The sequence below is a fragment of the Beta vulgaris genome, chromosome 6 (assembly GCF_026745355.1).
Source record: "Beta vulgaris subsp. vulgaris cultivar EL10 chromosome 6, EL10.2, whole genome shotgun sequence".
Taxonomy (NCBI): Eukaryota; Viridiplantae; Streptophyta; class Magnoliopsida; order Caryophyllales; family Amaranthaceae; genus Beta; species Beta vulgaris.
The window spans coordinates 18,972,451-19,033,398 of record NC_079207.1 but is presented as its reverse complement, the minus strand read 5'-3'; the positions used below and the strand labels follow the sequence as shown (position 1 = coordinate 19,033,398).

The 60,948-nt window shown below is 34.9% G+C and overlaps 2 protein-coding genes across 2 annotated transcripts; both read right to left on the bottom strand.

The window, feature by feature from the left end:
* Nucleotides 1-11,249: 11,249 nt before the first annotated feature.
* Nucleotides 11,250-19,187, bottom strand: LOC104896094 (protein CPR-5). The gene is made up of 5 exons (XM_010682795.4): nucleotides 18,735-19,187; nucleotides 14,210-14,266; nucleotides 13,617-13,652; nucleotides 12,761-13,510; nucleotides 11,250-12,071 (listed from the first exon to the last, which is right to left on the bottom strand). Exons 1-5 carry the CDS (start codon nucleotides 19,032-19,034, stop codon nucleotides 11,502-11,504), a joined length of 1,713 nt encoding a protein of 570 aa, XP_010681097.2. The 5' UTR covers nucleotides 19,035-19,187; the 3' UTR covers nucleotides 11,250-11,501.
* Nucleotides 19,188-20,630: 1,443 nt separating this feature from the next.
* LOC104896093 (hypothetical protein) lies at nucleotides 20,631-31,999 on the bottom strand. Its single transcript, XM_010682794.4, has 14 exons — nucleotides 31,510-31,999; nucleotides 30,484-30,522; nucleotides 30,345-30,398; nucleotides 30,179-30,242; nucleotides 29,834-29,892; nucleotides 29,064-29,188; nucleotides 28,897-28,956; nucleotides 27,515-27,573; nucleotides 25,371-25,450; nucleotides 23,808-23,846; nucleotides 22,925-22,987; nucleotides 22,797-22,844; nucleotides 22,583-22,711; nucleotides 20,631-21,084 (listed from the first exon to the last, which is right to left on the bottom strand). The coding sequence occupies exons 1-14, from the start codon at nucleotides 31,744-31,746 to the stop codon at nucleotides 21,037-21,039; spliced, it is 1,104 nt and encodes a 367-aa protein (XP_010681096.2). The 5' UTR covers nucleotides 31,747-31,999; the 3' UTR covers nucleotides 20,631-21,036.
* Between the last annotated feature and the right edge of the window lie 28,949 nt (nucleotides 32,000-60,948).

Below are 60,948 nucleotides of genomic sequence, written 5' to 3'. Positions count from 1 at the left end.
TAGGGAGATTTCAATAGGGTAATCTAGCGTTCACACAAGCGGTCGAATGCGAAATTATATGATGATTCTTCTTATACTCAATCATCCACGAGCGTGCGATAATTGGGCATAAACTACAAACCCTAGATAATCTCAAAGCAGACAATTATCTAGATAGTAGAGATTGTAAAAAGCAAAAAGTTAATTGATCAAGTTAACTTAAGCACAAAAACAATCAAACATGAAGAACATGAAGAATCATCAACATTCAAGCAATTTAAAAGAAGAATTGAACTCACAAGTTGATTAAAATGGTTGATTCAATTGATACACCAAGATGGAAGATTAGCTCTCCATAATATAAAGGATTACAATTTTTATTTGAATTCTTCTCAAAACCAGATGAAAAACGATGTAAAACCCACAAGACGAAGTGTTCTTTTTATCAGAAAAATAGGGGAAGACGAAAAGCCGAATTCCTCGTTACAGGGCTCCGCGACCGCGGAGGAAAGCACCGCGACCGCGGAGGGGGTCCGCGACCGCGGTGAAGTCGCGGAGGAGCTCACGACAATTTTCCTTTGTTTTGCTCCGAATTCTGTCGCGCCCGCGGTCATTAGCTCCGCGACCGCGGAGCCTGCCCGTACATCTTCCTTCTTTCTTCTTGAAAATGACTTGCTCATACCAAAAATACTCAAGAAGCACACATCTTACTTCCTTGCTTCACTATCATAACTCTTCAAAGAGTTTCTTCGACATGCTAACTTTCTAACTTGAACTTTCTCCAACACAAATGAGCTCAAATGATTAAAAAGAGCAAATTACAACATAGTAGAGAAAAAGATCAATATCATTACAAAACTTGTGTCAAATCCCATTAGTAAGTAGTGAAAAAGTGTCAAGAATGCCATATAAACATGGCATATCAAAAGACTTGTATTTGGTTTTATGTTTTTATGTTTGAAACTTGTACTTTGATGAATTCATAAGATTAGTTGCATTACTTGTATGTATGTAACATATAACATATCTCCAAAACAGGTCCAAAAAGGCCCAACAGCTCCAATAGTCGCGAAAAAGGGTCCAAATAGAATACTTAAAAGCCCACAAAAATAATTCGAAAATCAAGTCCAACAAGTCCTGACCGGACCTGATTTTTCCGGCCCGATCCCCGATCCGAAGAATCCCAAAAATACGGTACACCGGTCCTGAACTGGTAAACAGCCCTAGGTCCTAGTAGAGTCCATGAGTTTTATAGAGGGTCTTCTTTGAAAATCATTTCTGCTTTGACTCTAAAATCTTATTTGAGGAAGGTTTGTCCTATGTACTTGTGCCGTTTTCACGACACTAGTAAGAAAGAGCCACGAGTTGAAGATGTTCATATTGCCAATGAGTTTGTAGATGTTTTTCCTGATGATATTCCCGGCATGCCTCCGAGACGTGATGTTGAGTTCATTGTTGACTTGATGCCTGGAACGGGGCCTATATTTCTAAGCCTCGTTTCAGAATGGCGCCTGCTGAAATGAAAGAACTTAAGGCTCGGTTAGAATAGTTGCTTGATAAGGGCTATATTCGGCCTAGTGTATCTCCATGAGGTGCTCCTGTTTTATTGTGAAAAAGAAGGATGGGAGTCTTCGTCTATGTATTGATTACAGAGAGCTCAACAATGTTGCAGTAAAAAACAAGTACCCCTTGCCAAGAATAGATGATATGTTCGATCAGTTGGTGGGAGCTACTGGAGTTTTCTCGAAGATTGATTTGGATACCATCAACTTCGTATCACAGAGAATGATATTCCTAAGACGGCTTTCAGAACTCGATAAGGGCAATATGAGTTTACCGTTATGCCCTTTGGGTTGACTAATGCTCCAACAGTGTTCATGGACTTGATAAGTTTGTGGTGGTGTTCATAGACGATATACTGATTTATTCAAAGGATGCTAGTGAGCATGAAGAGCATCTTCACACTATTTTGCGAGTCTGGAGGGAGAATAATTTGTATGCTAAGGTCTCCAAGGGTGAATTCTGTCTGAAGAAAGTTGCTTTTCTTGGTCATATCATTTCTAGAGAGGGTGACTCTATTGACCCATCAAAGATCCAAGTTGTTTCAGAATGACCTACTCCAAAGAGTGTGACTGAGATTCACAGTTTCCTTGGCTTGGCGGGTTATTATAGGAGGTTTGTGAAGGCCTTCTCGAAAATAGCTCGGATGTTGACTGCATTGATGAGGAAGGATACTAGGTATCGTTGGGATGATGTTGTGAAAAGGCATTTCAGATTTTGAAGGAGTGTCTCACCACAGCTCATGTGTTGACTTTACCTGATGAAAACCTTGAGTATGAAGTATTCACGGATGCTTCGAAGAATGGTCTTAGTTGTGTGCTTATGCAGGATAAAAAAATTGTTGCTTACACTTGTAGGCAACTGAAGAACCATGAGTTGAAGTATCCGACGCATGATCTAGAGTTGGCAGCATTTGTTTTGCACTTAAGATCTGGCGTCATTATCTGCTTGGCACATCATTCAAGATATTTTCGAACCAGAAGAGTCTGAATATGTCTTCATTATGAGAGAGATGAAAATGAGGCAGAGGAGATGGTTATGCTGATCAAAGATTATTATATGGAGATTCAGTACCATGAGGGTGAGGCTAATGTTGTTGCAGATCCACTTAGCAGGAAATCCTCTCACTCTTTGCAGACTATGCGTTCGAGGAATCGTTTCGAAAGGAGTTTCAAAATCTTGATGTGGAGATAGTGAAGTTGGGAACTCAACTTAATTCTCTTATGATTCAGTCCATTTTGTATGATGAGATCAAAAAAGCACAAGTACATGATCAGTTCTTAAAGGACAAGCAAGCTAATGAGTCTGTCAATTTTATAGTGCCTGAGGATGGTAGCGTGAGATTTAAGGGGAAATGGTATGTTCCTAATGTTCTTGAGTTGAAGGAAAAGATCTTAGAAGAAGCTCATTCAGCACAATATTCAATTCATCCTGGAGGAAAAAAGATGCACAAGGATCTCAAGCTGACTTTTTGGTGGCTGCATATGAAGACGGATGATGCTAAGTATGTCTTGAGATGCTTGACTTGTCAGAAGGTAAAGAGTGAGCATAAGAGGCCTCAAGGGATGATTCAGACTTTAGAGGTTACTGCTTGAAAATGAGACTCGATCTCAATGGATTCCATTTGTGGACTTCCAAGGACACCAAAGGGGAATAATATGATTTGGGTTATTGTGGATCATCTTACCAAGTCTGCTCATTTTGTTCCTATGAAGATACTTGGAAGCATGAAGCTAGGATTACTACTTCTTACAGAGAGCACGTGATTAGACTTCATGGTGTTCCGAGTGATAATGTTTCAGATAGGGATTGCAAATTCTTGTCTAACTTTTTGGCAGAAGCTTCAAGAAGCTTTGGGGACTAATGAAGATGAGTACAACTTTTCTTGCTGCTACAAATGGTCAGACAGAGAGCACTATTTAAACATTGAAGGATATGTTGAGGGCTTGTGCCTTAGAGTTCTAGGGCTCTTAGGAGGATAAGCTTGATTTGATTGAGTTCTCATATAATAACAGCTATCATTCTACCATTCAAATGGCACCATTTGAATCTTTGTATGGTCGGCGCTGTCATACTCCTTTGTGTTGGAGTGATATGGGAGAGCTTGTTGTGATTGGTCCAGAGATGATTCAGGAGACTGTTGAGCAGGTAAAGCTCATCCAACAAAAAATGAAGGCGGCACAAGATAGACAGAAGAGATATGGTGACAAGCATCATCACCATGAGGAGTTTCAGGTGGGAGAGAATTTGTTACTTAGAGTTTCTCCTATGAAAGGAGTGATGAGATTTGGGAAGATAGGGCAAGTTGAACCCTATGTTCATTAGCCCGTACGAGATTCTGGAGAGGATACGAGAGGTGGCTTACAGATTGGCGTTGCTGCCAGGCGTTGATCATGCGCATAACGTGTTCCATGTTTCTCAGTTGTGGCGATACATTAGTGACCTTTAACATGTACTATAACCAGAGTCTCTCCAGTTATATGATAATATGACTTATGAGGAGTTTCCAATTCAGATTCTAGAATCTAGATCACAAAGTTCGAAAGAATCGCAAAGGTGAGACAAAGATTGTGAAGGTGTTGTGGTCAAAACACAACTCGGAGGAGTCTACTTGAGAAGCTGAGGGTGTCATGCACCTTAAGTATCTCCATCTCTTCACACAGGTAAATTTTTAGTTACAAGGACGTAACTTCTTTTTTAAGGGGGGTAGAATTCGTAATAATTACGTGATTAGTGTTGAAAGTTGTTATGGTAACATATTGAAAATTTTCTGATAAAGTTGTGATGTGTTCACTCCCTACTTGTTGTAGTATGAATATTCCTACACCCTTGTGATAGTAAAGAGTTTATGATTTTGATTCATTAAATTCATATATGAGAAATGGAAAATGCAAGTTGAGGTTTTTTTACTTCAAGTGTTAGTATTTGGCTAACCTATGGAGTTAATGAGCTATTTTCATAAACAAGAGTATAACTCTGACTATTTGAGTAATACTTTAAGTAACTCTTTTTAAGGGGATAGATTGTAACACCCCGTATTTTTATACATGTTTAGTAATTCTTCAGTTTATTTTAGTTTATAAAAAAAGTTTAAAATATTATTTCATTAAAATATTTTTATTTCCCATTTGACTTTACCTTAGAAAGGGTCAAAAAGCTAATTCCTAGATTTTCTAGGTTAGTTACCTAACTAGAATTATGTTAATATTATAAGAAAAGAGAAAATTAGGGGGAAAAAAAAGAAAAGAAAGAAAGAAAGAAAGAAAAAGAAAGTAGAGATCTAGTCGTACTGCTCCTAGTTCCAATTTCCAAACACCAAACCCACGAGATTTTCAATCCCTTTACTCTACCTTCCTTCTCTTTCTTTTTCAACCTTTTGCTCATTAAAGCTACAATTTTTATTATTAACCACCATTAAACATTAACTATGTTCATCCATCTTTATCATATCTTGGTTTTGGGGGTATTTTAAAGAGAGAGAATTGAATTTTGGCTTTGCGAACTCCGGGCTGAAAAGTCGGGTCAAAGAAAATACGTTTGGGTCCTTTATGAGTAGCATTACTCTATTACTTCACTTTATCATGTAAGTCTTCTTATTGTGCTTGTACAAATGAGTTCAGAAATTGTTTTACATTATTTGGAATTTTATTTTAACAACTAGATTGTTTTATGAAGTTCATACGTTGAGATTTATATGTTTCTCGATATTTATATTGAAAAAGTTTATGAGATTATTTATGAGATTTATATTAAAAGGAGGAAGTTCCTCAATGTTACCAAGTTTAATGAAAATATGGGGTTGCCGGTTAGCAATATTCCTCGAGTATGGAAGTATGTTGAGTTAACAGTGTCTCAGCAACAATTTATTTTAGTAGTTGGGAGTATATTGGTCAATACTCTTGTCATTCGTCTTCCTTCTTGGTACATTATCAAGTTAGGGGTATGCATATTAGGGATTTTGGTGTTTACCTTATCTAGTTAGCCTAGCTAGCTCGTTGAATTTTTATTACTTCCTACTCACAGATTACGAAAGGTTATATTTGAAAGTTTTATAGAATGGTTCTGAAACAAAGAAAGATTGGATCTGACGTTGTTAGAAAGTTAATATATTATATATAATATGTACAGCTTTTGAATTAATTTGCGAGATACTCCTATATGTCTTGCCTGCATATTGAATTGTTTTGTTTTATTATAGTATGAAATCTTGCTCAGCTTTTGGCTGATACTATAGTGTTTAATGTGCAGGTACCTGAAGTTAATTAACTTTTGGTTGGGTTAACGAGTGCGTTGGATCTCTATTAGATTAATAGACGTTAATAAGACTTCCGTTGTTATTTAACTTTAGAACTTATATTTGGTATGTAATAATTAATTACTTTCTATCTAGTTGGTCTGTGATAATTATTTAGAACTTATTGTTTATTATTATTTTTAATTAGAACCATGCATTAGCCTTGCGGTTATTATTATTAATTACCGCGGCGTAGTGCCTTTGAATTTTCGATTTTATTTACGTTAAGTTGTTTTTAGAAGTATTTGAAATTTAGGCTTGTTAGTTGTTACAAAACCGAATCAGTTTTCTATTAACTGATCTGGTTCTCTAAAGAACCAGATCAGTAAATTTGGCGTGTTTTGCCTCCCAGAAAGTGGACGATTTATGGATCCAGTTTTGTAAGACATAATCTATTGTGTTGTGACATATAAGGTTTTTTCACTAGTGAATATTGCTTCAAAGATCTATTCTCATGTAAGGTATTCGATGAAAAATTGGCGATGGCAACCAAATCCCTTTTTGGTTGCACAACTGGTGTTTCGAGAATAACCTTTTACAGATGCTCTCTTTGTCCCGCAATCAAGTAGACGCCTCTACTCTTCTAAGTGAATTCATTCTTCGAAATACATCATGGGGTTTATCAAAGCTAAAACCTTTTCTATCAGATGATATTATTAACACCATCAAAGGCATTCCAATTCTGGTTCACCCTCTACCGAACGAACCCATCTGAGGACCCACTTCACAGGAGAGTTCTCTGTCAAATCAACAAATTGGATATCCCATATGATCCCATCCATCCAAGAGAAATGACAATATTGCTGGATTTAGAAATTGGATATACCACCTAGACTCCAAATCTTTTTCTGGCAAATATGTCACAATAGCCTAGGAGTTAGACAAATACTAGCTAAAAGGCATAACATTTCGTTTAGTAATTGCAATTTTATAGATGAGTAGACCATCTTTTCGGTTCTTGTCATTGCCTTACTCCACTTTGGGATTTACAAGAACTAGAGGACTGGATCACCATTCACTTGATTCAGATCCTCTATTAACCACTCTTTCTAAACTAAGAAAATTTAAAAATCTCAACACTAAATATGTATTCCTTCTTGGAGTACATGTAAAGAAACAAATGATGTTATCTTCAATAATATGACTCTCAACATTCATAGATTCATTCATAAGTCCAAGTTTCTTCACGAAGAATGGGGCCTAAGGAATACAGTTGACGATTGTTTCTCCTCGGGTTCCCCGTTTTCTAACTATCTTCTCGATCATTCCACCTCCAATCCTACTTACACCTCTTCCATCGTCGCATGGGAGCCGCCTCTCCACCATTTCTTCAAACTCAACTTCGATGGCTCTGTTCGTGGTAACTTCGCAGCTACAGGTATCAATATTAGGGATCTGTCCGGTGACCTCCTCAAGGCTTCTAAACTTGGTTCTTCTTCGGTCTTCATAGCTGAGGCTATGGCTCTTCATCAAAGGATAATTCTAGCGCTTCAAAATAATATTCAACACATTAAATCGAAGGTAATAATCTCATGATCATCAACTCAGTCAAGAGTAAAGGGTCCTCTCATTCCAGATCACTCCCATCATTCGGGATATTCGCACACTCTTACTCTAACTTGCTTCTTCGGACATTCGTCATATCAATCGGGAGGCAAACAAAGTTGTTGATTGAATTGCTAATGTTGGTCATCTAGTAGATAATCATTACATTATAGAAGATTGTACTCATTCTGCTCTTCATACTATCCTTGTAAATGATAAGGTTGGAGCTCCCATCGTGCAGAGGGTCTCCTAACCTTCTTTTTTCCTACCTATAAAAAAAAGCTCCTTAAATACACCAAAGTACATACATTGGCCCTCCTCCATGTATTTTATACTCATTCCTATACCCTTTCACATTCCCTGTCTTTATCACCTCTTCCTCCTCCTTTCATCTCTCACACAATCTCTCGCACTCTCACTGTTGAACCCTAGTTTTGATAATGACAAAGAAAAAAAGGAACAAACTAAGTAGTGAACTAATGAGTTATTTAAGTGTATGGTGTTTAAGGTATCAATAAAAGGAACTGGGAGAATACGAAGTCAAGGAAGAAGTCAAGAGAGGATTTCAAAGGCTAAGTAAAGAAGTTTCTATGTTGATACTGGAGCAAGCATTGGATCAAGAAGAATAGAAGCTATGCGTTTTATTTTCTAGTTCCAATGTAAAGGAACAAAGAAAGATTGGTAAGGAACAGTGGCAGTATATTTGAGAATGAGAGTTTTTTCCTTTGTAAGGAACAAACTAAGTGGCACTAAACGAATATGTTAAAGGAACTTAGTTAATAAAAGGAACTAGACTTAGGCGTGCAACATTATAACGGTTAAAAAGATATTTGAGTAAGTCATGCCTAAATTATAGGAAATTAGTTATATCTAATTTCAAATGATAAAATCAGTTTTAAAAAAGAAAATCTGTTTAAGAAAAAGATTTTATTTTTCGGAAAATTAAGAAAATAAATATCCGGTTGTTAGAAAGATTTTGTTTAAAAGATATTATTTTCTTAAAGATTAAAAATTCAGTTTTAAAGATAAAAAGAATTTTTATAAAAACTGATTTTCGGATAAAGCTCAAGGAACTCCTATTACTTAGGAGTAATGGCTGAAAAATATACACGTTCATTTATAGTTCATGGGATCATGGGACATGATGTGAAAACGTGTTCCTTAGGGGAAGGAACATCATGGGTTAATGGACTAAACATGTACTCTAGTTTTAATCCCACGTTCTTCATGATTAACACTATAAATATAGAAGTCTAGATAAGTTCCAAAGTGTGTCTGACTAAGTAATTAAGTAAGTTTAACTAATTAAGTGTCAGTGCCTTCATTCTCTCATAATAGCCATTTGTTCTTTGCCTTCTTACTCTAATTCCACTAAGCTTATTTCGATCAATTGTATTTTGGTTTTTGGGGTAAGGGAACTTTGAGTGAAGTTCTGTAAGACAGAGGCTTTGAGTGAAGCTTGTATGTGTGAAAAACTTCGAGTGAAGTTGAGAGGAACTGCTGTTAAGGGAACAGTGGCTCAGGAACTTGAGTTTAGGAACTCAAGGTGTGGCTCGAGTTAGAATTAGGTTGTAACAAAGTTGTTTGGCCTAATTAGTGAAAGTGTTGAGTTTAAAATCCCTAGTGGTCGAGGTTGTTTTTCTTGTTGGGCCCAAGAAGTTTTTCCTCGTAAAAATCCCTTGTGTTCCTCTAGCTTGTTTATTCGTTTAAAGTTTTAATTTCCGCAAAAAGTTACGTTTATTTCTACACCTACAATTCACCCCCCCCCCTCTTGTAGTGTTCCTATAGGGAAATAACACTCACTCTCTCTCATCACTTTCCCCATCGGCTACCATTGAAGAGAGCTTCACATCCAGCTATTGTGATCCCAGCGACATCAACTTCTCCGATGACACATCTATAAATATGTAAATTGAAAAGGTTTAGAAAATTTGCATGAATAAGAAAATTTGTGTGTAGAATTGCAAATCTGTAAATTCGCATCAAGTGTCTATGGTACAATCGCCCCATTGATGTGCTTAAAACTAGATCATAATTACAATTACGGGTGTGCGCCGGTCCAGGACCAGACGAGAACTGGTTTGACCAATGGACCCGAATCTAAAATTTTGTTGGACTGATCTGGATCGAAATTTTCCAACCAGTCCCATTTTGGACCTGTTAGACCCAAATTCGTATTAATAAAATCTCTTTTTTTAAATTTAAACATATTTATAAATTAGATATATCAAATTTTAATAATCCTAATGACAATAATCTTAAAGACAATAAAGAGTAGGTTTTAACTTTTAATCTTTCTATATTTTTTAAACTTTTTTTTATATTTAAAAATAATTTTACTAAAAAAAAAAAGAAATTTCGGTCACCGCTTCTGAACAAAAAATTTCGGGTTCGGACCGGACTGTAAAACGGAATCACGACTTTTTGTGGATCGAGTACCAGGCCGAAGTCTTTGGTTCGGTCCAAATTCCGTCCCGACACTGGTCTTTGCATAGCCATAACTCCAATAGTAGCGAATGTAAAACATGAAATTAATGATAGAAAGAGTGGGGAAAAGTTATGTGGGTGATGGTTATAGCCGGCAAAATAGATCTGTACTTGGTGACCGAACCTGAATACCCGACCCGAGACCCATTTTCCACCCGAAAATAATGACCTGGTATAGGACTGAAACACGAAATAACTCAACCCGAAAGTAAAATAGACATGAATATGACCCGCACGGCCTGAATCTACTTGACTCGAATATGACCCGACCTGATGATCCCAACCCGACCCGAAAAGTTGTCAAATTAGTTACTTTTTAAACAAATTTAAGGAAAAAATTGTCATCAAAAACTATATATGGTTTAACCATTGTCCATTAATTATTTAACTTACTCTTATTAGTCTTATGTGTTTTATTTATTGACGAGATTGAAAATCCGATTTAACCCGACCTGAAATCTCATGGACCCAAGACGGACACGTACTCGATCCAAACGTAATCCAAACTCAAAGTTGACCCGATTATGACTCACTTTGTTATGACCGACACGTATGACCCGCTTCCCACCTCTAATGATGGTGAATCTAGTGGTGCAATTTCATCAATCCAACTTGCGTGGACCCGGTTCACACTAAAAATAGTGTGGACCAGGCCCAGGCACGTGACCCTTTATATCACTTTAACATACACTATATCATTTTAACATACACTATATCACTTTAACATACACCATATCACTTTAACATACACTATTTTAACATACACTATATCATTGTAAAACACACTATATCACTTTAACACACACTATATCACTTTAACACACACTATATCACTTTAACATACACTATATCATTATAACATACACTATATTACTTTAACATACATTATATCACTTTAACATACACTATATCATTTTAATATACACTATATCATTTTAACATACACTATATCATAAAGTCACGTGATATGGATCGGGTGTACACTAATTTGTGTACACCGGATTCATATTAGTTTTTTTTCAATTTCATAGTGGTGGTGGAAGAAGGGAAGGTGGGAAAAGAAATGGAAAGATGTACGAGTATACAAATATAGTATAGAAGTGTCATTAAAAATGATAGTAAGAAATTGTAAGGCACCGAATATCAAAACCCAAAAAAGGAAACACGTGAAATACTTCTTCGCCATTTGTACACTTGATGTCAACGCTTAGATTACAAAACAGCTGTCATGCGCACATTTTAAAAATTGTTTCGAACATCATTTTTAACCAAAAGCATAAAGTGCATCAATCTTTCAGGGTGATAAAGTAATTTGCTATTGTCATACTAACGCAAGATTGAATTGACAACATTTGATTCAATCATGCTAATTCAACAAACTACATACACAGGCAAAATCATTAGCATAACCACTGCGATAATACGTTACCGACACAATTAGATAGAATACACAAAAGACAGCTTGCCTTATAAATACTTATATAGATACACATGCAGCAGAACAAAACATAAGCTAGCATCATACATTCTACTACAGCAGGAAAAAACTCAAAATGAGTAGAGAGAACCTAAACTTTACAATATGACTTGACTGTGATCTGTGAACTCTTCCAAGGTCGCAAACAAAGCATCCTTCTCATTCATGGAAACCACTTCCAACATCATCATGAGTTTCATCATAGACAGTTAACAAATGATTTCTGATCAATTTTGAGAAGTGCTCGTCCCACCACGTTCTTGGGCTCGCAAAAGGCAAAAGACCACAGCAAAGTGGAGTCAAAATGAGGATGACATAGAACAACCAGCGCCTTATCCAAAAGGGAAATATGGGTCGGTAATCCTTCCCTTGAGATACCCTAACCGCCCCATTAAGGATAGGAAAGATGAATGGTGTGAAAACATTCACAAAGAAGTGTAATATGCAAATAACTTCCCAGTATATGAGCCACTGATATCCATCACCTCCTAATGTGTCTACACAAAGCTTTCCAGCAAAACCACAGCCAACTCCTAAAAGCAGTATCAAAAAGGTAATCGGCATGGCCTGTCTCGAAATTTCAGAGCGTTGCATAAGCACATATGCAATTGCTAAAATCATCAGCAAACCAAATAGCATCCTGCTATAGACTTGAACCTGGCAATTTAGGGTCTGGATACCAGAATTAAATGATGACATTGGCTTCGGTATCCACCACGACTTGGACACCTAAGACAGTAAATAAGGAGACAGTTTTAGGAATCGATAAACAAACAAAATCACCACTAAACAGAAAAAGTCATACTCCATCTATTTCGACTTTTAACGTAAAAAAAAATCTTGATTTTGACCTAACTTGCTAAAAAAATTAAGATTAAAGCATATACTTCCTAATTTGATATCAATAAGATGAATCTTTTCTAGCTATGATTCGGGGAAGTCAATGCTGGACACTAAATTTGGGACAAAGGGAGAGATATAGTATCTTCCTAGTAATCCATTGGTCTCGGCAGCAAAACTAACAAAACATGGTTTCAATCACTTGAAATGCAGCTCTTTCAAATTGGAAAGTGAAGCAACTATCTGGAGATAATTTCGACACAGACAGCATCATTCCACAGTGAGAAATATAAAAGACTTTACTACACTATCGATCTCAAGTTCTCAACCTTTTCAAGGCAACCCCACCCACTTCCAGTATCAATTACTAATTTGCCCCCTAAACATTAGATAAAGAGGTTCATCATATTGAAGCTAAAAAAATACAGAGTAATAGACTAAAAATATATTATATAGGCTACTGCAAAGAAGTCTACGGTCTGCATAAACTTGTAACATTGAAGCTAAAAGAATTCAGTAATCCTCAACAAAATATTTGGAAAACTAGGTCTGCCAGATGTTGAAGAGATTCTTCTTACCTCTGAAGCAGAGCATGACCTAGTAAGTTGACGTAGATTGTCATATGAAAAGGCATAAACTCCATAACCAAGGCATCCCAGCATTATAAGCAAATCAGCAACAAGAAAGTCTGCACATATTTTAAGGAGCTCACTATGTCTCGTCTCTTCCAACTGAGTCTTGAACTTCTCAGCTTTGAATGACGTTCTTGAAATTCCTAGAGATAATTTACATCTCTCCAAGAAATTTAAATCAGAATCAAGAGCCAGCTGAGTTTCTTTCAGCTGCAACTTTTTCATGATTAGACCTATCTCGACGCTTTTTAGGTCATTTGCACGCGTCTGTTCAACAATTGATTTCTCAATTGTACTGAGAACCGAGTTACTTAAGCAATTCCGCATGTTTGGAACAACAATTTGAGAGCTTACATAGCCTTGAACGGCAAGCTCGCGGCTTCTAGTATTATTTTCTAACTGACACTGAATATCTTCTACCTCCTCAACCCTTTTCAATTTCTCCTGAGTCTCCGAAGTCTGATTTATTGATTCTGTACAACCATCAGCGATATCACAGAATCTTGCAGAACAATCTCCTCTGTCTATACAGAAGGCCTGAGTTGCATCAGAATTACAATTACCACCATTATTATGCCTTGCTTGATCTTCTTTAAAGTCTATAGATGATCTATTTATCAATTTGAGAGTGCTTAGGGTACTCCCAAATGATTTTTCAAAGTTCCTTGTAAACGCATCAAACTTGTTGCCAAATACCTGGTTGCCACAAATCAAAGAGCAAAAGAAATATCCATAATTTGAGCATGACAAAAAGATAACTCCAAATCATAGGATTTCAACACCAGACTGAGGAATGGCTTACATTGGTCAAAGATTCCCTCACAGCTGAAGTGCATATCTGCAAATCAAAGAAAGGGAGACACAGAAGTCGCCATTAATTTACAATCCTCATTTAGTAACTTCAATATATGTAGAATGTATGGGAGCGGGAAAAACAAGAGATATAAGATAAAACAACAACGCGTATGCTCAACAGATATAAAGAGTTGGTAAACTCAGATTGAGCCACTAGTGACTGACGTGAGTACGCAACTAAGTGTCAGTCTCAACCATTTCATAAAAACATTTCCTGTTCTAGGTCAATGACAAAGCGTCAAGTGTCCATATCCACGTCATATATCAAATATCCAACCAAGTAATTGAGGTGAAATGAAGAATCGAAACTCGAAGCATAGATAAATATACAAATGAGTGAACTACAAAAACAAGGCCTTGGTCCATAGACAGCTTTTAATCCAGTGCCTATATCAGACTGTACAAGAAGGTAATTGGCAATGAACAAACATTCACAACATAATCCAAAAATGACACAGTTAAAAGAAGACCAACAACAATTTGTAAAATACAGACGCAAACTATAATTAGATTCAGTAGAATGTAGGATTTAAAATTTACCATCGCCAGATGATCAATGGGAGCATTTTCAGTTGATAAATCCTTCTTCTCCAGAATCTGAAAGTAACAGCTAGATCAATAGAAATGAAAACTGGCAATGCAATATAATACAAGAATAAAATAAAATAAAAACTAATGACAGACATTTATTTATTAAGTCACCAAAAAAATGTAATACATATAAATCCAGAGATGTAAATATCTAAAAGATTGTACTATAACTAAAACAATTATATCTGAAAAGGTTGGACAAATCTGATGTTTTCATTTAGAATTCTTATATAAGCCATTGCTATAAAATGAACCATACATATATGGTTTATAATAACTAATACTACCTCTGTATTTTTTTAGTGGCACCATTTGTTTTTTCACATTTGCCGAGACAATTCTTTGAACGTTAATATCTCTTATTGAGTGTAAGTAAAAATTATAAAAATTTGATATTTGGAATCCTCGCATTGAGACGAATCTAACACGACCCCACTTGACTATATTTTTTCTTATATAATAATGTGAGATAGCTTAACTAAGTTGGTTGATGAATAGTGCCACAAAACCAAATGGTGCAACTAAAAAAGTACGGAGGTAGTACTTCCAATCCTACTATGATTCACAATTCATATACTTCCTTCACATGTTATATAGTACATACTTCCTCAATTCTTAAAAGATCACTATACCTGGCTAAGGCACATATATTCAAGCAATAGAAAATATCGAGACATGCGTGAGGCAAGTGGTACGTACTCAGAAGCACCATATACAAAAGTGGATAAGTGAGAGGCTAAAGTTACATAAAACGAACATGTTGCGTTTAATAGTAAACTTCCACATTAAGGAAATATAGTGTTTAAAAAAGAAACGAGGAAGTATTATTCATTTTCATATGCTGCAACACACGGATTTAAATGAAGAATAAAATGACATTATTGTTCATCGAAAATTTTTTATATTTAAATGTTGTATAGATATATGATAGATAGATCTTATTTTAAAGCATATTTCAAGCACTCTCCATTGGTATTAATATTACACTATTTTAAACTATGAAGCAAATTTATACTCCCTCCATTCTACAATGTTCTTCCATTTACTATTACCCAAAACCAAGGAATAATACTAAATGAATAAGAGTGGGTTGCATTATTCTTCACAATACATAGATAGAGAGTGCCCAACGAACAGGGGAATCATAAATATAACAAAGACAAATTATTTTCCCAGTTATATCTTCTATCACGAACACTCAGATTCCTTCGAGAACTTCTTACATATATAGCTTCTGTGTTAGATAACTTCATACCTGAGCACAACCTTTTTTCCTTTTAATCATCATTATGGGTTTCATTACACAAAAAGTAGATGATAACTGATAAATTCAAAAGATGAAAAACATCTAATTACTAGAGTCTAGACAGCAATAAACTAAATGATAAGAGGTCTCAGATCAACACCAATTAGATCCAATACATTCTTATAAGAACAACCAATCTTACTAGGACTTTTTTTGGGGAAAATGGGGTTGTACATACAATTCAAGCCATTTAGCTATTTGTATAAAAGGATTTAACCTTAGAAAAAATAATAGGAAAACAGAGTCAGATGTATGGCCAATATATGAGGACCTAATCGAGTTTTACTTAACTCTATTGTATCAATTATGTAATGCAGTATAAGAGACAAAAGATGGAAAGAACTAATCGGATGTGATAAAAGAAACAATCAAAAGAACTTCAAAAGAGAGTCTAGTCAATAAACCATAGAACAAAGCAAAAGTAAGAGAAAGAGGGAGCATCAGTCCTCATTACATGATTTATATATTGTAATATGTGAGACAAAAGAACTGCCTTCTAAGTTGCTTGAACCCATTGAAATCATCATCCCAATTCCAATAACAATATGGATACCATTACATATAAATATAATATGTAGCATAACATCAAGTGTAATGAAGATAGCAATACTGCAATTAATAAAAAGAAGTCATCAATGTACACGGTCGGTTATATTTGGCAGCTGGAGCCAATGTTTGATATAGTGAAAAATTACATATCAATGAGCACCTATGTTACTCAGACTCTCGTTCTCATGTCCGACAGAGTACTCGGCTATTTTGTAAAACTTTTTCATGATTTTGGCCAAAATGGAGTGTCCTCTCCACGTCCGAGTGTCGCGGATCAGTCACGGGTACTAGAGGTGAAATAAAAAGTCTGAGTAACATAGATGAGCACTAATGAAGCAGGAGCACTGAAGCTGCCATTTCTAAACAGGAGATAGAACCAAAACACACAACATAACAGCTTGGAGGTATTTTTATACAAATAAAAGCTGAAAGCAAAACTTTGAGAACAAGACCAACAAGCTGAGAATAAAGGCATCACTAACAAAACAAGAATGTAATTTCTGGGATTATTTAGCAAGTTTTATGGCATTGTGAGAAAAAAGAATCACTCAGATTCCTGGCAATATAGCAAAAATGGTATTTATACAGTCTCCAACAACCATCAAAGTAAAGCTAAAGCAAAAGTTCACATACTGAAGAACTTGCATTAGCTAAACAAAATATACTTTGAAGTTTTCATTAGACGTATTATGTGAAAATGAATGAAAGAACCTTTTCATGCCTAATAAGTCAAACAATTTACAAGAGGACTAGATTACACACAGGGGCATGAAAATGGTATCAACCATGACAACAGGTCTAGAACATTAGAACCAATGGCAGTTCTGCACCTCCCAAATTTAGAATGGGTATGGCGAGCATTTGTAGAGACATAGGAACGGGAGGGAACATAGGAACGGGAGGGATAAAAGAGGGGAGAGAAAAAGGAGGTGAAGGGAGGGAAAGAGTGATCTTCCATTTACTTCCAATACTTTTGAACAATGAAGTGATTTGTTTCGCCTCCCATGTGTCGTATCAAAACAATGGAAAATCCGCACACCAACTAAATACTACTCAATTTATAAACATATATCTTCAAGATCACAGGAAAACTTCCAGAATTGTAGAATGCATTTATGGTCTGTTTAGATAGTAGCATTTTATTTCAAATGACGGAATTGGTCCAAATATTGTGTTTGGATAATCTAAGTATTTGGATTTGTATTTGCTCCAATTTTATGCCTTTAAAAATATAAGCACATTTTTTAGGATTTGAAATCTCTTCTCAAATCCACATATTTGAAATCCACCCACAGCATCTATTCATCTTGTCAATCTCTCATTCCTTCTATCTATCTTCTTTCCCCCTTCTCTCTCCGAGTCCTAGATCACCATTAAAGCTCTAGTAAGCTTTGATTTTAAGCTAAAAATTACTGATGAAGTGAAGATGGCGATGAAACAGATTAAAAGGAGAAGGAAATCAGTAGATGAAAAATCTTATTTTTGTTTACAAAGGTAGAAAAATTGAAAGTGGCAAGATTCTTCTTTTGTTGGGAGATATAATCAATTGTTAGAGAGAGAGAGAGAAAAACTGATTTTTGGGGAAAGTGGAAGGAGGAAGGAACTAGGTGAAATAGAGGAGCTTGAAGGAGGAGAGAGATGACAAAAGGTGGGGTTCTTTTTCATTTTTTACGAAATGATGAATTTAAAATTCTTGTTTTTCCCAAACAGATGATTTAGATTTGAATGTGAGGATTTGACATTAAGCATTTGAAATGAATGTATTCTATCCAAAACACTACCTTATACATGTTTTTTTAGTTGCAACATTTGCTTTTTCACATTTGCCGAGACGATTCTTTGAATATTAATATCTCTTATTGGGTGTAAGTAAAAATTATAAAAAATTGATATTTGGAGTTGTCGCATTGAGACGAATCTAACAAGACCCCACTTGACTATGTTTTTTCTTATATAATAATGCGAGATAGTTCATCAAAGTTGGTTGATGAATAGTGCCACAAACCAAATGTTGCAACTAAAAAAATACGGAGGTAGTAGTACTTGCATACTCGTAGAAGCTACCAAAAGAACACAATTCATAAGCTACTTCAACACACCAAACTGAAAAAGAGTACATTAAAGAAACTGTACATCAAAATTCATAACTCATTCAGCCACATACTAAATCCACAAGATCAAATGCCAGCACCAAACTGAAACAATGCATTAATTTCTATATATTCCACCCTTAACACCAAAAAATAAAATAAAAATTCCACCACCAAAGGAAATAATTAGTTTAAAAAAAATTGATACATTTAAACTTATAAAACAAAGCGTAATTACAAAATCTAGCCAACAACTATAAGTACCCAAATCACCATTAAAAATCCAAACTTTCTACACTACAGAAGTTCAAAATTGGAATTCTTCTCCGAACCCATCAAACAAGCCAACAGTTTCTGATTACGAATTTACGAAATTAACAATTTAAATTCAAAATTAAATTTAAATTAAAAAGAAAAAAAGAAATTGCAACCCAGAAACCATAGATTAAGATACCAAATTCACCCAAAAAAAAAATGCATGATACAAAGTAATAAAAATAGAAACTTTAGAATAGAAATTGAGACAAACCTGAGCCAAGACGGCAGCAATGGACATTCCAAGAGGGAAAGCAATAGCTTCAACATCGGTGGCATTTCTGCGCACGGAAAATCTAGGGTTTCTGCGTTTATTGGGAATTCGAATTCCTCTTTGAATAGAGGAAGAAGATGAAGCAGAGGAGGCTTCATCAGGGTAACGTTTCTTGATCTTGCGGGTTAATTTAGGGCCGTTGATTTGGGGTTTATAGGAGAAATCAGACGGCTCAGGTGGTGGTGGGTTAGGAGAGAGACTGTGGTGAAGAGAGGAAGAAGGGGAGTGATTAATTTCCATATTTGTGGATCAATAAACATCAGTAAACAGGAAATTAAAAAGCGGGGAATGATGTATTGTAGAGTCGTTTTTGAGTGAAATCTTTCCGTTGAGACTTGGAAGTTGTATAGACATTTTTGGGAAGGGGTCAAGAAATTTAACTATAAGTGGGGGAGCGTTGGTTGGTGTAATGGTGTGTGTAGGATGGGGTTTTGGTACTAGGACGGGTTGTTTCGGGCAAAGCCTTGAGTCATTAGTCATTGCGTATAATTCATTTATTATTTTTTAATGAAATTTATTGAATTAAATGTCTCTATATCAGCATATACATTTAGATTACATGTAACGACCTTCAATATTCGAGTTTCATTTTTGTTTTCCGACAATTGTCTCTTATGTGTGAGTTCTTTGATTCCATATTTAAATGTGTTCAAACTCACCATGTTGGTGAATTTGGTCTGCAAAAAGTTATGATGCAATAAGTTTGTTGGTTTTTCACACATTTCAATCAAATATATGTTTTATGATTATTTTCTATCAAATCAAGAATATATCTTAATTGGCAGAAAAATAAGAGAGGTTTGTGAGACCCCTTGTATCAAAGGCATATGAAGAATAAGTTGAGTCTATTGTACATGAATGATTACAAGCTAAAAGTTAAGCGTCTTCACTCTTGAGAGTGAGTTTGTTTCTATTAGTATAATTGTATAACCAATTAATGAGTTTATCTTCTCCTCTAGAATGATGGTACTTCATGTTGGTAATGGTTGCCACAATTTGCTCAGGAGAATTGAATGAGAAGCACCTCTATCCCATTGCTAAAATGAGGAAAATAGGGATGTTGATTAGCTCACAATCAAGAGTTAGGACTACAAAATAAGGTGTTTATGCTTCATGACCCTCTTTCGAAGCTCAGGAACTTGTAGAATGAGATATTGATTGTATGACTAAAACCACATCTAATTCTAGCTTAACTTTGTTTTGGTTGTGGTTTGTTTAGGATTGCCCCTTGTCTGCACCCAAAATACATCGATAGTATGTTGTTATTTATTTTCAAATTCTTGCAATGATGGAAATTATTCTTTTGGCCACCATTATTAAGGAGATTACCCCTCTCTTCCTTGGGACATCTCAACTTTTTTTTTTTTGACAGCTTCCAACTATTGTTAGGTTAATCAAAATTTTGAGGCATATCGTAAGTTGTAGGTTGAGCATTAAAGCAAGTGCAAACCCAACAAAGTAAGTTGTCCTTATGATTGACACAATAAATTACATTGGAATAACATAATGTAATAAATAAACAAGAACACCAGACAATGAATCCCACAAAAATACTATGCAGGTAGAAGAATGAATGAAACCTTCAACCAAAAGGCAAGTGATACATACATAATGTTTTAACAAATTAAACAAAGTTAAGTTTGTTTTAGATGTTCGCAAATTCAATTCCTTCATATGTTCGCCGAAAATTGAAGTCACATATTTTATTAGGTCAAATTGTGTAAAGGATAAACTTCTTCAATACTCACTAGTGGAGATAGCAATCTTCAATTTTCCACTATTAATAACAGTTGAAACAAAGAACGAAATCGGACTTCACTGACAAAGGTAACCAGGAACAAGAACCTAAGATATGATTTAATTACCATAATGAAGTGTAATCTGACAAATGTTGCCTGGTGATACAAAGACAAATCACTGAATTCAGAATTTGAAAACTACTATGATATGAAGGGCTTGCTAAATATCCAAAAATTCATGCTCTAGTAGCATTTGATTTCTCAGCATATATGGTACAATTACATCCGCTAACTAACAGCTAGCTACTCATTACCCAACAATTTTTTTGGCACTGATTTGCGCTATCATTGAGCAACCAAAGTTGTACTCCACAGGATCATTTCTAAACTCTCAACCTTACAACTTACAAGCTATTAGCCATTTCAATGGCACTCCAAAAAATTGCAGATGATTGTTGTTTACACTGGTGCTTCTTCATAAGCAACTCTTCAGGTGACATTCATTAAAAGATTTCGTGAGCCTTCCCATAGTACCGGTTTATAAAATGAGCCTGCAAGGAGGAATGACCATAGGATAAAGGTTTTGATTAACATAGATTCAAGAGAGCAAAAATCAGCATTATAATGAGAATCAATTCGAGGAACAACTTGAATAATCTTAAAAGAACAGATCAGCATTGTCTAAAAAATGGTCAACTATCAAAGAACCACAAGAATGCAGTCAACACCTCCAAGAATAATGCCTTTTATCATATCAGGAGGAACTTGAATAAGTACACTTAAGCCCAAAGTTGCTAGTTTAAGTGTGGATTTGGAACATTATACCAATACCAGGGTTGTGTAGGAGGCATGCAGTTTAAGTGACGGCCAGACTCAACGATGGTCATGTCAACCAGTAAACAAGTGACTCAATACAGGACTCTGCAGAGCAATTCAATTGTTAATGCCTTAGTGCCTAGCAAAATGTGACAGAAGAAAAATAACCATGTTTCCTATTAAAAAGTTGTATAAAGTAGCATATTCCATCAACCAAAGAAAAAGAAGACCATATTTTCTGTAACCTTTTCTAATACCCATATAGAACAATCTATGGCCTCCTTTTCACCCTAAAGAAAACAAAATAAATAATAGTATATTATATTATTTTACAAAAACGAACTTTGTAAGGGACAATAAATTCAATGAGGCCTGAGGGCTAACAAGTTCTGTTCAAAACACAAAGATAAGGCCATATAGGGGTCCGTAAGTTCTTTTTTTCCTTTTTTTAAAGGGTCCTTAAGTTCTGATATGTTTAAATAGAAGTTCAGTGGATAAAATATAAACCTATATATTCTAGTTCAATGGATTAAAAAAAAAAACCTATATATTCTCTGTAATAACACTTGCCACCTGAATTCCTTTGTTAATTTTCCACATATCTGAATGAACTTCCACCTAATCAGTTTCTTCCGGGTGAACGTAATTGTAAGTAATGAGAAGAGGAACCATGTCCCAACAGTGAATGAGAACTGAACCCAGAAGTGGATAGAAAGTCTTAGGTGTGTCAGTCAACTTCAAGATGCTATTGCATAACTTGAAGAATTTTTCAATAAGTAAATAAATCAAATTGGCCAATGAATCATGATGTGTCACCATGTAAGTGAGGAGTAATATTTTGTGGTGAGCAACCAAACAGAAGGAAACCATATTCAACAAACCCAAGACGAGAAAGCAACTAAGAAGAAAGCTCCTCTTCTTTTGTTCTTTTTTTCTTTTGTTAAATGCAGATCATCTCTGAATATACTCAATTACTCACAAATTCCATTTACCATCCACAACTTGGTGAAATACTGAAGAAGGACCTGCACTGCCCCCCGGTATTACCCATTCCTTCACACAAGGGTCATGAAACATGGCTCTCTATATTCAAACGCAAATCTATACAAACATACCACTACAGAAAATGCCAGTTGCCACCCAAAAAGAGAGCTGCTACCTAAGAATATAAAAATTTAACTAGCTACATCTGTCAGTCCCATCAAGGAAGGAAGTAGGTGATCGTTACTCTACCTTTACACCTGAAACATCAGGTGTATCTGAAGAAGCCACAGGATAGAATTTGTAAAATCTCATATTTTCAAAAGCATTTTTTGTTTCTTCACTCATCTCCTCCAATGCTTTCTTACGAGCCTGCCTTGCCTGTTAAAAATGAAAAACCATTCTGAATGGCGGAAATTTAAAGTTACAATCAACTTTTAAAGCCAAAGTATAGTGCATCAGATACCTCCCGGTTTGCCTTTTTAGCATCTCGTACTTTCTCTTTGACATATTCCTGAGGCAATACAGATAAGGCCTCTTCACATTTGCTTTTAGATAGTACAAGTAATAAGATTAACAATCCAATGTTCAAACCTCGAATTTGTCCTTCTCCTCCGAGGGAAGTTCCTCTTCTGTGATGAGTTTCTCGGTAAATTCCTGGAACATGAAGGTCCAGTAAAGCATGAGAACTAAGATGTTCAGGCAGAATCTGGATTAATATAGAGTTCACCACGAACTCTCAGCACATTACTCCCTCATAATGTGCTCATATGAGTCATATCTAATACTGTATATCAAAAAACTCGACAGCAGTGTTAGCTCTAGTTAAAAGAAACAACTCATTGACTCAACATACAAGTACATATGACATAACGTACTTTTAGTTTGTACTTAGCATCGCCTCCATATGATTCAAAGATACAAAACAAAACGACACCAAACAACTAGGAAAGTACAGAGGCTATGGAAGAGATAAAACAATTTGCCAAGCAAGATAGGAAGAGGATATTTCTCTGACTCTAAACCGAAAGAACAGGGGACTAAAGCCCATACTTATTTGACGGAAATAAGTGAAAGGAGGGCCGGAGGCTACCACGAGAGCTTACTCCACAGTCCACAGTGATGTGTAAGCTTTGGAGGGTAAGGGCATGCCTTGTTAAAGATTAAAATCCAGACAGGTATATTGCACACGTATCCAGCATTTCTTTTGGCAAGCACAGCCAGGAGATGAAAGTTCGCCACTGGAAAAATAACTTCCTCTACCAAAAATCTCATTTCATACCAGACCACCTTGCTTATAAGTCATAATACAACTTTCTTTCAGATCTTTCTCCTTGACTAAGAAGACAGCTACGGAAAACAATTAAATGAATGATCAAGCACATAGCCAGGATCTGTCTTGTCTAAACAATGCTTTTAACCTAACTTCGCAACAGCCAATAAATTGAGAGAACCATGTAGATATTGGATTTTGTACCTCGACTTCATCAAACTCCCAATCAAATTCACAGAATACCTGCAAAAGGAATACAATTTAATAAAAGATCATTGTCACATTTAACTGAATTTGATTTTCTTTTTTAAAATAATATAGCTGATGTCAATATAATCATCATCAAGGGGGGCAACAAAAAAATACATAAAGACCCTTTTGTTGCTTTTTAGTGCCTAGTTCTTACGGACAAAAAAATCTGAAATAAAGTAAGCTTATATGGTGAACCAGCACTTCAACAACCACGTTTAATTTTATCAAATCCATAAATTCTTAGAACACTGGATGAAGGGAAGTTTCCTACAGCCAGAATGAGTTCATTATTTGGCTGATGACAAAAGGATTAAACATTTCAAAATCATTATACAGCATCAACGCACAGCCTTTCTCTTATCTTGAAAATCCTACCTCTTTCCTTCCTGCTCTACTCTCCAGCTCCCTTTGTTCCCTAATACCATATTTTTGCTCATCCCTCATTTAATCTTAAGATTCCTCTACCTCCGCGACATCTCCTTTTCTTCTTCACCTCCCTCTTCTCCATGGCATTATCTGCCTAGATTTTCATTTCCCACCTACAATGGTAATAGTGTAGTTCGTACCTACCCGTTAATCATGCAACTAATGGAAAAAACAGTAAATGGGTAAAAGTTTCTAGATTCCGTGGTATGAATTAACATGGCTTTGACTCCATTAATGGCAGAAATTAAGGAAATGAGTATGTATAAGACCGAATCCGTTCGATCTCTAAAAAAGATTACTAATCCTTAACTTTTCGAGGAATACAGCAAATGTAAATGATATTCAAGCTTTCGAGAGGCTTGATCCTCTCGCAAATGAATTCTTTTAAGCTCACCAAAACACTCATCAATTTTCAACATGCTTCTTCTCTCCCTAATCTCCTGTATTTATATGATTTCTTCACTCCCTAACTCTCTAACTTATTCCTCAAGTTAACCTCCAACTAAAGAAGAATAATGCACTACCAATGGAACCCCTCTCCCTTAGGCCAGTTCATTGCATTTCTGAAAAGTTAATCTGTTAATAATAAATGTCATTCGTAAAATAAATCAATATTAAAAAAAACCATCTTACAGCAATACCCCTATTCGATAAAAAGTACCTGACCATTATAATGGTCTACAAATAACAATTTGAATTGGTTAGGGAAAAACCATTCTCATAACCTACCTTACTGATAAGTAGAAATATGATATGTAATACATGAGTTGAACTACCATCATCTAATTGTCACAACAAGGTATCTAGTAATTCATAAAACTATGTTTAAGTCATTCAACACACTTAAACAGCCAAATGCAAGAATACACCTACTAATCTTTACCAGACACCTTATAGAGATTAATAATGCCATTCACTGGTCAAGTCTGGCAATAATCAGCTTCTAGCTAACAGTTAGAATCATTGCCAAAAAAACCTAATTACTCATAACTGTAGTCCTGACACCATCATGTATATAGCTATTTGGATGCATTGAAAGCATTACATACACAAATAAAGTCAAAGGTCTCTTAAAACATTAAATCTTACCGGCTTTAAGTCCATTTCATAAAGAATAGGCACAACTGTACTCTGTTCAAGCTCATCTTCTTGCAAGGGCTGATAAAAATCTGCCAAAAGTGAGTCATAAGCATTTCATTGTTGCTGTTTGATACAATCAGATATATTCGGCCACATACAGACAGCTATACAGTAAAGGATCAAGTAGCTGTAACAAGATATCATAGCTTCCTCTTTCTTGATTCTTCTTGGTATATCAATTGTATTGTACACATCATATGCTTCATTAGGCTAAGAAAATGAAGGTATAACCAAGGCAAATATTGTCCAATCAAAACAAAAACAAAGAGAGAGCAATACGCCATCCCCTTCTATAGATACAACCAGCCCACCAGTATAGATTCCAACGCTCGTTGTGTCAAGGTACACGGTGTTCCTGGCTTCCCTAGCTCATTGTCTTCTTGACATTTCTAGAGTGATTACCGAAACGATAACAATTCCGGTAAGGGAGGTCACTTCAAGAGAGCAAGACATTGTATTCCACAAAGGAACACATATATGCCTTCCCTAAACCTAAAATTCATCAGCCAAGCTACAGAATTGGGATCGAGATGTACTCCCGTCTCCCTCTATCCAAAAAGCTTACGAAAATAGAAATTTTATCCATTTTACCACTTTTTTTGTCACAAACTAGAGCAAAGGGAACAAAAAATAGATAATTGTATACAGCTTTTTCATAACAAGCCTAAGAATACTAATTTCAAACTCCTAGTCACTACAGTTTATATAGTAATTAATGATCGTAGCATTTTGGGATGGAGATAATATCATTTTTGTCTCTTGATATGGCTGAGACTAACAAACTATAGCTAGGGTCACATTTCAAGTTCCCCTAAGCTACTAAATCACCTAAAACACCAATCCAGGCAAGTTAAAGCTAAATTGCCTACATAGTACCTATACAAAATCAAGAAATAGAATATGGAATTATAGATGATCTGGTAAAGGTACTCATAGAAGTAAGCAAGAAAAATTCAAGGTTCATGATTTTACAATGGATGTGAATATCTCTGAGATCGGTTTGTGTCAAGATGTTGGACCAAGGATCCATTGAAAAAAAAAAAAAAGAGTGTTGCAACAGATGAAACAAATACACAAAAGGAATTTCTTATCCTCATCGAATGCAAACCACTAGTTTAAATAAGCTATCATTAGAAATTTACTGAGAAAAACAACAGCCTTCCATTGAATGATTGAATCTACCAAGATTTGTGCCTTGCAAACTTGGTTATTTAAGAAATCGATTGACCGCTTAACTATTAACCCTTTATAGGATCAAGTCTGCTTAGTTCAAAAACAAAATAGCAATACTCTGTAATTGCACAATTCCTATAAAGGTGAAGGAAAAGATAAAGAGGCTGTTGGTAAACCAACTTTGATTTACAGGTCAAAATTTTGGGCTTTAAAGAAAGATCATGTGCAGAGATGAATGTGATAGAGATGTGTTTGATTAGACGAATGTGTGGTAGTATGAGAAGAGACAAAATCCCCAATGAAAGGGATTTGTAGCAGGATCAAAGTAGCAGCATTGAGATTAAGATGAGGCGAATCAACGGTGGTGGTTTAGACATATCCAATGCCAAGAACAAAAGTGGAACTTGTTCCAAGAATGGCAAGTTAGGATGATGAAGATATTTTTAAAAAAATAACAAAAACAAAAGTGAAGGTAATCCCTAGACATTGGCGATGGACGGTTTAAAAGAAATGAAAGACTTGGACCTCCTAATTTATATTGCATTTGACATGAGTGGAAGGAGAGGTATTCACATGAATAATTATATCTTAGTGCATTCAACCAATCACATCCTTTTTGGGTTCAAGGCTCTGATACGGCTTGCAATTTGAATTGATCAAATTTCGATTCAGTCAACACCAACTATAAAGCAAAGTTTTGCAAGCATAGGTCAACAGCAAACATGACAAGGATTTTCACTAGTAATGACTAACAGCACATCCCATGTTCAAACACCCTTTTCCATATATTCGCAGCTGAAATCAATAATCCCTATAATTGAGTCTTGTATGCATGAACAAGCATAATATTTTTTTTAATGACTGGACTAGCTCTTATGGTTAGTTATGAACAATTGAAAAAGAACAAGTTCAAAACTCACAAGGCAAACAATACTCAAAGGTCTTGACGCGCTCTTCCTTCAAATGCCTTAACGCAGACCTGCAACAATATTTTAAAATATTACATAAGGAAAACCCTCTAACAGCTCAACTTTCACGTAAGTAACCAACTAGAGATACTACTTGAATACGTGACAGTCTAATCAACAAGGTCAAATGTTATGTGGGATAGCAAGTTCTATGATTAAAAAAAATACACCCAAACAATAATAACATTTTCCAAACTCCAAATTCAAAAACACGACTACATGTCCAAACAGTAAAGATCCGATACTAAATACCCCGAAACAGGTGCCATCATAAACTCATCTCCATTGTCCTCTGAACAATAGAATTCATTCTTTTCCCCATAAGAACCACCCTCCAACTTTCTGAGTGAGAACCACAGTGAGACACGATTGGTTTTACCAGTTTCCCAAAACAACGGTCCCAGTCCCAACATCACTTCCAGCCAAAGAATTCTTAAATAATACGCTACAACATGAATATTTGGTCTCAAACAAAGCAGATGCTGTACAAAATCCAAATTAAGCAATGAAGTATAATCCCTATCTTCTTGGGGAGGGGTTTAACTCTTAACAATGCTCTTTGAGTGTTTTACACAGAACATTACCAGTGACTGACTTGCATTTGGCAAATGAGGAAGTTCAACGTATAAGCAATAATTGCGAGATCCTTCAACCAGACAAGTGGGCTAGTTAATGTCCCTAATGCAGTTGGTTGACTAGTCTGCTTGATCATAAATTACTAGCCTGTAAGCACGCAATGCGTGCGATAGCGTGTGATAACATATGAAGTAGAAAATAAAATTACTTTGTCTTTACATTTTGTTTTCTCAAAAACTTGATGTTGAGTTTAAATGTCCTACTTTCCCCCTTTTTTTATTCAAATGAAATAGTTAGTTATCACCTTTTTTATTTCTTTTATTCCTTTTTTTATTTTTTGGTGTCCCGATATGTTGCCTGATATAATAGAGATGCACAAGCAATTAAACTGGAGTATATCTGCTATGTAACTCGAAAAATAATGGATTTTACAGCTATTTCTCGTCAAATCTGCTAGACTACATCACGTAACTTATGTTTCAAAGAAAGGTTAATCACCATGGATGGTGCGTAAAAGATATTAAGCTTGGTATGGGTATGATGCAACCACCCCACTTGAGTGTCATCTCTACTAGTACCGAAAGTTCAGAGTCAAGACCATATCAGGAGACAAGCAACTGATAAAGAAACAAATATGGAAACTGCAAACACTTTGCCAATTAAAACAGTAAATAAATTTCCCAAGTCATACTGAGAGATAAATGACCAAAACATCCCACAAGAGGATCGAATTTGTCAAAAGGAAGCCATCAAATTACCTTCTCTGAGTGCATCTCAAGATGAATATCTCTGAATGTAACCTTTCTGCCATAATGTCCCTGAAAATCAAGATAGTAATAGCTATCAGGCATCAGCTATAAAAGCAGGCTGGAGGCAACAATGGGATTATATGCAAGTACAACAGGAAGCTAAGAAAATTAGGTACCTGTTCTCTAAAGGAACATATGGGACCCAGTCCATCTTCATGCGCTTCATGGGAACTATTTCTTCAGCCACCCGTTGTACTGATTTGATGCCAATCTTATCTGAAGGGGGGAATGGCGACACAACCTATTAAGCAAGAAGAGCAATTTGGATTAACAAACTTGGTAATCACAAATTAATATAGCAACTAGACAGAAAAATAACTTTCTATTTAACCCTAATGATTGCCAACAGATTAGGTGGAGGACAATTTAAAGTTTCACCGCCACATGAATATTGGAACTCGTGAATACAAAAGAGATAATTTCCTATTTTCTTTTTACTTAGTCTATAAATTCCATAGGATATTCAATAAACAATAAAATAATAGGAAACTTGAAATGAAAGTTTTTTTCAAGCATGCAATCTCAAGTGCCTGAGTTACACCAACCTTTGTAAGGAAATTCCGAAATTCTAAGATTTTTCAATCAGAAGCCGAGGCAAATAAAAGCTATCGAGTAATGCTCGGTTTTTAAAATTCATGTGTACATTGAAAAGGTTTAAAAATTTCCCATGTCAGTTTTTAAATAAATGGGTATTGATTAGAAATAATTTTCAATAGGAACATACATATACTGTTCAATAAAATCTCAAGCTAGAATTCCAATGCAATCATTTATGAAGTTTGAAATGTTTCTAAGGGAGTTTTGGGAGGGAAAACTATTTTACTGGCCTTTACTTTAGTATATAGTATAGATTCTTGCTTCATGAATATTAATAAAAATGACTTACCGCGACTACAACAGGTACTTGGGTTATTTTCATCTCATCCTTGAAAGGCACCATTTGAGCTGCATAAAAGAGAATCACAGGAGAAAAGACAATACAGGGTGAAAAACATAAATTTGAAGACATTGTAAGTTGTAACAGGGTTATGTGTTGCCTAAAATGACGAGAAATGGTAAAATAAAAAAGCAGTCAAGAACTACGATACAGATATTTCTCCATGAAATAAACTAGAAAACCCAGCAAAGCACATGAGATTTCAATTTGGTCCTCACTCAATGCCATGGAACAAAAAGTAAGACAGCAACATCCCTTAACCAAGATCCTCTTGATGGCAATAAAGATACTTACGCTCTGTACATCCAAAGAGATAAACTCTTTTACCATGCAGCACTCCTCCTTCCTCAAAAGCATTCTGTCAAACATGTATACAGTTAAATCAGCAATGACTTACCCAAAAGTATTAGCATTAAAATAGAAACTAGAATACCAAACTAGTTTTACCCATGTAAAATACCTCCAAATTTGTAAAGTTCCAGTTATACTGGTAAACCAAGTGCATTTGATCCCACTGTATAAAAAAAACTACTTATCAACAGCGTTGAGTGGCTCTAAACCTTTCAAAAGAACGAGATCAGATAGATTTTGAGACAAACCTCTGTACCAACAGGGAATACTTCTTTCCACAGATCCTCCTGGAAAGAAACGAATAAAATGAGTGCCAACTGAACATTTGGCCTAAATCATTCATCGTATACCAAAAATAAAAAGTCTGCCATGATATCCCATAACAGAATATATTGAACTCATAAACACAAAGGCAAGGAGATTTCACGTGGTTGGGTGTGTTTCCATTCTTTAGCTTTGCTACTACTCGATGGTGAATGCAGTGTTGGACTAATGAAAACCCATGTTGTAATCTGCTAAGCAGATGTGCTAAGTCAATTGTTGCTAACATAGTGTTGTTGCTTCAAATTCTATTTGATCAGGCACATAGCTCTTAAGCATATGATTGCACCTTGCATTCCTCAAGTTTAGACGATAGGTTGTGTACGATTTGAAGGCAACAGCTACTTTTTTTTCTTATAGATATTCTATTAAGTCCAATATGATCTCTCATGTTGAACTTCTTGTATCCAATGTCGACTGTTATTGATCACCGTGAATAAGTAAAAACTAGTGTATGAATCATGAATTCAGCAATATAAGACGTATCAATTATTAAACAATATGAGCTTTACATAGCAACTCATCAAGATTTTCTAGCACATATATGAACAAGTATTTAACAAGTCAAATATGCAAATCCCTGTCAAACTCAAGGTAAAGTATCAAATTACAAAACAAGGTTATCCAAGCAAAATGGCAGAGGGAAAAACAACAAAAGAAAGTACAATTTGATTTTCTTCGGAAGTAATTAAAGCCAATACATCCAAACGTAATTTGAATACGCCAATGTCAATTTCCGGAAACTCAACTTCAGAATAAAGATTTAATGATACAATGCAAACTCTCATAAACCAATTTAGCAAAGAAATCAATAATATCAAATAAAACCTACACAAAATCCTCAAAACCAGAAAAGCAAAGAAACTCGCGCGACGAAAATACAGAATTGGAAGAAAGGAAAATAAAATTAAGCAGAAAAACGAGAGAAGAAAGATAAAATGAAGAAAATATACCAAATTGCGCTTATCTTCAAAGTACTCTGGTTCGGAATCAGGCTTGATGCGCTTCCTAGGTTTTCTAGCGACTTTGTTCACTTGTTTCTGCTGTTTCTGAGCTTCTTCGTGCGACTTTGTATCTTCTTTTTCATCGTGCTTTACTTCTTCTTCTTCTACTACCTTGGGATTCTGTTCCTCAACTTGTTCGGCTTTTTTGGCAGCGCCTTTTCTCTGAGCAAGCTTTCTCTTCGCCATTAATGAGCAAAGTAAAAAAAAAAAGCTTGGAGAAAAGTAGGGTTTGTGAGAAATGGATGGAGAGCAAAATAGGCGGAGAGGTGGTGAGGAATTGAACAAGTGAGGAGAGAGAAGAGAAAAGAGGCGCGTTGAATTGTGATGAGATGAGAATATGAGATTTCAAACTGGCGTAGGAACAACGGCGGTCTAACGGTGCCTTTTTGCTAAGCGCTTCTCTAAGGTCAATTTTTTGGAATTATTGCTCTCGTAGTCTCGTATGGGCCGGGTTGATGAGTTTGTGCCTTGTGGGGATGCTACTCTAAAAGGACGGGCTCTTTGAGTTAAGACACTCCACAGCTTGTGTTGTGGTTTGTGGATCATCCTGATTCCTTTTTTTTTATATATACCAGGAGAATATAAATTCTATACTTCAGGAGAAACTTCTTCCAAGTTCCAACCATACATACATACTAGCTATGGACTTAACATTCGTGCTAAATTATGCTCCACTTTATATTAGGGCGGGGAAAATTGACCCAACCCGTTTACCGAACACGAACCCGACCTAAAATAAGTGGGTTTGGGTTGAGAATTTTGACCCAATTAAATAAATAGGTCGACCTGATTTTACCGTTTATTTAAACGGGTTAGGTTAAGGTTGAATTTTTGAACCCGAAAATAACCTGATAAGACCCATTTAATAAATTTATATAAGAAAATGATATTTAAAATGGGAAAATTGCTCACAAAAATTTCATAAAAACTAAAGATCTATTATAAATAATTTATTGAATCATATTCTGATTTTAAGTATAGCTTTTGTACACATATACACTTAGTATTATAAATATTTTTTAAAAAAACTATAATAGATAAATTGGTTAAATGGGTTAAACGGGTTAAGTGGGTGACCCATTTAATAAGCAGGTCGGGTTAGTGTTGAGCTTTTCGACCCGTTTAATAATCGGGTTAGGTTTGGGTTGATAGAGTTTCAACCCGTTTAGCATTGACCCGAACCTGAACCCAACCCGACCTGATCTGTTAACCAGCCCTACTCTATATTACCTTGCCTTTTAACATGATTATAGAAAATATTATAACAATGAGAAGCATACACAAGGATATCTTGAACTATTTTTCCAAATGGAGATGGATCACATCTAGCTTCATTTAGATGATTGAAAGATTTTTTTTTTTTTTTTGCAGTCCACTTCTATAAGCAACTTTGAAGTTTGTGAAATCCGCTTTCACAGCAATTTGTTGTAATAGCTAGTAAAAAATATAATAGTAATAACAGTGATTATAATAATAATAATAATACAAATATAATAATGATTAGAGTAGTGAGAATAGTAATGATGATAAGGGAGGGTTAAGTTAAGAAACTTCCTAAGTATGTTACAAACATCCTCACTCTAATAAGGTAGTTTTGTCTATTTGTGGGAGGTATTATTATATTACTAAAGGGAGATAAGTACCCAAGTTAGGTGGGTTATAATGTAAAACAAATAAGCAAAATTATGTGCCAAAGAAAAGAGAAAAGGATAAGATAAATAAGAACAAGTTACTGAGAAGTACAAAAAAGATGAGAGAGAAAGTTAGAGAGAGAGGCTCTAGACTAAAGTCTTTGAAAACCAGAAAAAATAGAAAACCTAGCCCCTTGCATTTTCCCCAAATCGATTTCAAGAAATTCCTAGTCACCCATTTTGTGAATTCTTTTCTAAGTTTAATCATCATCATCTCCATTATACTAGTATTTGTAGGATGCAATGGCATCCATTTATCCACAATTCCCAAAAATTATACCAGAAGATTTCCTCAATTTGGGGGTATCAACTCTCAAAAGAAAAGTTTGAGTTCAAAGAGAAAGAATTGTTCTCTCTCTGAAATTCGCCAAATAAATTCATCTCCTTCTTCAGTTCAGATTTCGCTTCATGTAGTTGATGATATTAAAGAATTCTTTTTTCTTCCCTTCAAGTTTAAAGTGGGTTTCTTAGCTAGGGTTTTAAGGGCTTCGGGTTTCGCTGCGGTGGTTGCCTGGTTTTGGTCCTTTTCTGCTTTGTTGTTGCTGCTCGTCAATGGTGCTCGTGTGGGTGATGGTGTTTTTTTCTCAAAGGATTTCGGGGTTTTGGTGAGTAGGAAGTCACTGTATTGTGACTTCCTTGTTCTTTCAGCACCCAAACTTCCCTTTTTTGGGGTCAAAGTGAGTGGGAAGTTGCAGTTACTTGTCTTCATTGTTATCTTACAATGGAAGCTTGAATTAGGTTCTATGGTATGGCTCTATTTATTCCTATTACTTTCTAGTATAAGTTATTATTTGTTTGATGCTATAGTTATGTTATTCAATAATATTAGAAACTTGTTGAAGACTTATCAATTGTTAGGAAAAATATGCAGAAATTCATTATGTCTGCATTGCAAGAACTTGTTATTTTCAAAAACTCCGATTTAGGCTACCGAAGCTATTGGATTGGATTTTTTCACTCCATTCTAGGCCCTAGAAGCTATTGGAATGGAGAAAATTGGTTTTGTTATCGTGTGCCAAAAGAGGGCCTTGACTATTTTGTTCATCAGAAAGCTAGTAAAGAAAAATGCAATGTTTTTTGCAAGCTATTAGTTATGTTTCGATGAATATATATAGATTGTTTGTCATTCAATATGTAATGCTATCATTTAAGATCTTAAGGATGTTTGTTAATGTCAGATATCTCAAAATTAGAAGCTTGTGTACGAACTTACGTTTGTTTAAAAAAATATATAGGATACCTTTCATCTAGTTATGAACCTGACAGAACTGTGGTTACTTAATCTTAGCTTGTTTGATATAGATAATCACTCGCTGGCTCATAATATTATGTGGCAGATTTCCATCTTCAGTAAGTTTGTTAATTTCAAGGCCATATCTCTGTTTTGCCTATTGGTTGTTATTATAGAATTTCTCTATATGTTGATTATCCGTAATCTGAAGGGTTGGTGCAGCATTGGTTGTAATTTTATTTGTCAATTCCTATCCAGAACTCGTTCTTTTAAGGGTGGTAGTACCTATTTGGGCTATTGGGATGGCGAAGATTGTTCTTCTTTTCCTTTGATTATAGAAGGTTGTGGTTATTGCTTATGCCAAATCTCTGTCAAGAAAAATGTCATTGAGCAAGTGCTTCTTGTTATTAAAGTGGCATTATATGTTTTTCAGTTGTCTAATTATTATTATTGCTCTCTCTCTCAGAAGTTTTTGGGATGTTTATGAAGTTGGGCAAGTTTGCTTTACGAAATCTTTATTTTAGGCTCTGTCATTCCTATTTGGGGATTAGAATTCTAATTGATAAGAATTGTTGGCCTGATTTAGTCTTTAGCATCTTCTCGTATGGCCTAATTTTTCAATTTTCAGTAATGCTTGCAAAGATAGTCTCCTTTTTAATGTCAATCTCTATTGCTAATGGGAGATTGAATCAGTTGGTTTCTTTCCATCTTTGGGCCTTTAAAGTTGTTGTCTCGTACATGAAATTAGCAAAATCAAATCTTTTTTCTAATAGTGCTCATCCAGTTTCGGTCACTGCATTGACATTGGTTTTCAATGCCAGAGATCTTGCTAATCTGAATTTTTGCTCATGTAGTGTTTGTGCGGAGAAAATAATGGTTATGAGGTTTGTCGAGGGGCAAGCCTTAGGTAAGTCTTGCCTTTCAAAAGTATATGTTTTATGATTATAAGTAGTTGGAATATAAGAGGTTCGAGGAGGCATTTAGCTATGGAAGAAGTAAAAGTTTTTTGTAAATCCAAGAAAGTTAAAATCATGATGCTATGTGAGACTAAAGTGCCAACTCCTCCTTCTGAGGGATGTGTTAGGTACTGTGGCTTCACTCTTTTGACTTCCTTCCGTCAATGGGATTGCAGGGGGTATGTGGATCATGTGGAAGAATGATAATTGTAATCCGTTTGTTTTATCATCCATTAGTAAATCTTCTCGTTTTTGGGCTTGTAAAATTGAGCTATTAGCCATTAATTTTAGCTTTATTGCTATTTTCATCTATGCTCCTCCCAATTATAATTTGAAGTATGAATTTTGGGATGAACTAATTGACTTTATTAGAAGGCTCGAAAGCCCTTTCATTATAGTAGGGGATTTCAATGAGCTTAAGTTCTCTTTAGATAAACTAGGTGGGGCTGAATTTAGATTTTCCAGATTAGCTATTATGAATTATTTTTACTCTGCTATCGACTGCATAGAACTCCCTTTTGAAGGGAACCCGTATACTTGGCGAAAGTCAAGAAGTGGTCCAAATAATATTTTGGAAAGGTTAGATAAGGGGGTTGCGAGTATAAGTTGGTTAAATGCTTTCCCAAATGCAAAAATTATTCATCATCTTTTTTCTTCTTCAGATCACTGTCCTATATCCTTGGAAATCAAAACCATAGTAATCTAAAAGCTCCTCCTTTTAAATTTGATAAAGTATGGACAACTCGAAAGGATTTTGATGTTTTAATCAAGAAAACTTGGTGTCAAAGGTTTCAAGGTTCGAATATGTATTGCTTAACAAAAAGTGCAAACTTTTAAAGGAGAAAGCTAAAACTTGGGTCACTACCAGATTTGGCAATATATCTAGACAACTAAGTAGTGTTGAAGGAAAGTTGGGTAGAATTCAAAATCAACTTATTGAACAAAATGATTGCCCTCATCTTATTAGACAACAAAACTTGCTTTTAGCTAAGCAAACAAAATTGTTAGATTTTCAAGACTCCTATTGGAAAATCAAGGCTAAGTCTAATAATTTAAAATTTGGGGATGCAAACACAAAGTATTATCATGCATGTGCCTCGATTAGACGAAATCGTAATTTAATTACTTCATTAAAGATCCGTCAGACCGTTTAGTTACTCAACCAAAATTAGTAGAAGAATGTTTTACTAATGCGTTTAAAAAGAGATTTTCTAAGAATATGGATTGTTATTTTGATTATAACTCCGATCTATCTTTATTAGAATGTATAATTTCTGAAAATGATAACATAGACCTATGCGCTGATATATCGATAGATGAAGTTAAATCTGCTCTATTTGATCTAGCACCGGATAAATCTCCGGGTCCAGATGGTTTTACTCCTTTCTTCTATCAAAAGTATTGGACTCTTGTGGGAAACTCAGTGTATAGGGCTATTAAAGCTTTTTTTCACTCAGGTAAAATCTTAAAAGAAATTAATCATACTTTTATAACTCTTATTCCTAAAATAGAAGCTCCATCTAACCCAAATCATTTTCGACCTATAAGTCTTTGCTCAACTATTTATAAAATTATTTCAAAAATTATGGCTAATAGATTGAAAGTCGTGTTGGGTCGGATTATTCATCCTTTACAAGGAGCTTTTGTCCCTGAACGACAAATTCAAGATAATATTTTATTAGCTCATGAAGTGTTCCATTCTTTTAAGAATAAAAAAGGAAGAGAAGGGTGGTTAGCTATTAAATTAGATATGGAAAAAGCTTATGATAGACTAGAATGGAGCTTTATCTTGGCAACATTTAAAAAATTGGGTTTTTGGAGAAATGGATTAATTGGCTCCATCAATGCATTACAACTGTGTCATTTTCCGTTCTGGTAAATGGTATTCCTGGAGATATGTTCTTCCCTCTAGAGGTATTCGTCAAGGAGATCCTCTTTCCCCGTATATTTTTATTCTATGTGCAGAAATTTTAGCTCGTCAATTGTTTCAAGCTAGTACTATAGATTCTCGCTTGATAGGGGTCACTCTTGGTCATTCTAGAATTAACATTCCTTTTTTAACTTTTGCGGATGATACAATGATTTTTGCAAAAGCTAAAGTAGAAAGTTGTCATGCTATAAAATCTATTCTTAACAAGTACTGCTCAATGTCAGGCCAACTTGTCAATTTTCATAAGTCTGCTTTCCAATGTACTACCAATACCCCAGTAGAACTATTAAGTGTTTTTCAGAATATTCTCCAGATGGATGATTCACTATCACTAGGTAACTATTTGGGTTGCCCAATCATTAGTAGCAAGGTTCAAATGCAACTTTTAGTTCTATTCAAGAAAAAGTCTCCTCTCAGCTTACCAAGTGGAGAGCCAATTCTCTTTCTCAAGCAGGTAGAGCTATTTTAATCCAGTCAAATCTGGCTTCTAAAGCTAGCTTTCAAATGCAAAGTTTTGTTCTCCCTCCTTCTATCCTCTCTTCTTTAGATAAAAACTATAGGAATTTTCTTTGGAATAAAGATCAGAACTCTAAAGCTCCTAACTTGATAGGTTGGGATAAGATTTGTACACCAAAAAAATTTGGAGGATTGGGGTTGAGAAAAGCTAAAGTTAATAACTTAGCTCTTCAGTTTAAACTTCTTTGGAAAATACTTAGGATGCCTAACAATTTATGGGTCAAACTCGTTAAGCAGAAATACTTAAAACAAGACACCTTATTCACTTATAAAACTAAAGCTAATGTATCTTGGCAATGGCGTAAACTAATGTCGCTTCGTACGCCTTTTCAGCAAGGTCTTAGATGGATGGTGGGGAATGGGGAGTCTATCTCTTTTTGGAATGACAATTGGGTGTTTAATTACCCTATTATAAAGAAGTACTCCCCTATAATTGGGTCAGAGGATTTGATGGTTATTTTTCATTACAGATGCTGCTCAATGGAATAAAGAACTTCTCTTAAACTATGTTCCGTTTAATGTAGTGGAAGATATTTTAAAAGTCTTTATCCCTTATAATAAAGTGGCAGATAGGATTTTTTGGGGCCTTACTGCAGATGGAGAATATTCGGTTAAGTCGGGTGTTGCTCTGCTTCAAGGGTATGGCTTAGATCCGCCCAATCAGGTTAGCTTTGCTTGGATTTGGGGTTTGTCCATTCCCCCAAGATTAAATTCTTTCTGTGGAAAATTTGTCAGAATGGTCTCCCTACTAAAAAGAGGTTAGAAATGAGTCATATTTTTCTTCCTTTAGAGTGTGTTTTTTGTAACTACCACTCAGAAGATGACCATCACTTATTTCTTGATTGTCCTTTTGTACATGATGTTTTAGAAATAGTTAATGTCAATGGGTTTTTTTCTCCCCTTCCTATTGATAATAGTGATCTTTCTTTTATTGAGTATTTGTGCAATCTTAAGTCTTGTTTGACTCTTAAGAACCTCAATTTCTATGCTATTGTGTGGTGGTTCATTTGGTATGCTAGAAATAGTATCACTTTTCGTCAGGAAAGCTTTTCTCCAGCCAAACTAGGGGCAATGATTAAAGCTTATATGCATAATCTAGATTGTTCCTTGTTTAATTGTTCCAATTTAGATTATAGTCAGCAGGTTGTTAAAGCAGCTAAAAATCCTAGGCCTAATATGATTTGGTCCCCCCCTCCTCTGATTTTGTTAAACTTAATTTTGATGGTTCCAAGTTACTGAATGGAAGTACAGCTTATGGCTTTGTTATTAGAGATTCGTGGGGAATCTTTTGCTTAGTGGTGCTAGCGCCATAGCAGATAATAATTCTATTTTAGTTGCCGAGGCCTGGGGTCTAAGAGAAGGTATAAGGGGAGCTCTCTATCTGGGGGCTAATAATATTATAATTGAGGGTGATAATCTCTCGGTTATTCAAGCTATCAAAAGAATCTGGAAAATTCCCTGGTCTATTAATGCTCTCATTAATGATGCAGCGGAAGATTTGAGAAAATTTGATAATTATAAATTCAGCATGTTTTTAGAGAATCTAATTTTGCTGCCGACTGGATGGCACATTATGGCCACTCCACTACTAATCTCTGTTATTGGTTTGAATCTCCTGATATTGCTTTTTCCAAAATCATCCGTAAGGATGCTTTAGGGTGGCCTGTTAATTGGGTTCCTCCCTAGTTTCTTTCTTTTTGGCTAAAAAAAAAAAAAAAAAAAATAAGAACAAGTTACTCAGAGATTCTGATGGGAGTAACCCAAGAAGAGGGGGTCATCCAAATCATTCCAAGGGAAATATGTCCAAACTATCATTATTCCAGCCTGGTAGACTTATAGGAGGAACCCCACACCAAATTCCACACTCTAACTCACACAAAAATGTGTCACCCAAAACCTCTCTTCTTTCTCGCCACAATCACGCTGGAACCAGCGACCAGCACCTGTTGGTCCTCATCTCCATTTTTCTTCAGCTTCAACTTCATTTCTTGTGCATGGAAACTAAGTAGGATACTTTAAACTTGTAGGTTCATATTGGGTGGCCAAGATTTTCGAGAAAAACGAAGGGAAACTTGGAGAATTTGAGGAGGAAAGCTACACTACGGTAAGTTGAAAAAAAAAGGACAAATTTTTAGGTTGTTTATCAAGCTTTGTTTTGAGGAAATTACTTCTTATTATTGATGATGGTTGTTTATATATTGTAAGGGGACAAGATAGGAAGTTAAGGACATAATTGTTGAAGGAACTTAAGGAAATGAAGCTAAGAAAGTAAGGTACATAAGAACTTTTGATCCTATGGAAGCTATTTTGGTTTTTCGTTTGTAAATTATGCTATTTATGAATTGTGTGAGTAAATAATGAGATCCTTGTGGATGAATGAGTGATATGTAAGCTGAAGTAACTGAATTATAGTGGGATGTGGTTGCATGCATGTTTGTAAAACGTAGTTAAATGATGAAGTGAGTTAGACATTATGTTATGATCTTTAATTTGCATGTTAAATGGGTGATGGTTGCCATGATGAATGAGGAATGGTAAACTCTATATACCTACTGCATGAAGGTGATGAGCTTACCTAATGAGTAAGATATTCATAATTAAGCTAGGTTAATATGCTATTTTTGGTAATAGAAATTACTTTCTTTCAACAAGAACCATACTCATGCTCTTTTACACCATGACTTTATAATGACTTTTTCCCTTAATAAATAAACACTCTCAATGCAGTAGATGTAAGTGAGGAACATAGTACTCCATGTTTACTAATGTTGTCGTAAAATAAATGCTATGACATCTAGTCGAAATGGAGCCAAGTATTGGAGTAGTGATATGTAACGTCCCGAAAATTCATAACCTTAATAAAACACAATTGCTCATACTTAGCAGCGGAAATAGAATTTAAGCCTGTGGGATATGGCCCACTAATACAATGCAACCCTAAATAGTCTAGGATAATTACACACAACTACTCGACTCAAATAATAATAATAATTTCTCTAACACAAGATACCGCACACTTTCCCTTGAACACGTTCATTATTAACAACGATGTTAATGGCTATGCTCATACCTAAAACAGAGAACAAAATATCATAAGCCGAAGCTCAGTAACATACTACCCTAACAACGTAAATTCATTTCAATTCATTTTATTTGCAAACAGGGAGAAGAGAATATAGTAAAACACATTGGAAATCAGTAATGAAATAATAACAAAAGGTGAACAATTTTACATAGCGTCTTGAAACTTCTTAAGTTCCTATTATCTTTTCATCTTTTAACATGGTAAGTGGCGAGTATAGACACGTGGGATGTCTCCCACCATGTGATGACCTTCAAGGAGCAACTCCCTTTTTGGATACACCACCATGCGATGATCCTCAAGGAGCCCCGCTCCCTTTTTGGATACATCGCTCGCACCAAAATAGCATTCGGTACCCCTCAAGGAACCCGACTCCCTTTTTGGGTGTACGGCGGGTGCGAAGGTACGTGCACGACCATAAAGTAGATAAGTGTAACATTATACTGCCAGAACCTCTTTCACTTTTATTTATCATGTTTCGTTTGTTTTGCATTCATCGGCATAAGTCGTAGATTTCTCATGAATCATACTTAAGCATCAATAACTCATAATATCATCATTTACAAAACTCATTCGAAAACAATTTAATCCCACAATCCATATGAGAATCACATCGTAAATCCTTGACATAATTATAAACATCATTTCAAAGGGGATCGTGGGTGTTAGCAATAGATGTTACCTCAATTCCTGCTTAATAACCTTGAAAGCCGGGGGAGGCTGTAATATCCTTTCCGTTTAATCTAACCATGAAATGACGCAACAAAAATATAAATATTCGATTTCTTTTAACAACTAATCGACCTTTACTTATTAGTATTACTTTTATTATGGAGTATCGTTGGTGACGTTACAAAGATTCATTATTTAAGCTTTTATAATTAACTTTACTCACGTTACTATAATTAATAGAATTATAATTTAACTTATCATTTGTTTATACTACTAGTACCTTATTCAATTTAATAAGTAAATTAGCTTCAACAAGTTTTATAATAATTTAAGTTATTGTAGCCCAACTAATTATAACTACTAATATTCATTTATTATTTTCAAATTACAGAGTAAATTGATAATTACTAAGTGACGTTATTGCTAAATTTTCTTGTCAATTCGTAATATTATACGTTTATCATAAATAGTTGTCGTAAATTTATAATTTGATATACTAACTTAAGTAAGTCTAACAAATTTTCGTATTTCAAAAATAAGGTGAATCATTGGTGATAATTATCTAAATTAGTTTAGTTCTTATTACTTGATTAGTACCAGTAATTAATTAGTTCATGAAGCTTAATAGGTTGATGAATATTGTAGATTAGTTTTAATTGAAACCAAAAATCTAATTTTTGGCCCAACAATTTGGGTGAGTAACATGGCCCATGTTTGGGGTTAACTTATTTAAACAAAAAAAAAACATCATAAAATGGAAACAAAGTGAGGTATGTTCATTCATACCTCTGCTCAATTGAGCAGACACGAAAACAGGGGAGGAGAGAGATTGGCTGCGGCTTACAGCTCCAACAGCAGCGGCGGAAGGCGCGAGGGGTAGTGAGGGCGGCGTTGGATGTGGCTCGTCGGCGCGGAGGTCCGGTGGTGCTCGACGAGGACCGTCAGCACACAAGAAGGCATAAAGAGGATTGCGAGAGGAAGAGAGTTGGGGCGAAAGAGAGAAAAGAAGGGGGTAAGCGAGGGAGGAAGAAGGCGGCGGAGGGTAGGTGTGGTGGTGGCGCACAGGAGGCGCGGCAGTGCAGCGGCGCTGCAAGAGTGGTGCGTTGGCTGACCCGAAACAGAGGAGAGAGAGGGGGTGGTGTGGAGCGAAAATAGAGGAACTTAAGGGGGTGTTTTTTGTGGTGGTTTCCGACGAATATGGTAGTTTTCCGGCGAGGTTGTGGATGGTGAATGGGTGATAATGATGAAGCAATCATGGTTATTTATAGCTTTGTTGGGGGTTGAATTTTCTGAATTTGGGTGGGTATTGATTTGATGAAAAATTAGATTTTTAGGTGGGTTTGGATCGAATTGGGGTTTTTAATTGAAGTTGAGTTTTATTGTGTATAATAATCCATTTTGAGTTACATATTCATGGGTTGAATTGAAATGCCATTGTTGGGTTGTGAAGGAAAAAAAACGGAGATGGGAATGTACTTTATTTCTGATTTTAAATTTCGTTTTTTCTTTTCTTTTTTTCTTTTCTTTTCTCTTTTTCTTTTCTTTTTTTCTTTTCTTTTCTTTTCTCTTTTTCTTTTCCTTTTTATTACTAATACTAACAAATTTGTTCCAGCATTGGATTAGTAGTACTTGCAAAGTTTTGGTGGTTAATTTGCTTATTATTTATTTTCTTGCTTTAACTAATATAATTATTTAATCAAACATAACTTGTTATTATTTGCAACATATATTTATTTAACGAATTAATTATCATTACGTGGATATAGAGTAACAAAATTTAGTCATACCTTATAATTAAAGGAAAATTTTTAATCACTAATTATTATTAATTAATTTAGGCAAGTTTAAATTTTCAGGATATTACATCCTCACCCCCTTAGAAAAAGTTTCGTCCTCGAAACTTGATAAAACAAAGTAAAGTGCATACATTCATTTGTCCAGTACGTGCTAAATTCAGATTTGAAATCTCATAATTCATAATACAATTAATCAGCAGATTGGATTTCAAAACCTTGCACAACACATTTCTTTGGTCACGGAAAAATATAGATTCTTACTAAGTTACTCATCTTTTTATTATGATCTTAAGCATGTACGTATTTACATATGGTTCTATCAATATTTCCAAGGCATCAAACTTATATCTAAAACTTCAATTATTAACGACTTATCACTAATCAGACTAGTATTATACCTTTAATCAAGTGTTGACCCTTGAGTTTTGAAGATGACCTAACCACAAAAGACATAGTATATTTTATTTATGTTGTTGCAAGGTAATTCATGCTCGAGCTAAGAGAATACTTGATTGAAGATTAAAGCGGAGAATTAATCAAGATCGAAGTAAAGATGTTCGAGAGATGAAGAATCAAGCTGGACTGAAGATTAGAATACATTAGGGTATTTATTAATCTTCTTGTTAAGGTTGAGTAAAGCTTTATTAAGTTCGTGGTGAATTCTCAAAGGAACTTGGTTCTGTTCCCATGAAAGGAACAGACCTGGCACTATAGGAACAAGGCTTAGGAACAAGACTTAATAATTAGGGAACAAGACTTAAAACTAATTTAGGAACTTCTAAGTAACTAATATTGTGCGCCTAAGTAATTGGTGCCCAATATAGTTGTTAGAGTTTTTAGGGATATTTGACTAAGATCCATTTTTAGGAAGTTAGTTTAAGTTTGTTAGGAAAAGATTTTAAAAGATTTTCTGATTTTAAATTAACTGATTTTCAAATTTATCTTTTAAATATATATTTTATCTTTATATTTTATTTAAAAGATTTAGTTTTCGAAAAATTTATTATTTCCGGTTTTTAAAATGTTTCGGATTTTTAAATAAAAACTGTTTTCCGGTTTTATAAAAGATTTTGAAAAAGATATTTTTCCTAAAAACTAGCTAAAGTATTTTATTTATTTATTTCCTAAAATCTAGATTACACGCCTAAGTTTACTGCTTACAGTTTATATAGTTAGTGGATTTAGTGGCTTAAGTTAATTATCCTCCAAGTATTTAATTAAATTAAATAAGTTAATTATTCTCCAAGTTTTGCAAAACCACGTAATATGTTACTGCTTCTATGAAGTGAAGTAGTGGATTAGTGGATGACTTACATGACATGGAATAATTAATTTAATTTAATTAATTAATTAACATCATGGAGAACATGTGATAATGGTCTAAGTTAGTGGAAACATGTCTTGTCTTAATGTCTATAAATAGGCGCCTAATTCATTTGAGAAAATGTGTCTGACTTAGTTAATTTGTCTTAAGTTATCTAAAGTGTCAGTGCCTTTTCCTTAAGAGAATTCATACTTACATTAATCGAGTTTATTACTCTTCCATTGTTTTATAAAGTGTATTTTTGAGAAAAAGGGTTTGAGTGAACTCTTGTAAGTGTGAGAAAGCTTTGAGTGAAGCAAGAGAAAGAGAAAGAGAAAGAGAAAGGAACTTCGAGTGAAGTTTGAGAGAAAACGTCAGTTGTTGGGAACTGTCGTTGGGAACTTGAGTTGAGTGACTTAAGTTGAGAATCGAGAGAAAAGTAATAGGTTGTAATCAGAGTTGTTTTGGCCTATTATAGTGGAAAGTTGTTTAAAATCCCTTGTGGTCGAGGTTGTTTCTTCCTACTAGGCCTAGGAAGTTTTTCCTCGTAAAATCTCTCGTGTTCCCATTGTTTGTTCCCAAGTTTACTTTTAATTCCGCAAAAAGTAGGCTTATTCTCTCACTATAATTCACCCCCCTCTTATAGTGCTCATATTATACAACAATTGGTATCAGAGCGGGAACTCTAATATTCAGGAAACCCTGTTGAGTTCAAGATCTTGAAAAATATGAATACTAGAGAGAAACTGGAAGAAGGGTACTCTACGCAGAGGCCACCAATGTTCAATGGTAAGTTTTACACTTACTGGAAGAACAGAATGGAGATCTTTATCAAAGCCGACAATTACCAGGTATGGAGAGTCATAGAGGTAGGTGATTTTGAAGTCACTACCACTAATGACAAGAATGAGGTAATTCCTAAATCTATATCTGATTTTGATAAAGCTGATTTCGAAAAGATGGAAATTAATGCTCTTGCTATAAAATTGCTTCATTGTGGTCTTGGGCCTCATGAACACAATCGTGTCATGGGATGTAAAACCGCAAAACAAATTTGGGATCTTCTTGAAGTCACTCATGAAGGTACGAGTGAAGTTAAGAGATCAAAAATAGATCTTTTGATGAACCAATATGAACTTTTTCAAATGAAATCAAAAGAGTCTATCCAAGACATGTTTTACACGCTTTACTAATATAATTAATGAGCTAACATCTCTTGGTAAAGTGATTACATCTGAGGAACAGGTACGAAAGGTCCTAAGGAGCCTTCCTAGGGATCGTTGGATGGCTAAGGTAACTGCCTTACAGGAAACTAAGGACTTTACTAAGTTCAATTTGGAACAACTTGCTGGTTCCCTCATGACTCATGAGTTGCAATTGGACAATGAGAATGGAGACATGTCCAAGCAAAATCGATTGCCTTAAAAGCTGATGAAAGTGAAGGCTCAGAAACGATGAAGAAGAATCTGCTCTCATGGTCCGAAAATTCAAAAGAATGTTTAGGAACATGAAGAATGGGATTACAAAGGTAAGAATAAGAAATATTCTAACAAACTTGTTTGTCATAAGTGTGGCAGTTCTGAGCACTTCATCAAGGATTGTCCCCAATGGGAACAAGAAAAAGGCAAAGGAAGGGAACGAGCAGAGATAGGAACAAGAATACAAAAACTCCTATACTCGATCTGACATGAAGAAAGCTATGGTTGCTGCATGGGGAGACTCTGACTCGAGAAGAAGATGATCCTCAACCAAATGAGGAGACTGCAAACTTCTGTCTTATGGCTCTTGACAATTCCGAATCTGATGAAGAGATTGAATCTCTTGAGGCAAGTCTAGACACCATCAAAACTCGTCTTAATTCTTTAAGTAAAGAAAAATTATTTGAGTTTATTGTTGACGCTGTAAATGATTGCAAAGATGAAACCATTAAACTAAAACAATGTCAACATGCTTTAAGTGTAGCAAAGGAACATACCTCTTGGCTTAAAAGTGTTCGATTGATATTGAGAAAAGATTTTTCGAATTGTTTGACAAAAATCTTAAATTAAAAGAGGATTTCGAAAATCTTAAAAATGAGAACTACTTGTTAAGTCTTGAGTTATCACAACTAAAAGAGTTTGTTCCTGAAGTAAGTTCATTTGACATTAAGTCAGTTCCCTTGCAAAGTTTCAAATCTGAAATAAACGAATTGAAAAATCATGTTTCATTTTTGGAAATTGAAAATAAGAACTTGTAGGGGAACTGCACCAAATGAGAAATGAAAAGAAAATGCTACCTATTCCAAACTGGATTAAGAACCCTCAAACAAAACGAACTGAAGGTCTTGGTTTTAATCACAAAAAGAAATTTGAAAAACCTAAAAAGAGAGTTGATTTACCAAGTGATAAAGTTTGTATGTTTTGTGGGAACACTGGTCATTTTAGGAACTCTTGTCCTAAAAGACTTGGTCGCATCAATGAGAACTTGGAAACAAGTAAAGTAATTTGGAAAAAGAAATCTATTGTTCCTGAAGGAAAGGAACCCAAGAAAGATTGGGTTCCTAACTCTAACAATTAGTTTTCTTGCAGGTTGGAGTGAGGGGGAACAACACATGGTACCTAGACAGTGGTTGTTCTAAGCATATGACTGGAGATAAATCAAGATTTCTCTCACTCTCAGCCTAAATGGTGGAAGTGTGACTTTTGGTGACAACAAGAAAGGTAACATAGTTGCCATGGGCAAAGTTGGTAAGTCATCGTCACATTCCATAGAAAATGTGTTTCTAGTTGATGGATTAAAGCATAACTTGTTAAGTATTTCCCAATTCTGTGATAGAGGGAACTGTGTGAAGTTTAATAGTGAAAAATGTTTAATTGTCAACAATAGCACAAAGGATATCATTTTGGAAGGAACAAGGAAAGGGAACACATATGTTGTGGATCTCAACCTTGTTCCCAAAAACAAATTCACATGCCTTAGTGTTATTGATGATGATTCATTTTATGGCACAAGCGTCTAGGTCATGCTAGCTTTTCCTTGCTTGACAAACTGCGTTCTAAAGAACTAGTTTTAGGTTTACCCTCTACTAAGTTTCATTTAGATCATGTGTGTGATGCATGCGCAAAAGGAAGCATGTTAGGTCCTCTTTCAAGTCCAAGAATGTGGTAGTACCACAAGACCTTTAGAGTTAATACATATGGATTTATGTGGACCTATGAGGATACAAAGTGGAGTGGAAAGAAATATGTGTTAGTAATTGTAGATGACTTCTCTAGATTTACTTGGGTTATTTTTCTTTCTAGCAAGGACGAGACTTATGATGAGTTCCTTGTCTTTGCAAAGAAAGTACAAAATTTGAGTGGTCATAAGTTACTTCACCTTAGATCCGACCATGGTAAAGAGTTTGAAAATTTAAGTTCGATGACTTTAGCAGAGACAATGGATTAGATCACAATTTCTCAGCCCCTAGAACACCTCAACAAAATGGTGTTGTTGAAAGGAAGAATAGAACACTAGAAGAGATGGCTAGGACTATGTTGATAGCTAGTGGACTTCCTAAAAACTTTTGGGCAGAAGCTGTGAATCTGCTTGTCACATTATAAATCGAGCCATGGTAAGACCTTTATTAAATAAAACGCCCTATGAGCTGTATTTTGGTAAAAAGCCCAATATTACATATTTCAGAACATTTGGATGTAAATGTTTTGTTCATAATAATGGGAAACAAAATATTGGAAAATTTGATGCTAGAAGTGAAGAAGTTGTATTCTTAGGATATTCTTCTAGTAGCAAGGCTTATAGAGTGTATAATAAAAGGTCTATGTGTGTAGAAGAAAGTGTGCATGTTATTTTTGATGAAACAGATAATTTGATGCAAGCACACAGGTTGATGATGACTTCGAAATAGGATTGACAAAAGATAAAGTCTTATTGATGAGACTTTGGAAGACGAAGTCATGGGAACAAAGCCAAGGGAACAACATCCTGTTCCTGTTCCCAATGAGGAAGAAGAGGAACTAAGTGATGATGCACTAGTGAATGAATCCACTATTGTTGAACCTGGTTCCCAAGTACAGGAAATGAAGATGATCAAGGAAACCAAGTTTCCATCCAGGATTTCCAACCAAAGCCTTGGAAAACTCATCGTTCCCATCCTGTGGAACTAATAATCAGTGACATAAATAAGGGAACTCAAACGAGATCTCAATTGAAAAACTTTTGTGCTTTTCATGCTTTTCTTTCTATGTTGGAACCTAGGAATCATGAAGAAGCTCTCACTGATGCTGATTGGATCGTAGCAATGCAGGATGAACTTCATCAATTTGAAAGAAACAAATTTGGCACCTTGAACCTAAGCCTAAACATAACAAGGTTATTGGTTTAAAGTGGGTGTTTCGAAACAAATTAGATGAGTTCGGAACTATCATAAGAAACAAGGCCAGGTTAGTTGTGAAAGGATACAATCAACAGGAAGGCATTGATTATGAAGAAACTTTTGCTCCAGTTGCAAGATGGAAGCAATTAGAATCTTCATAGCTTTTGCTGCCTTCATGGGTTTAAATTGTATCAAATGGATGTAAAATGTGCTTTTCTAAATGGTTATCTTAATGAGGAGGTATTTGTAGAACAACCTCCAGGTTTTGAAAATAAAGAATTTCCTAATCATGTCTTTAAGCTTGACAAAGCTCTTTATGGGTTAAAGCAAGCTCCAAGAGCATGGTATGAAAGACTTTCTAAGTTCCTTCTTGAAAATGAGTTTAAAAGAGGAAAATTGGATCGAACCTTGTTTTTAAAATCAAAAGGAAAACATTTATTAGTTGTTCAAATATATGTTGATGATATTATATTTGGTGCACTAATGAATCTTTGTGCAAGGACTTTGCTAATCTCATGAGTAAAGAATTTGAAATGAGTATGATGGGTGAGCTCAACTTCTTCTTGGGGTTGCAAATCAAGCAAACAGAAGAAGGAATCTACATCATCAACAAAATACATAAAGGAACTATTGAAAAAGTATGGTTTGGAAGCATCCAAAGTTAATCATACACCTATGGGAATTCAACCAGATTGGATGAAGATTCTATAGGAAAAGTGTGGATCAAACCAATATCGAGGTATGATTGGCTCATTACTATATCTAACTGCAAGTCGTCCTGATATTGCTTTCAGTGTAGGTTATGTGCAAGGTTTCAAGCCAATCCAAAGGAATCTCATCTCACAGCTGTGAAGAGAATCCTAAGATACCTCAAGGGAACAGATGATTTAAGCCTATTCTATTCGAGAGTGATACCTTTGAATTGAAAATTTGCGGATGCTGACTATGCAGGAGATCTGGTCAATAGAAGAGTACATCAGGTATGGTTCAGTTCCTTAGTCATAGTTTAGTTTCTTGGAGCACCAAGAAGCAAAACACAGTTGCTTTATCTACAGCAGTGAATATGTCAGCATGTTGTTCCCAAATGCTATGGATAAAACAACAACTACGTGACTATGGAATTTACTTTGAATGTGTTCCCATCTATTGTGATAATACTAGTGCTCATCATTCAAGAGTCAAACACATCCATATTAGGCATCACTTTCTGAAACATAATGTTGAAAAGGGTCTTATTAAAATGGAATTCTATGAGACTGAACGTCAAATTGCAGACATTTTGACAAACCCTTAAATAGAGATAGGTTTGAGAAATTGAGACTTGAACTTGGCTTAATCAATTGAAATGATTGCTACATATTCCCCTTTGTGTTAATTCTTTGGCATTATGTCTGGATGTGCATTTTGATGTTTTTATTTGCTTAAATACATCACAATTCTTATATGATTATTTCATATGTATAAGTAAAAATGTCTGAAAACTGCTCACCAATGTCCAATAATATTCCCCTTATTGTTCATAGACAATTCATGCCTTAGATGACAAAGGATTAAAAGAATTAATGGAGTTCCAAAGTAGCAAAATTTCATTGTTCCATTCATTGTTCCCAAACGCTGTTCCAGCGTATTCGCTTTAGAGTATTTTTTTTCTTTCAAAATTCGAAAAACCAAAAATATTTGTTCAGATTTTATTTCCTAAAAATCTGATTTTTCCTTATATCTCTCAAGTTAGTTGAAGATATTTTTTTTAGATAGAATTTTTTTTTCAAAAACGTGTAAATACACGGTTTTATGTATTATTCTTTCCTTAAACAAAACAAATTTTTTCCTTCCTTCTCATAAAACCGAAAATTACTCCACAACATAATACCAAAAACACTTCTCACTCTCTCTCCTCCCACAAAGCCGAAAAACCCTCTCCTTCCTCCCTAAAATTGAATCACCAACACCCATGGATATTTCTCCAATTCTTCATCAAAATTCTAAGGAAAAGGAAGAAAAAGAAGAATCGGTTGAAATGGAGGTTGAAGAAGCTATGCAACTAGTGAGGGGGAATCAGATGTTCCCGAGAGAGGAACAACTCGTTGTTCGAAAAAATTCCACGGCAACTAGGTATGTGCATGGACTTTTTATTGATGTTTCTTGGTGCAAAAGAGTAAATTTCGTCAATTCTTAATATGATTAAGTTTCAAGGTTGGGAAAATCTTTTTGTGAAATGTTATGGAAATAGTTTGATTCCTAAATTGATGGAGAATTTTGTGAAAACTTTTCCATGGATGAAGAAGGAAATTGTTCCACTTGTGAAAGGAACTCAAATTGATTTTAATGCTAAAATTTGGGTAAATGCTTGGTGTTCCCGTGAGAGGAACAGATGTTTATTTCAAGAAACAACGTGGTTCGTATCCATTTTCGGACATTTCTTTGATCAATTGATTGTTAAGTATGGTGGTCAAAAGGGAAAAACATTTCTTGATCATAATCTTCTTTCCCCTTATCACAAAATTTTGTTTCACATCCTCAAGAAAGCTTTATTGCCTCGTCTTTCCAAACGTGCTCAAGTTAGCATGTTGGATTTATTTACATTCATTGTTTAGCTCTCACAAACACATAAACTTTCCTCTTTAATGATTCAACATTTGAGTCATTGCATTGAAAATGGATTTGTTGTTGGATATGGAGCCTTAGTAACCGAAATTCTACTTAAGTTTAAAGTGAAAATTTCGGGAACTCAGTCCATTGGTTCACGGGAAATATGTTGAATGTGCGTGCCTTGAATAACTTAAATGTTTGTGTTGTGAATGGAGAAGTTATTAAGGGACGTGCTAATCTTGATGATGATGAGGATGATGATGTGGATGATGAAGTGGAAGAAGAAGAAGAAAAAGAAGTTGAAGAGAAGAAAATGAAAGCGAAAAAGAAAAGAAAAGAAAAATCAAAAAGAAAAAAAATTGAAAAAGAAAAAGAAGAATAAGAAGAAAGGGAAGAAGGTGGTTGATGAGGTGGTGAAACCGGTTTGAAAGCACTAGAGCTAGTCAAAGGGTTCAAAAATGAAAGTGCTTAATTTTCCTTTCTTGATGCGAGAAAGTTTGAGGAAGATGAAGTAAAGGTGATTGATAGGGAAGATTATGAATCTAACCTACCTCCTTCTAGGGAACCGACTCCTGTTCCCATGGAAACCAATCCTCCTTTTCCTCCATCTCCACAAAAATCTGCCTCACCCTCTACCCTAGCACCACAAATGATCCTATCCCTCCCTCTACCTCAAAACCCTCCTGTTCTGTTCCTAAAGCTAAGGAAACAGGTGTGTTCCCATTCTAGAGGAACAACCTGCTGTTCCCAAACCTAAGGAACAAACAGCGCAACCCTCCTTCTCAAGCTCCCTCGTCTTCTCAAAATCCTACCATTGGTTCTACATATACTCTAGCTCATGCTAGAAGGTTGGATTCTTTGTTTTCCTTGGTTATGGGTCATTCGGAAGCAATGATGGAGTTTGCTACGGAAGCTAAGGATTTAAATGGGTTGGTAAAAGGGGTTATGAGCAAAGTTGACAAAGCCTTGGATGGACAACAAGAAATTATGGCTCGGCTTGGTGAACTTTCTTCCTCCATTCAAGCATGAACTCGATTGTTGAAGTTGGAAGACATTGTGCTCAAGGGAAATGATACATTGGCCGAAAATCATCAAGAAGTGATGGCAAAGCTTCATGATGTGGTGGAAGAAGTAGAACAACCTCCCTCTCCTAAATCATAAACTTTTCTATTTAGTTGTTTTTTTTGTGTGGGAACATGAACTTTGTTTAATATTTGTCTTTTCTATCTTCTCCTTTAATCATGCTACAATGGAACTTTTTTTGCTTAATTCTAAGTTTGATCTTTTTGCATGTGTGCGTCTAAATGAATGGCTAATATTCTTGGATTGCGGTTTTTAGAGTTGAATGCTTTATTTGCTTATACTAACCAACTTATTTCTTACAAGTTTGGTGATGTATGTGATGTGTTTAGTGAATAATATTCATCTTTTTGAAATCGTGGACTATGTTTTTGAAGATGCCAAAGGGGGAAAGATAAGGCAAATCAGAGTAAATTTTTTTTTGTCATGGATTATGTTCTCATATTTCGACTTTACAAAATAAAATAACGAGTCTATAATACTTAATTTAACTTGGTTACATACTTTGTTAAAATTGTTTTATATGACTTATGTGTATTATGTTTAGTATATGCCTTTTGTTGCATCTTCAAAAAGGGGGAAATTGTTGACCCTTGAGTTTTGAAGATGACCTAACCACAAAAGACATAGTATATTTTATTTATGTTGTTGCAAGGTAATTCATGCTCGAGCTAAGAGAATACTTGATTGAAGATTAAAGCGGAGAATTAATCAAGATCGAAGTAAAGATGTTCGAGAAATGAAGAATCAAGCATGGAATGAAGATTAGAATACATTAGGGTATTTATTAATCTTCTTGTTAAGGTTGAGTAAAGCTTTATTAAGTTCGTGGTGAATTCTCAAAGGAACTTGGTTCTGTTCCCATGAAAGGAACAGACCTGGCACTATAGGAACAAGGCTTAGGAACAAGACTTAATAATTAGGGAACAAGACTTTAAAACTAATTTAGGAACTTCTAAGTGACTAATATTGTGCGCCTAAGTAATTGGTGCCCAATATAGTTGTTAGAGTTTTTAGGGATATTTGACTAAGATCCATATTTTAGGAAGTTAGTTTAAGTTTGTTAGGAAAAGATTTTAAAAGATTTTCTGATTTTAAATTAACTGATTTTCAAATTTATCTTTTTAAAATATATTTTATCTTTTATATTTTATTTAAAAGATTTAGTTTTGAAAAATTTATTATTTCCGGTTTTTAAAATGTTTCGGATTTTTAAATTAAAAACTGTTTTCCGGTTTTATAAAAGATTTTGAAAAAGATATTTTTCCTAAAAATAGCTAAAGATTTTATTTATTTATTTCCTAAATTGTTACACGCCTAAAGTTTACTGCTATAGTTTATGTAGTTAGTGGATTTAGTGGCTTAAGTTAATTATCCTCCAAGTATTTAATTAAATTAAATAAGTTAATTATTCTCCAAGTTTGCAAAACCACGTAATATGTTACTGCTTCTATGAAGTGAAGTAGTGGATTAGTGGAATGCTTACATGACATGGAATAATTAATTTAATTTAATTAATTAATTAAAATCATGGAGAACATGTGATAATGGTCTAAGTTAGTGGAAACATGTCTTGTCTTAATGTCTATAAATAGGCGCCTAATTCATTTGAGAAAATTGTGTCTGACTTAGTTAATTTGTCTTAAGTTATCTAAAGTGTCAGTGCCTTTCCTTAAGAGAATTCATACTTACATTAATCGAGTTTATTACTTCCATTTTTTATAAAGTGTATTTTTGAGAAAAAGGGTTTGAGTGAACTCTTGTAAGTGTGAGAAAGCTTTGAGTGAAGCAAGAGAAAGAGAAGAGAAAGAGAAGAAGGAACTTCGAGTGAAGTTTGAGAGAAAACGTCAGTTGTTGGGAACTGTCGTTGGGAACTTGAGTTGAGTGACTTAAGTTGAGAATCGAGAGAAAAGTAATAGGTTGTAATCAGAGTTGTTTTGGCCTATTATAGTGGAAAGTTGTTTAAAATCCCTTGTGGTCGAGGTTGTTTCTTCCTACTAGGCCTAGGAAGTTTTTCCTCGTAAAATCTCTCGTGTTCCCATTGTTTGTTCCCAAGTTTACTTTTAATTCCGCAAAAAGTAGAGTTTATTCTCTCACTCTAATTCACCCCCCCTCTTATAGTGCTCATATTATACAACATCAAGAATATCATTAAATTTGATGGCTTTGAGAATATCTCAGGATAGGGTTGGTAAGGTAAGCACTCCTTACAAGTGACTTGGTTATACTTTCTTTCTTCCTCCAACATATGAACCAATGATTTTTATCCAATAAGGTCATTCATCATTCAAATAAGAGTTTAGGTTCATGTACTATCTTCATTATCACAATTTTGTTCCTCATTTAAGTCTCTATATCTATTAGTCACATAATCTCAAAACCAACTTCACCATCCTAAAGATATGTCAAATTCCCAAAAATCAATTTCCATGAATTCCAAAATCATTAACACAATTACTACTCGGTCCACCCAATTTCATAGAAATCTTTAGCCCATCTTTATTAATCGAACTTTTCCTTAATTTATAATTCCCCCTGGCTTAACTATTCCTTGCACACATCTGTATGTCCTTTATCTTTTCACCATCCATCATTTTATAGCATGAACTTTGTCAGACTTTTGAAATCATTAAAATTATAATAATATCATCTAGTAATTTACTCCTAAAACCTCAATTTTCTTTTTCTTATTCACATATCCTTAATTTTAGCCGTCTTATCAAACCTGTTTGGTTATCACTGTCCCAAGGCTAAGCGTCTATTTTCTTAACAATGTTGTAACATATTTCCAACCTAATTATGCATTTACCTGATATGCGCAAGGTTCATTGCCAGCTTTATCAAACCCAAATAGCGTTTACTGTTTATCCCGACTTCAATTTTCTCCACATTCATCGCAACATGTCATCTTCCGTATGAACCTGAGCACTCGGAATTATCTATTACACATTTCCAAACTTATCTGAATAACCATACTAAGGTAATTATCATTGTCACGAAGTGTTATACCTAGTTCTCCAAATACAAGATGTATCGTCCAAAATCTTCAAAATATGATGACCTTAATAGTTAAGAACTTCTTGAAATTTATTTTGACGTCCAAATGCTTACTTCCTACTTATACTCCAAGTAGTTATTATATCTCCAAATGGCACATTTTTATTCCTTCAAGCTAATAATTTGTCTAACTTCTTAAATAAATGCTTCACTTAAAAGCCATAATTTGTTGTTCAGCAAAAACCATGATACCCAATACTAGTTCACGTCACATTATAATGTACTTCAACTTTTAAACTCAAAATTTTCATGACTGAAATGGCGTTACTTACTTCCTAATTCCTCAAGTACAAATCCTAATTTCCCTTGAAAATTTTTCCTAATCAAGAGATCCTCGCACGAACCTTCATAAAATAAAATCGATCCCAAGTTACAACTTTGATAATGTCCACAATACAATTAACCTTCGATGTTTATATTTCATTATACTTAACCTTTTTATCATCCAAAAGTTCATGCACCGCAATATCTTCAAGTATTCTTTATGTTATCTCGTTGACCCCTTTTTGTGTCTTACTTTGATGTGAGATATACTACTCATGCTTCAAAACGTTATTTACAAGTCATTAGCCTCTATTACTTGAATAGCCATCAACTTATCCTCGAGCCACTCAACATCTAATTCTCCACAAAATCCATACCTAGACATAACCTCATTAATTATTCATTCAGCATCACATGTCATAGTCTCCATTATTAACTCAAATAGTGATCAATTAACCTCAAGTGTCTCATGCCTAACTCCCAAAGGACATACCTAGGCGTAAACCTCATAACTTCTTCAACTTATCTCATTTCTTACTATACCCTGATATTAACTCTCTCAATATCTAATTTCCCAAACGATCCTACCTAGGAGGTGCAAAGTGTATTACTCCACACTTCCGGCAAAGTTTCAGCTCTGATACCATTCTGTAACGCCCCAAAAATTCATAACCTTAATAAAACACAATTGCTCATACTTAGCAGTGGAAATGGAATTTAAGCCTGTGGGATATGGCCCACTAATACAATGCAACCCTAAATAGTCCTGGATAATTACACACAACTACTCGACTCAAATAATAATAATAATTTCTCTAACACAAGATACCGCACACTTTCCCTTGAACACGTTCCTTATTAACAACGCTGTTGCAATGGCTATGCTCATACCTAAAACAGAGAACAGAATATCATGAAGGAAGCTCTAGAACATACTACCCTAACAACGTAAATTCATTTCAATTCATTTATTTGCAGATAGGGAGAAGAGAATATAGTAAAACACATTGGAAATCAGTAATGAAATAATAACAAAAGGTGAACAATTTTACATAGCGTCTTGAAACTTCTTAAGTTCCCATTATCTTTTCATCTTTTAACATGGTAAGTGGCGAGTATAGACACGTGGGACGTCTCCCACCATGTGATGACCATCAAGGAGCAGCTCCCTTTTTGGATACACCACCATGCGATGATCCTCAAGGAGCCCCGCTCCCTTTTTGGATACATCGCTCGCACCAAAATAGCATTCGGTACCCCTCAAGGAACCCGACTCCCTTTTTGGGTGTACGGCGGTGCGAAGGTACGTTGCCGACCATAAAGTAGATAAGTGTAACATTATACTGCCAGAACCTCTTTCACTTTTATTTATCATGTTTCGTTTGTTTGCATTCATCGGCATAAGCCGTAATTTCTCATGAATCATACTTAAGCATCAATACTCATAATATCTCATTTACAAAACTCATTCGAAAACAATTTAATCCCACAATCCATATGAGAATCACATCGTAAAATCCTTGACATAATTATAAACATCATTTCAAAGGGGATCGTGGGTGTTAGCAATAGATGTTACCTCAATTCCTGCTTAATAACCTTGAAAGCCGGGGGAGGCTGTAATATCCTTTCCGTTTAATCTAACCATGAAATGACGCAACAAAAATATAAATATTCGATTTCTTTTAACAACTGATCGACCTTTACTTATTAGTATTACTTTTATTATGAGTATCGTTGGTGACGTTACAAAGATTCATTATTTAAGCTTTTATAATTAACTTTACTCACGTTACTATAATTAATAGAATTATAATTTAACTTATCATTTGTTTATACTACTAGTACCTTAATTTAATAAGTAAATTAGCTTCAACAAGTTTTATAATAATTTAAGTTATCGTAGCCCAACTAATTATAACTACTAATATTCATTTATTATTTTCAAATTACAAGAGTAAATTGATAATTACTAAGTGACGTTATTGCTAAATTTTCTTGTCAATTCGTAATATTATACGTTTATCATAAATAGTTGTCGTAAATTTATAATTTGATATACTAACTTAAGTAAGTCTAACAAATTTTCGTATTTTCAAAAATAAGTGAATCATTGGTGATATTATCTAAATTAGTTTAGTTTACTTTACTTGATTAGTACCACTAATTAATTAGTTCATGAAGCTTAATAGGTTGATGAATATTGTAGATTAGTTTTAATTGAAACTAAAAATCTAATTTTTGGCCCAACAAGTTGGGTGAGTAACATGGCCCATGTTTGGGGTTAACTTATTTAAACAAAAAAAAAACATCATAAAATGGAAACAAAGAGAGGTATGTTCATTCATACCTCTGCTCAATTGAGCAGACACGAAAACAGGGGAGGAGAGAGATTGGCTGCGGCTTACAGCTCCAACAGCAACAGCGGAAGGCGCGAGGGGTGGTGAGGGTGGCGTTGGACGTGGCTCGTCGGCGCAGAGGTCCGGTGGTGCTCGACGAGGACCGTCAGCACACGAGAAGGCAGAAAGAGGATTGCGAGAGGAAGAGAGTTGGGGCGAAAGAGAGAAAAGAAGGGGGCAAGCGAGGGAGGAAGAAGGCGGCGGAGGGTAGGTGTGGTGGTGGCGCACAGGAGGCACGGTAGTGCAGCGGCGCTGCAAGGGTGGTGCGTTGGCTGACCCGAAACAGAGGAGAGAGAGGGGGTGGTGTGGAGCGAAAATAGAGGAACTTAAGGGGGTGTTTTTGGTGGTGGTTTCCGACGAATATGGTAGTTTTTCGGCGAGGTTGTGGATGGTGAATGAGTGATAATGATGAAGCAACCATGGTTATTTATAGCTTTGTTGGGGGTTGAATTTTCTAAATTTGGGTGGGTTTTGATTTGATGAAAAATTAGATTTTTAGGTGGGTTTGGATTGAATTGGGGTTTTTAATTGTAGTTGAGTTTTATTGTGTATATACCATTTTGAGTTACATATTCATGGGTTGAATTGAAATGCCATTGTTGGGTTGTGAAAAAAAAAGGAGATGGGAATGTACTGTATTTCTGATTTTAGATTTCTTTTTTTCTTTTTTTTTTTTCTTTTTTTTTTTTTTTTCTTTTTCTTTTCCTTTTTATTCTTAATACTAACAAATTTGTTCCAACATTGGATTAGTAGTACTTGCAAAGTTTTAGTGGTTAATTTGCTTATTATTTCCTTTCTTGCTTTAACTAATATAATTATTTAATGAAACATAACTTGTTATTATTTGCAACATATATTTATTTAACGAATTAATTATCATTATGTGGATATAGAGTAAAAAAATTTAGTCATACCTTATAATTAAAGAAAAAATTTTAATCACTAATTATTATTAATTAATTTAGGCAAGTTTAAATTTTCGGGATATTACATGATAAGGGAAGATAAGGCGATAGCGGTGATGAACACATCGTAGTATGTGTATGTAAGTGAATGACGGGACATGTCTTGGATTAAGTCTTGCAAGCAGTACATAAATTATTTTGGGAAGACATTCCCATGAGTATAGAGAGGGCTGATCGGCCACTTTATTTGTGCCCTCTTCCTCGGTTAATTGTAGGAGTAAAGCGTTATGGAAGAACTATATTGAGAAGAACGTTTCCTAAGATCATAATCGAGAGTATAAAGAGTTCCAAGCCAATTTACACATTGAGGTATTATAAAATACATGTAACTATTACGAGTTTCTCTTCCTTTTATATAAGCACAAGAGTCAAGAACCCTTCCTATGTAAATCAAACATGAGAATTAGAAAATTGTGTACTATCTTTGCTGATTTGGTTGTTATTGTCTGTAACACCCCCAAAATCCATACACGTCTACGACTACGTCGCATCAACTTTGGGAGTGTTACCGCCGCGATGAAACGCAAGGCTTAATAAGAAAGAATGTTAGCTCAAATCATTATCTCGAAAACTGAAATGCAGCGGAAATAAAAATGTAACTACAACTCGAGAATCATCAACGACCCCTTTTATTCAAAACACAACTAATAAAGTATGTTGAATGCTAGTTTTGATGATGACAAAGAAACAAAGATACAAACTAAGTAGTGAACTAATGAATTATTTAAGTGTATGGTGTTTAAGGTATCAATGCAAGGAACTGGGAGAATACGAAGTCAATGAAGAAGTCAAGAGAGGATTTCAAAGGCTAAGTAAAGAAGTTTCTAGTTGATACTGGAGCAAGCATTGGATCAAGAAGAATAGAAGCTAGGCGTTTTATTTTCTAGTTCCAATGTAAAGGAACAAAGAAAGAATGGTAAGGAAAGTGGCAGTATTTGAGAATGAGACGTTTGTTCCTTTGTAAGGAACAAACTAAGTGGCACTAGAATATGTTAAAGGAACTGTAATAAAAGGAACTAGACTTAGGCGTGACATATAACGGTTAAAATAATGGAGTAAGTCATGCCTAATTATAGGAAATTAGTTATTCTAATTTCAAATGATAAAATCAGTTTTAAAAAGAAAATCTGTTTGAAAAGATTTTATTTTTCGGAAAATAAGAAAATAAATATCCGGTTGTTAGAAAGATTTTATTTAAAGATATTATTTTCTTAAAGATTAAAATTCAGTTTAAAGATAAAAAGAGTTTTATAAAACTGATTTTCGGATAATGCTCAAGGAACTCCTATTTTAGGAGTAAGTGCATTTATCCACGTTCATTTATAGTTCATGGGATCATGGGACATGATGAAACGTGTTCCTTAGGGGAAGGAACATCATGGGTAAATGGATTAAAATGATCTAGTTTTAATCCCACGTTCTTCATGATTAACACTATAAATATAGAAGTCTAGATAAGTTCCAAATTGTGTCTGACTAAGTAATTAAGTGAGTTTAACTTAT

Excerpts from the sequence above, each read along its gene's own strand:
- LOC104896094 (XM_010682795.4), bottom strand. The coding sequence starts at position 19,034 with ATGGAAATTAATCACTCCCCTTCTTCCTCTCTTCACCACAGTCTCTCT. Across the intron at positions 14,267-18,734 it reads TTGCTGCCGTCTTGGCTCAG|ATTCTGGAGAAGAAGGATTT; the intron begins GTTTGTCTCAAT and ends TGTTACTTTCAG. Across the intron at positions 12,072-12,760 it reads GGTCATGCTCTGCTTCAGAG|GTGTCCAAGTCGTGGTGGAT; the intron begins GTAAGAAGAATC and ends TTACTGTCTTAG.
- LOC104896093 (XM_010682794.4), bottom strand. The coding sequence starts at position 31,746 with ATGGCGAAGAGAAAGCTTGCTCAGAGAAAAGGCGCTGCCAAAAAAGCC. Across the intron at positions 30,523-31,509 it reads TTGAAGATAAGCGCAATTTG|GAGGATCTGTGGAAAGAAGT; the intron begins GTATATTTTCTT and ends GTTTCTTTCCAG. Across the intron at positions 30,243-30,344 it reads GGAACTTTACAAATTTGGAG|AATGCTTTTGAGGAAGGAGG; the intron begins GTATTTTACATG and ends CATGTTTGACAG.